At 40.2% G+C, this 60077-nt stretch overlaps 2 protein-coding genes across 2 annotated transcripts; one reads left to right on the top strand and one right to left on the bottom strand.

The window, feature by feature from the left end:
- The first annotated feature begins 14634 nt into the window (after positions 1-14634).
- LOC149088898 (uncharacterized) lies at positions 14635-22042 on the top strand. The gene is made up of 3 exons (XM_089250431.1): positions 14635-14748; positions 16018-16319; positions 20304-22042. The coding sequence occupies exons 2-3, from the start codon at positions 16022-16024 to the stop codon at positions 21038-21040; spliced, it is 1035 nt and encodes a 344-aa protein (XP_089106557.1). The 5' UTR covers positions 14635-14748; positions 16018-16021; the 3' UTR covers positions 21041-22042.
- Positions 22043-24933: 2891 nt separating this feature from the next.
- Positions 24934-59843, bottom strand: LOC149088899 (tubulin alpha-1A chain). Its single transcript, XM_089250443.1, has 6 exons — positions 59695-59843; positions 36159-36381; positions 32127-32428; positions 30369-30631; positions 30013-30277; positions 24934-26511 (listed from the first exon to the last, which is right to left on the bottom strand). The coding sequence occupies exons 1-6, from the start codon at positions 59695-59697 to the stop codon at positions 26212-26214; spliced, it is 1356 nt and encodes a 451-aa protein (XP_089106569.1). The 5' UTR covers positions 59698-59843; the 3' UTR covers positions 24934-26211.
- Between the last annotated feature and the right edge of the window lie 234 nt (positions 59844-60077).

Consider the following 60077-nt stretch of genomic DNA (forward strand, 5'->3'; position numbering starts at 1 on the left):
GTGTCAAAAAGCAAAAAAATTATAAGAATCGTCCCGGTCCCCAGGGCTAGAGCCCTGTTAGCCCTAGCCTTTTGGGGGAGGGGGCATGATACTGGTTTCTCGAATTAAAAAAAAAGGGGAGTGTACCAAAACGATTTGATGTTTTATTTCTCATCTTTTCAGGTCAGTCATCTGTGTTTTTGGGCGTATGTCCATCCGGTCACAGGATCGATGGTGAAAAGTGTGGTAAGTGTCTTTCTTTTTTGTAGATTAACCTGAACCGATTTTTTTAACAGTTCAGTTTGTCAGTATAAGCCCAAAAATTACTTTTCGTTAGAAAGCCAAATTACACAGGGCGTCACAGAACTCTACCATCGAACGAAATCGGAAGAGTGATAAAAAATGTCGAGTAAAAACAATTTTTCCAATAGAACCCAGGGTCGCAACACACTTTATTCGGGAGATACATGCATTACCCGGTTTCAGAAGTTACCGCTTATATCCCTCTTTGGGACAGAGTGGGAGCCATGTTCTAGTTTGGGTGGTTTCAGAAGTTGCCAAAAAATCCGACAATACCCTGCATATGTTAAAAATATTCATTCATTTGGCACGACCGTTATTTTGCGCCAAATACTTTGATAAGACATTAACGATACCCAATCGAAATCTTCCTTCAAGTCCAGTGTCTACCAGGCAGCTATTCGAGTGGCCAAGAGACCAAGTGTTTCCTGTGCCCCAAGAACTTCTTCATGCCGGATAAAGCCGCCGATTCGTGCCTACCTTGTCCGGATGGTCGCCAAACGGTGAATTTCGGATCGGATTCTCAACAATTGTGCGTCGGTGAGAAATTTTATTATTTTGTTGTTCTTATTATCCCCCCCCCCTTCTTCGGCCTGAAATTCATCTCCCTCCCTCTCCCGTGTATCTTTAGCAGGCCTTCCAGGTTAGGACTCTCTACAGCCGTGGTTAACTGGTGCTAACTAACTTAATCCGTGGTGACTGGTGCTCCGTAACTTCAAGTTGTTCCGCGAAGAAAATCGAATTGAAAAATTGTTGCAACGCGTGGAAATTTAAATTTTTAGCCATATATGTGGTATCGTAATTTTAATACACCCTAATTCATACACACTCAACCCGTGACCCGCAGTGACTTCAAGCCTATAATTTTGTTAAAATTAAGTGAGCACATTCCCAAATCTCTAAAGTTACCCACGACGCAGTTCCCGATCGCTTGGGTGGGCCGTGGCACATTTACATATCACTTGAGTGACCAGCGGTACATTTCTAGATCTCTTGAGTGGCCCGCGGGGGCGTTGGGGTGAGTTGTTCATATTGATTTGTATGCCCATTTATGATTTGAAGTGATTCTTTTACACGAGAAAATATTTACCACAAACTATTCTGGGAAGCCGCAGATGAACCATGGCAAGGGACATGCCGGGTGACAAAAGTTTGAGAACCACTGCTCTACGATGCTTTTAAAAATCTACAAAAAACTAGTAAGATTTATCCTGAGCCTACAGGCTGAAAGCTTGTTAACATACCCCCCTCCGTGACGGGTGTGCCTTCTATATAAATCCAGTCTCAAATTCATACTATACCATCAAGGTTATGCTGAAGTTGTTGATACGGAATTCAAGAATATCTGTGAGACATTTTTAAATTATATTATACCCAGGATGACGTATGAAAAATCTTTATATGATTCCGAGATACCAAGGCTTGTTATACCAACGTAGTTCTAGGCAAGACCGTATCAGAACTGATGACACAGTAGAACTGAATGTAGAATACGATTAACATGCAATTAATCGCCTATTATGGTGCCATTGTATTGTGTTTCTCTATTACAATAAAAACACGGTTTTAGTTTATATAGTTATGTACTACATGGAAATTTCGTCTACACGTTCCGACCGAGTATTGATATTTAGAAAGGGGTCCCTTTTGTCCAACTTTGCATGGCCACCATGTCCTGGAGCAGGGCCCTTGGGCTGGGACCTCTGGCGGGCCACCAAGTCAGACTTGTCACGGGCCCTACTACCACAGAGAGCAACAGGCCTGCAACGGTACAAATATTCAATCATTACACTTCACGCATGGTTTGAAAAATATTAGGCAGATGGCAGCACTATAACAAGCATTACACAGGAACAAAACTTCACGTTAGGTTCACAACACGTACGCTCCAACATGTACCAATTCGTTAGATGTTCTGAAGAAGAATATGGACTAGGCATATGTATGATGATGTATAGCACACGTAGATAGGTCTATTTTAAGGAGCATCCTGGGCTCCGAGCAAAGTAATTTTTCTGAAGCCTCCTGCCTGGCGATACATATTTACATTCGGAAATTTTAACCTTATCTCATTTTCACGAGGCCCGCTTTGCATTTTTACCGTCCCCCCCCCCGTACCGGCTCATGCGCTAAGACAGTACTGCACGTAGATTACCCAACGTTATAGCATACTCGGCTTTTGTATAATGTGAGTGAGCATGGCCTCCAGAGGCTGACGAGGCTCCAACATGGTTACCCGGAATGATTCTTGGAATTTTTGTTTTTTTACACTATAAATAAAGGGATCCAATAAAAAACCTGGCCAGGGCCCCTTCCCCCCCCCCCCCGCCAAACATGGTAGCCTAGGTACCATGCTGCAGGATGTAGTGGCCACGTACTTAAATGCATCAGATCAGTCTATTGTATATAAAACTAGAAATTTTCAAATGGAAAGACAAAACTTGAAATGCAAATTGCATTGTAATCATTCTGTAGGCATATATAGGCTTTGTAGGCATGATACGTGACCTGGGGTGTGCTCTGGAGTACCAATTGGTTGCTTGCTCTTAATGTCAACGGTGCTACCTGGGGCGGTTTGTAATGAAATTTACAGAACAATAAATAGGGCGGAACGTTGTGGTTTCGTGGAGGGAGGGGGGCAACTTCGACTGATGGAACCGGATCCAGGCTGGCGTGCTCCTCCCGGGTTGTCAAATTTGCTCCCCGGGTAGATACCCATTTCCCCCCCCCCCCCCGGGCTGGGTTTTTTAGCCTAAAAACCCCGGGTTTTTTTAGGGAATATTATACAGGTTACAAGTTATGTTTGTTTTCGAAGAAAATGTGTTACTTTCAGGTTAAAATTTTAGTTTGAGCTTAGTTTATGTATTCCAAAAATTGCTGCATAGTGCAGTGTTTAGAATATGTATATTTTGAAATATTTTTTAATGATTTTTTAGGAACAAAAATGTGATAATAAATAATTTCTTGGAATCACAGACGCCCTTTTTTATAATTCTTCTACCTTTTTATGTAAGCATTTAGATATGAGATCCACATATTAAAATATTTTACAAGAAATCCCAAACAGAAAATTGTAACCATGGTCCTTAGTTTAAAAAATATACCTGATATATGTGATAAGCATACCTACAGAAATTTATTTATAATACACAATAATTTTTCACACACACACACACACACACACACACAAATTCTTGTATAAATAAATTGAAGCATCTGTGAAGAAGTAAACCAATGCATGTAAACTGAATTTTCATTCAAAAAATATTTACATGTTTCTGCAATACTTTTTTATAAGTTTTATACAGGTACATCAGACTTTCATAACTGAAATATCAAGAGACAAATTATCTCATAATGAAAAGAAAATAACTGTGGGATTCTAGAATTGAACATTGGCAACGAACATCTTCAATTGAAACAGAATAAAAAGTATAGTTTTCCTTATGTGAAAATAACACCTAAGCAGAAAATAAGCCTTAGCTTGATTTTTCAAGATGCTGATAATACAAACCCGACCCAGAAAATTTGCCTGTTAAAATCGTCAGCCAGATGAAGGCATTCTGTAGGTCTGTTGCTATACATGACAGGTTTCTTGTATAAAGTGATATTAATATATAATAATGTTGTTGACATTTATGTTTAATGATAATTCAAGTTATTCTGTAGTTTTAAGTTCCCAAAAATGGTTAATTAGGACAAGTGGAAAACACCTCCAGAGTAATGAATCCTCAGAATGACTTATCTCTTCCTCTTAGCCAGATCATTTTTTAATATTATCACTGCTCCTTTAAAAATATTTCAGAATTTAATTTAATGAAGTAGGGATATTCTTTAACATTGAGGAATTTAAGAAAAAGAGAAGCGTGAGATTTTTTAGCTCCTGAAAGTTTGGGTTCGATTATAAAAAAAAACTGTGGTTCTGGTTACATAGCTGAAAGGTTTTATTTTTGACTTATCAGGACACTTTTGGTTACATTTTCTGCGGGGTCTGAAAAATTTGGAGGAAAAAAAAAATTCAGGCACCATTCTGATTTCTTAGAATTTTCATTATCTCCAAATTCATTTATTTTACCACAAACAATTTTCTTGCTGCAGTTCTGCGTACAACTCAAGGTTCAGATATAATTACACAGAAGCGGGTGTGTTTGTGTGTGAACAATTATTCCCTTACTTATAATCATAGTCAATTTTATTGATCAAATACATAGTTTAACATTCACCAAAAATGTATATTTAGACATAGTATAAGATGTAGGCTTACTTACACATAAGGGATGTGCATTAGGGTGAATCGAAAAAAAATATTTTATTTGCAAATCGCTATAGTGCGGAAAAGTAGCTTCTTTTAATAAAAAGAAAAAGGACATAAAAAAATTTAAAATCGATTGACATTTTCCTGTCATGCATCGTACTTGAAGTTTATGAAAATTGACAAAATTGAACATTTTTCTTAAATTTTTTTAATATTACTTAAAATTTGATGATCGATGTGCAAAAGTTTCTTACGCTTATTTTATGGTTCAATAAAGTAAAATAAATTAAAACATAATTGATGTTTCAATGTTTATCGGTCGCGCAATGTGTTCGAAAAACTGGAATTGACCAAATTTTTGCAAGTTTCATTGTGCAGCTCTACGCATGCTTTGTCAGAGCAAAATGACCCAGAATTTGCCATGAAGAGGTGGCTGCACATCGAGTTCCACCTACACTCTATCCAATCAACCATCCAAAGTAGGAGAGTGTATGTAATTTACATTACAGTTACAAAAATTGTGTGACTAGGATTTACTGGTTTACAGTTTCTTCTATTGTTTCTTTTGCAAGTGTTCACGTTTAAAGTCTAACTTGTGCACAATGAAACTTGCAAAAATTTGGTCAATTCCAGTTTTTGGAACACATTGCGCGACCGATAAACATTGAAATATCAATGATGTTTTAATTTATTTTACTTTATTGAACCATAAAATAAACATAACAAACTTTTGCATGTCGATCGTCAAATTTTAAGTAATATTAAAAAATTAAGAAAAATGTTCAATTTTGTCAATTTTCATAATCTTCAAGTAGTATGCGCGACCGGAAGATATCAACTCATCTTAAAATTTTTTGTTGTTTTTCTTCTTATTAAAAGAGGCAACTTTTCCGCGCTATAGCAATTTGAAAATGAAACTTCATTTTTTTTTCAACCAACCCTGTTGTACATACATGTTTAAGTTACATATTTTGAAGTTGTGGAAAAAGAAAATTAAATTTTCCTCCCATTTTGCCCAAAAATCCCGCCTGGGCTGTAACTGAACAATTATTCTCTTATTTTATTATTCCCAATTTTATTAATCAAATACATAAATTAACATGCACTAAAAATATATATTTAGGCATAATGTAAGATGTACACATGTTTAAATTAGATATTTTGTGGTTGTGGAAAAAGAAAATTCAATTTTCCCCATTTTGCCCAAAAAACCCGGGTTTTTTACAACCCTGGTAGAGGGGCGGATGCTTTGCAACGGCGAACTTCTTCAGGGGAACCCCGTGTGACAAAATTAATGTTTTTTGGGCGCTAATTATAATTATTCTAGCAGCTTATTTTTTCATTTGACGACACCTTATAGTAGTTATGTTTCAGATGTGGATGAAAACGAGGGACAGAAAATAACAATGCCGTCGCCAGCAATCGTCTTCACCGTCATGTGCGTGTTCGTGTTCGTCGTCAGCGCATGGTAAGAAGAGCATTCCACCACCACGGCTGCGGTGTCGCTAAATACTGCTAATCACATGAGACATTCTATCTTAAATGCTTGTAAGGGATTTTGTGTATAATGCTAATCTCTTTCATTTGCCCCAACAGCACCTCGATCGTCATACTGTATATGACCGGTCACGACATCAATTGCTTCCGAAGACTCTGCAAGAGGAGGAAAAAGGTCGATAGGCCGGAGAGAAAAGTATGTAATATATACACCGCGAGTACAAAATTCACGGACATTATGATTTTTGGGTGATTTCAACTTCATTCATGTAACTGCAGGTCATGGCAGGTAATGGACATTTAAGTAGTTGGCATCAGGGTCGGAACTAGGGGGGGGGGGTTACGTGCCCCTGTCAGCCCATTTTATGCCACTCGGACGAGCGGCTTAGGTTTTCTGAACATTGCTCAGCGGTGATTAAAAAAAAAATCGTAAACAGAATGCTCAATTTCCTTCTTAAGAAAGTGTCTTCACATTTTCCTAAAGTGATTCCTCTACTTTTCCGGGGATTAGTTCGTCCTGGACTGGAATATGCTGTAAGGTTTTGGAGACCATACCTACAGAGGGACGCGCACCTGGTCGAGGGGGGAGCAGAAAAGAGCTACGCGTTGGCACACAATGCTTGAGCTATGAAGAGAAACTTTAACAAGGAAGGATTGTTATTATCTTATACTTAAGTTACTCTTATAGGATTGTTAATAAATGGAATAGCTTACTTCCAGGGATCGTGAATTTTAACTCGATTGATACGTTTAAAAAAGTAGTATACGATAAACATAGTAGGATAAATAAAGAAACTACCTATACTTATATTAAGATAACCATAATCTTTTTTTTATGGGAAGCGTATTGTATATTAATAATTATTAGTTTTTTCTTTCGGGATGATTGTTTTTACATTGGGCTGCTGTATTTTGGTTATATTTGACATTCATTTTTTTGGGCATCTTTTTTTGGCCTTGGTGGCTGTTGTGGCCTTTGTATTTGTATAAGAGGCTGATAGGCTGGGAAGGGGGGTGCAGCGCGAATCTCCATTTTTTTAAAATTTAATACTATATAGCAGGGATGCAAAAGCCAGATATGTGATAATTCTGCCATGGTAACCTTACTTGCCTTAGACAATTTTTTGGCTGTAATTGGCAAAGTTACTTGTATTGACTGACGTGCCGAGAAGTAGTCGTGGTCCAGCCCAGACCTTGATAAGCGGGGGGGGGGGGGGGGGAGTGCATTGATTTCTCATGGCTTAATTTCTTTTGTAGCCTCTACTGCCGAAGTTCAAGACGTTCGAAATTCCGAAGCTTGAAGCTCCGAACATCAAGAAGTTCTCCCAGCGCAAGAAGAAATACGGCTTGTGGGGCAAGGCCAGATACGACGACGACGGATTGCCGCCGTCGACGCCGCCGAAGGATTACGACGAGGACCAACAGGACGACGAAGAAAGTTACATGTCTCAATCCACGTTCGATAGCTCCAGGATGGACGAAGATGGCGCTGCAGAGGACGAGGACAACGAATATCCGGTGGCGAGAACCGTTTCGGAGGCGGAACTGCTGAATCAGTCATCTAGGAGAGAGTCGTCGCACGTCAGCGACGAAGTTCCGCCGGAACAAACGCGACGTTTTTTTAAGCGCAAGGCTCCGCCAACGCCAGTCGTACCGCCACCAGCCCAACGTAAACAGCAGCAGCAACCACAGACAGAGGATAGGGCGGCGTTGTCGGTACCTGGGCCGGGAGGCACTGTCGGCGGTGTAGCGCCGGTGAAGAAAGTGTCGTTCGCACCTTTTCCCCCCGACATCATCGACGATGAAGTCCAAGAGCCCCCCCAAGAGGGCAGGGTCAAGAGAGGAGTCAGGGTCCTAGAAAACCTATTTAACAAAAAGAGTGAAATGGTCAAGGAGCCCTCAGTCGACAGCGCCGACAGCTCCGAGTGGCCGGAACCGCCGCCCTCGATGGACGAAGACGTCGAGGGCGACGCCTACTACGTCGAGATAAGTGACCTCGGCGGTGACCCTTGGCGGCAACACCAGATCCAGTTGCTGCAACGTAAGTACGAAAGGACGATGATGAAGAGAATGTACCCTCCACTAACCATTCCTAATGGTGCCGGTGACGGGTCGCAGGGAGGTCTCCTTATCCGGAGGCAGTACCGAACCCTCCCTACAGGTAACCACATCCAAATGTCTCTAAATGTCATAAGGAGTACCTTATCAAGGAGTTACCACAATCTCGATTTTGTCTCACCATTACGGTCTGTGAGCTCGCGTTAGATACAGGGGTTCTTAACCTTTTGCGTTCCACGGACCCTTGTACCAATAAAAAGAAGACTACTGACCACTTTCCAGAAAAAATTCATTATATACTAAAAAAATAATAAATAAATTATTTTTTCATCCAAGTTCCAGACACCCTAGAAGATTTCCCTATGGGGTCAGTGCACCCCTGGTTAAGAACCCCATTCGTTAGGATTGTTCTATCGTAATGTGTGTGTATTTAGATTCCTGATACTGGGTTTCCAAAATTGACTGGGTGCTGATTGATATGAAATCCAAAGGTGCCATTCAACTTTCCGTACATCTTATACACACACACTCAACCTATGACCTCAGCCGGGCCCAATTCGGAGTCATTTGATGTGACCCGCGAGCTCAAAGCTAACTTCGTAAAAATAAGAACTGAGCGACACTTTCCCGAATCATTTGAGTTACCCGAGGCACATTTAGTTTAGTTTTTAGAAGGATTACTTAAGGGAACTGGACACATTCTTGCTTCAATTCAGCGGGCCGCGGCACACATTCTTGCCTCGATTAAGTAAGGAAGGCTTGACTTGGGTTGGAAGTTGGAAGGCACTGGTTATTGGGTTCGACCAGCCTTCCAATACGTTCCAGCCGCCAACATTTGGCGATCATCGCCAATGGTGGAGACCCATACCCATGGAGTGCCCGTGATTAACTTTGGAACATATTAAGCCCGTCTTTCACACGAGTGTGGCCCCGCGGATTGGATTAACTGATGAATTTCCGATTTTTCTGGTCTTCAGGTGGAAAGGAAATGGACAGTGACTACGTCACGAAGCCGTCTCGTACTGACAGAAGACACTTGGGCGATAACAAAGATTCTGGGCAGCCGCTTGACCAAACGGATCGGCAAATCCGGGACACGACATCCGAGTGTTCGAATTCCTTGGGTTCGGACGACGAAGGTTCCAGCTCAATGTCCACGACGGCAGCGGCGGCCGACACGAGCGGTGACGGCGGAAGTAGTAGGAGCCACGGGAAAGGTAACCGTCCTCCGACGCCGCCTCCAATGCCACCAGTGTCACCGTCTTTGAGGAGAGAACGAAAACCGGGGACCTCGAAGAGGATCTTCATATGATGGCCCTACCCAAGAAACGATTACGAACTTGTGTCTTTTAACACCCTAAAAAAAAACACCACATGTACAGCAATAACCCACATGATAATAATCGTCCATCTGGTGGTGGTCAACGTTTCTAGTGCCCACTTCGGTGTGAAATAAAATCCATTCGATAGATGACAATAGTTGTGACAATTCTGGGGGGAAAGAATCGAATCAACATATGCTTACCATACATCTCAATTCATCTAGAAACACTCTGGATGCACGGGAAATTTGCAAATTTATCCCCAGCTGATCCAGGGCGATGTATCGAGAGGAAGCGACTAATTGTCTAGTTCCGTAATATCACCTCGTATTTTACGGCACAACCCAGTTATTTCCATATTGCCCGTCTCTGTTCCTCCTCCCTCTGGATCTGCGTTTGCAGTTGACTCAACAATGTCACAGAATGCCTTGCTTGTGCCAGCCGTAAGGCAAATCGAAAGGGTTACACAAGATGGGTTTCTGTGCAATGCACCAGTGTTCTTCTCGTGTAAAAAAATTATAAGAGGATGAAAACTTGTCATCAAGTAGTCGAGTGGTTGAAGAGCTAGCTTCTGACTTGGCAGGTTTGAGTTCGGGCGTGAAAGTGTGTCTACTAACACTAACAAATTCTCTGGACGGATCATGCTGATCCCTTGGGAATACGTAAGAATCACGTTATAAAAAAAAGTTTCTGACTTCATATTTATATTATTACACATTCGAAAAACAAGAGTTGAGACTGGTACTGCCACCTATCAAATAAAAGCAAACCTATCAAGCAAAATCAATTGTTGGTTTGAAACCAGTATGCAGCATGAAAATTGACAATTCTTTTGGTTTGATATCACCGCCGCTGTGGTGGTCGAGTGATGATGGTGACGGACTCACATCCGGGTTCGAACCCCACCGTCACACAGTGTTGCGCTTTGCGAAAAACGTGAACTCTTTACTCGCCTTGAAATGCGTTACATATTCTTGCGAACTATTTGGGACATATATGAACACCCTTGCTGAACGAGAATTCCACGCTAAACAAGGATTGTTAACGAACATAAACTTACCGATTGAACTACGAAAACGTCTGTTAACGAGCATAAACTTACCGATTGAACTACGAAAACGTCTGTTAACGAGCATAAACTTACCGATTGAACTACGAAAACGTCTGTTAACGAACATGAACTTACCGATTAAACTACGAAAACATCTGTTAACGAACATAAACTTACCGATTGAACTACGAAAATGTCTGTTAACGAACATAAACTTACCGATTGAACTACGAAAACGTCTGACTAAGGTATATGTGTGTGGTCCATCGCATTATACGGATCAGAGACGTGGGCCATAAACGAGAGAGACGCGAAACGATTAGAAGCACTGGAAATGTGGTGCCGGAGGCTCATGGAGCGCATAAGCTGGACATCGAAAAGGTCGAATTCACAAGTACTGACATAGGTTGGAGAGAGTCACCAAATCCTGAAGAAGATTAAATACAGACGCCTACACTGGTTGGGACATGTTCTTCGTCACGACGGATTGCTACGAGATGGGATGGAGGGCAGGATTGGGGGGGAGGGGGAAAGGCTCAGGGGTAAGGCCCTGCATTTCAACGCTACTAAATGACGCATAATGTACCAGCTATAACCGATTAAAGAACAAAGTCCAAGACAGAGATGAGTGGCAGCTGCTCAACAACATAGGGGCGAACCAGTCTTAGGATTGATGTACCATTGATGATGATGATGATATACAGGGTGATTCAGAAAAGATGGGAAAAACTTTAAGAGATGATAGTGCACACCAATACAAACAATTGTCATCAAAGAATGATCGCAACATGAAACACAAATGCGCAAGCGCGTTTCGAAACGGCCGCTCCCCAAACGTTAAAACGGCATTCCTGTTGAAATTTCATCGGGAGAAAAAGAACATCAGCATGCAAGTGTAACTTGAGGAAGAAGAAGAAGAAGAAACCATGTATGCAGAAACCTGTAAGCAAATCTGCGTCACAGTGAATAAAAGGCGTGACTCGGTATTATTAAAGTGCGCCATTATCCCATACGCTACAACTGTTAGAACGGTTGCACGCTGGAATAACTTTACAAGGCTGGCGTCAGTGCCTTTTGTTCACTGTGACGCAGATTTGCATACGGTTTCTTCTTCTTCTTCCCCAGGTTACATTTGCTCCCGATAAATTTCAACAGGAATGCCGTTTTAACGTTTGCGGAGCGGCCGTTTCGAAACACGCGTTTGCGTTTCATGGTGCGACCACGCATTCTTTGATGACAATTGTTTGTATTGGTGTGTGTACCATCACCTCTTTAAGTTTTTCCCATCTTTTCTGAGTCTGGCCCTGTATATGATATTTGAATTGCAGTAACATGTTAGAATACTGCTGAGATACATTAAAAAACCTATAACATAAAAATGCTGCATACGTTAAGGCCAAGCATAACCATAAATAAGGCCAAGTATACACTCAGAACACACATCCCAGTATGTGCCGATTCGTTAGAAATTCCGTACAGGAATGTGTTTGAGGTGCATGTTCAGTAAAGTAGTAGTAGTTTTCGATGTATGTTAAAGCTCAAAAAGCTCGCTGCGGTCAGCGGAATAGCTCATATATTAGTAGCTAATTCCACTTTTTTTCATAAACTAAACACGCTTTAAAAAAAAATGACTTGGTTTAAGCAATATTTTATTTTAGATTGCTAGCACACTAAAAGGAAAAGAAATAATTGCCTAAAAATTCCCTGGAGAGTTTCAATATTTCTGAACGAGAGCGGTTTTGTAAATGGTTTAGATTGATGTGCGGTATACTGCTACTTTAAGCCCCGTTTACATGTGCAATATTGCGGTAGCATTGGGAGTTCTACCACCCCTTTGACGACGTCTTTTCCCTTCGTAAGGGCCGTTCAAGTATTACGTAAGCAAATTTTTAGCCATTTTTGACCCCCCCCCCATTGTCAGCAAAATTTCGTCATCAGCTCTGCCCCTCTGAATCCTAACTCATATATATTTTCATAAAGGGTGGTTGATCACGTAAGCATTATCCAACTCCCCCCCCCCCCCGCCATCAAAAGTCAACAAATCGGAACCCCCCCTCCCCATCGATGATGACGTAATACTTGACGGCCCCTAAGGGAAGAAATGGTGAAGAAAAGGGTGAAAATTCTTGAAGCGGGTTTTAAACCGCTTCAAGAATTTTCACCCTTGGAATTTTTGGCCACAATTTTCGCAAAACGCACCAATGTGCGTCGCCACAGTTGTGATCGGCTGAAAAAGTTGGTTTCCTATGGTTCACTTCTTCGAGGACACATAACAAGCAAATGCGGGCCGATCTCTCCGTTAAAAAGTCTCGCCCACAGAGAGCAACAGGCCTACAACGATGAAATTATTTAATCATTACACTTCACTCATTGATGGCGGCTCTACACATAACAAGCATTACACAGGAACAAATTTCGCGCGTCAGGTCCACTACCACGTACACGCACATTCCAACATGTACCGATTCGTTGGAAGTTCCGCAGAGGAATGTGAATGAGGTGTGCATGTGTGGTTTAATAGGTTTAAAATCATCAATCATACTGGGATCTTGATAAAGTATAAATATGATGAAGTCAGCCCAGAATTAAGGATTTGAATTGAATGAATTTATATTTCGGAGAAAAATATGAGATATCACACCAATAGTCACAAAAAATTGCCAAATTTAGGTTTAATTGGCTAATTGTTACCTAAACTAACTGGATGACACCAATAAAATTATCAATCGGTGACAACATTAAAAGGCAAAAATCAAAATGCTCTATGGAATGATTCATAATTGTATCCATAACCATATTTTTGGCGATCATTGGTGTCATCCCGTATTTTCCTGCATCCACAGTCTGAATTTCTCGGATTTGAACGTAATAAAGACAGGTAGTTTAACGGTGGCCATATTTCTTTGAGAAAAATACTGGGAATCAGAACACAGCGAGAACAGGAAAATATGGGATGTCATCAACTGTCACTAGAGAAGTAGCCAAATATATTTGCGAGATTGCCTATTGCTGCCAAAAATGAATGCCGAAATGTGCAGGAATTAAAAGGCTAAAACTGCAAACTAGTGTGTTAGTAGCAATTATTGTTGCAATTTCAACGCCCATCGATGATTTTTTTTTGGTGGTACTTGGTGTTACGACTTATGGGGAAACCCGCGAACGTATGGCTTGGAGGACATAGAAATCCCAGCATAGGGGCACTGCTCCAGGATTTGGGGACCACTCACATGCTAACACATACTGTATGTCACTCTTTTGGTCCTTCACTGACCTGGTCCCTCGTTCTCCTGGTCATTCACGTGTTCTCACACACTATAGGTCACTCACATACTTCGAAACTCTCTGGGTAACTCACATGCTTCCAAACTCTCCAATTCACCCGTTTTGTCATTCACTGACCTAGTCCTTCGCTCTCTAGGCAGATTGTCATCCTTTTCCCATCCTATCAATTTCTTTTACCCACCCATTCCTCAAATTTGCCGTCCTGGGCTATTTTTTAGCCCGCCATGACCCTCCCCCCTTAATACGCCACTGGCCGTGCCCTCAGTATCAGCTGTGAGTCAATTTTATTAGAGCTTAAGTAGCCAGGGCCGTAACTGAAGAAGGGGGAACGGAAGGGGGTGACTGCTTGGGCGCAGTTTTAGGTCGGAACAAAGAACACCATTACAAAATTATCGAAATTCAGAAAGGATCGAATTTTAAAAGGAAAATCTTGAAGTTGGGGGGGGGGGCGGAAAAATAATGTTTACACCGGGCAGCAAAAATCCTAGTTATGGCCCAGAAGTAGCGATAAAGGTGCCAAACGAGAAATATCTGGTGTGCAATTGCTAAACTGGTTCTGAAGACCGCTAATAAAGAATATAATCGTCCGGTGTCGCGTCACGTGACGTGACGTATGCAAGACCATTCCCGTTCTTGGTTGACTAAATCGCTAGAACAATAACAACTCGCGTATGAAGAGATGTGTCTGAAGAAAAATCTTGAAGACTATTTAGGAGTGAGTCATCATATTGAAGTAGGGAGAAAAGAAGAGAGACACGTCACACAAAGCGTCCCCAGCGTGTCTGTGCCTAAAAATATTGCACTTCATCCTCGGCGAGGACCGTTAAACTTCAATGACGTAACGGTTTGGTGTCGAGCCAACATCTTCTCTTTGGGGGAAAAGAGACTTTACTTTTACATTTGGTGTAACAACTACAACGCGGGCTACATTTGGTACTACTACGGGCCTACGTGTTATAATGCCTTTTCGTACAAAAAAGTGAAATTATTCGTTAAAATACAAGGTGAGTGCTGCATTTTAATGTTGTATGGTACGCCTTTTATCCCCTTCCCTCCATCAGTCTACTTACATTTTTAACGCTCTCTATAAATTTACCAGAAACAAATATTATGAGCTCTCAAGAACTTTTGGTCTAGGACAGCGGTTCTCAACCGGTGCTCCGCGGCAGCTCGAGAAAAACACAAAAAAACAGTAAATTCCGAAAAAGTAATTATAAGTATTTTTGAATAACATTAATAAATCAGTAACTTTGATGAATGAAATGAAAAATATGCCTACGGGGCTCCTCCACAGAAATTATATACCAGAAAGGGCTCCGCAAGTCAAAACAGGTTGAGAACCGCTGCTCTGGGGCATGGGTTTTCAACTGGTGTTCCGCGGAACCCTGGGGTTCCGAAAGATGAAATCAAATGCCACGGAACCCTTAAAAATCCCGAGGGAGCTTTCAAAGAAGAAAACTTTCTTGTTGCTGATATTCGTGTTATTTGTTTTGTATTTTAACTAGAGTGTCTCTCTCTCGCGTTTAAAAAAAAACCCAGTCCACTTGGATGACTGACCTAGAGAATATGCAAGCATGTGAGTGGTCAAAGGAATGACCTGGTGAGCAAGAGACGAACCCAGTGACCTAGAGGGTGTGAATTTTTTTCCGCGCAGGAGAAACTCTATGTGCATTGAAGTACTATAATTCTCAGCCATTCTCATATGCCACTGTGATGGTCGAATGGTCATAGTGACGGACTCGTATCGCGAGGATCCGGGTTCGAACCCCACCGTCACCACAGTGTGGTGGCCGATTGAAATTGGTTTCCCGTGATTCCGAACTTCGAGGCGCAAATGCCGATCTCTCCCCAATAAAAAGTCTCGCCACGGAGAGTAACAGGCCTACAACGATAAATCATTACACTTCACTCATAGTTAGAAAAAACTGATGGCAGATGGCAGCACTGCACATAACAAGCATTTACACAGAAACAAACTTCACTGCACGTACACGCACATTCCAACATGCAATTCGTTAGAGGTTCCGCAGAGGAATATGGACAAGATGCATGTCTGGTTTAGTAGCAGTAGTCATTATGATACTCTAAACGTCCATATTTTGAAAACAACCATGAAAAAATGGTGCCTTTCATAGGTACATGGAAACATCAACTGTTAAAACGTTGAAGGTATCGAATCCTTATCCTTCAGCAATTGACACCTATAATGATTTTCTTTCCCCCCTGTGAATTCTGCATGCAAAAAAAGAGCTCATTACTTTTATTGCATTCAGAGAGATGGGTTCCGCCGACAGCAAGCACAAACAGAAGGACGACCTGAAGCAGCAGGTCCGAAACTACAACGACCAGCTTCAGCGAGCCCTGATCGGATGTAACCAGGCGAGGAAGACGTTCTCCACGCTGTCCGACCTCTGGTGCGAATCCAGGACGGACACCGTCAAGACGATGGCAGAAGTCGCGGATTCCATGGATCGACACCATCGCAACGTCAACATCGCCAACCTGGGTGGCGCGTCGTCCTGCGTCGCCGGTAGCACGGCGGGGATCGCCAGCATCATTCTGGCGCCGGTCAGCGGTATGTACATAGTATGTTACAGTAAATGTGACAAATCCGATTATTATTATACATAATAACCTGTTATTATGCATACTCACCAAGCAATCGTCTTGCTAAGTTTGATAAATACCAAAAAAAAAAAAATTATCACTTTTTTTTACCGGAGATAATGCATTATAACTTATTTCATTGGCAAATTTGATAAATACTTGAAATTTACCACCTTTTATCTGTGATTATGCATAATACCCTAGTGTAATTATTTGATAAATATGAATTCCAAATGAGTCTACTATGTGTGATTAACATAGTCGGACTCCGATGTAATGATACAATACATGTATGTGTAGTATATTGAATGATTTATCTCATGTTTACCATCGACACGACGCTTGGGTATTATGCTTAATCACCGATAAAAATAAGAGTGATAATTTTTTTAGTACTTATTAAATTTGCCAACGACGCTTGGGGTTCGATGCACAATCACCGGTACAAGTGATAAATTTAGGGGAAATTTATCAAACTACAAAAAAAAAAACGATCGGCGATTATGCATAATAACCGAATTTATCACATTCACCGTAACCCATAATATCAATTGGCCAACACGGATCGAAAGAAACCCATTCCATGTGAGTAATGGTACTTTTGGTACTCGTGGTTCCCTTGCTCCAAGTGATCATTCACCTGTGGCCCTATTGCCTTAATAGTCACACACAAACCAGTGAGTTCATTATCTGAGCTCTAATTTATCCACTGCGTTCCTTTGCCCTAATTTTCATATACCTTAAAGTCTTTTGCATCCATAGGCGGAGATAGACTTGGAAGTCTGGGGGGCACGATTATGATGTCAATTCATATATGCATATATACATTAGATCAGCCAACTTCACCTTTGACACTGCACCCCACGCCCCCCCCCCCCGTCGTATCTCCTCCCATGTTTGCATGGTCCCCATATTCTGCTGCAAGGAACCTAGGCTGGGATCTTGTGAAGGCCCCTTTATAGTGAATTTATTGTGTGGAAAAAAAAATTGGTGAGAATCGTTCAGAATTTTCATAAATTCTGGAATTGATTCTGAATTTCCATAAATTCTGGAATTGATTCTGAATTTCCATAAATTCTGGAATTGATTCTGAATTTCCATAAATTCTGGAATTGATTCTGAATTTCCATAAATTCTGGAATTGATTCGGAATCTCCATTAATCACTTTACGATCAAGGACGTAATATTGCGTTCACACGCCAGTGGAATAAATTCAAACTAGTTCACCCTATTTTCTTTCCTCTCTCTCCTCATCCTCGCGAAGAGTTGTTGCAACCCTATGAGTTTTGCTCCTCTCGGTTTTTTGTGTACCCTGCTTAAGCTTCCCAGAAGTAGAGTTTCTGCGCTGTGAGCAACGTGAAAACGCTGATTGGTTAAAAACCTGAAATTCAGGTTTTTTTGACCAATCAACGTTTTTACGCTGCGCTCACCATAGAAAACCTGGATTTTTTTCATACATGTGATGTATCTTTCGTATAAGAATGAAACAGGTTAAGTGAGGGTGATAACTTTGTGTGTGTGTGTGCGTACCTGCCATGCTTATCCATCTTATCTTTTATACTGTTTTACCCTTTCATTCGTTTTTATCCCCTTCCTTTTCTTCTTGTCTTCTACTTTTTTTTACCTTCTCTTTTTTCCTTTCTTCTAACATGCGGATACGTTAAGACAAGGTTACCATTTTTATCGACGATATCAAATAAGGAGCACCCGAATTTCTTGCCAATCGCTTGTAATCGAAGACATTAATTCTGAAATTAATCCTCTCTAATTAATTCTAAATTTTCATTTACCCAAGACTTTGCTCCGTGGTGATGTACCCAGTGGTCCTTTGCCTTATAACGCTCTTTCAATGAATGCCAGTCTACCTTCTGGTCCCCTTTACCACCGATCATTTGCCTGCATTATTTTTAACCTTGATTTATTAGCAGGTTTGTTTCCATAGCCCTCATTTATCCGCGGCCTCTTGCCCTATTGGCCAAATTATCATGACGCTTTCAAAGCGGTAACAGATGTGCGAAATTTTTTTTTTTTTTGTTAGGTTAATTCAAATTTCTACTGATATCACTGAGCGGGTGCACGTCAATATCCCCGGCTTGACGTGACGAGGTTGGGTGACGCACCTGGGATTCACGGTACACACTTTGAGAATCATTGCCTTGAATGATACGACATACTTCGTGTCCGAAAAATTCACCGCCATGAAAATTCACCGACAACAGTTCAACATGAGCGATTGAACGATCCAGTGAGCAAGTGAATGAATGAGAGAGTGAGTGAGTGAATGAGTGAACGAGTAAGTGAATGAATATGAGCGAGTGAGTGAGCAAGTAAGTCACTGAGTAGAAAAATGAGTCAGCAAGTCGCTCATTCTATCATTAACTCACCAGGTCACCCGCCATTCTTTCACCAACTCGCCAGGTCACTTACTCACTAACTAAGTCACTCACTAACTAGGTCGCTCACCCTTTTATTCCCTGACTAAGTCGCTCACTCTGTCACACACACTCAATCACCAGGTGTACTTACTCATTAGGTCACTCATTCTGCCAGTCGCGCACTCAACATCACTCAGTCTACCGCTGGGTCGCTCGCTATGACGCTCACTCATTAGGTCATTTACTGTATCACTAGGTCGCTCAGTCTGTCACTCACTCACTCACCGGTTTGTTTACTCACCAACACTAGCCCCACTCTGTTACTCACTCACTAACTACTGCATCATTTACTGACTCACACACTCTGTCATTCCTCGCTCACTTGGTGGCTCACTGACTCGTGTCGAACTACTGTGGGTGAATTTTCCGTCGATGAATTGTTGGCGATGTACAGAAATTTCGCCTCCAACATTTCACCCCCAACATTTCACCCCCAACATATCGCCTCTCTGTGCGCTTTGTCCTCATTACATTTCTCCCCCGGAAATTTCGACCCTGATATTTCCCTTACCCTGACGGTGTGAGTGACCAAGTAAGTGACTGACTCTGTGAGTGATCAAGTGATTGGATGAGTAACCATATGAGTAGCTACGTGGGTGGATGCATGACCTTTTGATTGAATGACCCTAAGACTGACCAAGTGGGTGGGTGAGTGACCGCATGAGTGAATGACCAAAGGAGTGACCATGTGAGTGGGGAAGTGAATGGCTGAATTAGTGACCAAGTGAGTGGGTGATTAAATGGCCAAACGAGTGACCATATAGGTAACCAAGTAAATGAGTGGGTGACCGTATGAGGGACTAACTGAGTGTGGTCTGTCATATGCTTACAAACTTGATCACTCATACGGTCACTCACTCAGTGACCGTATGAGTGAACAGACCACACTCAGTTAGTCTCTCATACGGTCACCCACTCATTTACTTGGTTACCTATATGGTAAGTATTTGACAGTATTGTGACAGTATTTGACCGTATGAAAGACCAACTGAGTGTGGTCTGTCATATGCATTAAGCATATGATAGACCACACTCAGTTGGTCACTCATACATCACTCATACAGTCATTAACTAGATCACGGAAACGGTCATTCACCCGGTGACGCACTTGGCCACTCATATGGTCACTAACTTGATCACAAATATGGTGTATGATACGGTCATATACTTGGTTACTCATACAGTCACTTATACGGTTGCTCAACTACTCACTTGACCACTCATATGGCCATTTACTCCCCCACAGTCACTCACAGTCACTTATCATACGGTCACTCGCCCAATCACATGGTCACTCACACAATCAGGCACTTACTCATACGATCACCCATACGGTCACTCGTCCAACCACTTGGTCACTTATACAGTCTGGGAAGGCAAAATTTCCAGGGGCGGAATATCCGGATCCCATTGTTGGCGGTGAATTTCCTTTAAACCGACATGCTTCAACACGACATAGGTCTGTGTGGCAATTTTATTATTATTTCGCTTACAGTATTTATTTTCTCACTTGTAGGAGGAATGTCCGTTGCTTTGGCAGCCGGTGGTATATTTGGCACGGTAGCGGGTTCCGCCACGGTCCTCGCAGCTAACATGGCTGAAGTTTGCCTCACGAGGGAACTCATGGAGAAAGTACAAAGAACCCTGAATGCCGACGAGATATACACGAAAGCTCTAAGGGCGGCATTCAAGGAAGTCGTCATCCACGAAAACGAAGTCGCCAAGGTACTCGATTCCCTGACTACCGAATCGAAGCGAATCGATGGACTCTGGGGCGAATCGCATCCGCCGACATCCATGGAAAACCTGCTCGCCGTGATGTCCCGTATTTTCAACGACGACCAAATCTTCCTGCAACAGCTCGAGAAGACCAAGGGCCTACTGGCCAAAGAGACCCCAACGATATCGGAAACGGTTTCGACGTCCTCGGAGTTCTTCCAGGCCCTTAAGGAGTTCTCGACCATCGGACCCGTCGAAGAGACTCTGAAGAGGATCGGAGAAGCTGCCGTGCAGGGGTCTGCCGTCACCGCTGCTAGCGGAGTAGCATCCTCGGTCGGGGCCCAGATAGTTGCCCTGGGCCTCGGGGCCGTGTTCGTGGCTATCGACTTGCACAACCTCGTGAAGACCTCGAGGAATTTCGACGAGGGTTCGAAAACCGAATTGGCGCAGAGAATGAGGAGCGCCGTTGTGGACTTGGGAAGGGAATACGAACAAGTCTCGAACCTGAATTCATTGTTCCGAAAATGGACGTGACGCAGAGATCGACCAATCAGCGATAAATTCACGTCGATGAGTCTTTTTTACCAATGGATGACTGCCAATAAAAATTTTTATTCGCCAAGCATATTCAGTTGAAAAAACATCGAAGTGCTAGTCACGAGCACCATCAGTACTGCTCATGAGGAAAACGGCACATCTACTGGCAACTTTCAACATGAATTCAAATTAGCGTAGTGCTAATTATTGAATGCAACTTGGGCTTTTGAGTTGAGGAATCGATCATTACTTAGAGCACTCCTGTGTGAGTCAGCGAGCACTTTGATGCCCGATGGACACAGATTGAAGATACCTGTGAGGCAGTGGTTCACGAAATTTGTCACCTGTGGTTCCCTCACCCCATTCATCATTCATCTGCAGCTCCCAGAAATTTTTGTAGATATTTTCACTCATAAAAGAACCACTCAAAAGCATAAATATGCTCACAAACTAATATCTCCCGCTCGCCGCGACGCTCCTAGGACCCACGACGCATACTTTGAGAAACACTACTGTGAGGATACGAACATACTGCATGCTCATTTCAGATTCTTCGAATCGGCGCCGTTACGGATTGGTCTAAAAACGTTAAATTCCGGTTTTTTAAACCAATCTGTAACTGCACCGACTTGCAGAATCAGAAACCAGCGTGCACTATGTTTTACCCTTAGGTAGTGAGAGACGATCAAACAAATTATCTGAAAATATGCCTGATTTTATTATGACCAGCTCTCTGTATTCTCCTTGTTCAGCGCAGAATTTAATGGAATGGTGTATTGATATTATGTGCAGCCATATGCCTGGACATGTGATATGATTTATGCATAAGTGAGGAATGCCAAGCCTGGCACCGGAGTTCCTTTCAGGCCCTTAAGGAGTTCTCTGCCATCGAACCCGTCGAAGAGACTGAAGAGGATTGGAGAAACTGCCGTGAAGGGGTTTGCCGTCATTGTACCTTATATTAGAGCCAGAGAAATAAAACTAATTTTTCACTTTTTAGTATCTCGCTATAGAAAGTATTAAACACTAATAATGCATCTGATCCCAATTTACGTCAAATAACTACACTTTTGGTTTCCCCGTGATATCACCATACTGGCAACCCTTGAATGCGACTTGAAAAAGTATTGAGTCGCGGAGTTACTCGTTATATTTGCCAAATACAGATCTCATATTTTCATCAAGACTATAGACCCACCATAGGCGCCGGAACCTAGCGGCTGAGACCTCCCCCACTAATAAATTTTGTAAGGGAGCTGAGCCTCCCCCCCCCCCGCCAATAATTTCTGAAAAAAAAACAATGCAATGCTTTCCTCTCTTGCGTACGTACTTGAGTATGCGTCCCGTATATGCGGGACGACCAGCAACTTTTAGCCACCCCCCCCCCCCCCCCAATGTTTTCTTCATGTCGGCGCCTCTGAGATTCACAGATAATTTTTCTAATTCGGCAATAGAAACCCATGGATTATTCACAAAATTCAGAGAGACTCAAGACCCACAAATCATCTACCGAATTCCGCGAGACTAAGACACAGATTATTCACCTCATCGGTGAGACTCATGATCCGCAAATAATTCAGCAAGACTCGCATCGTTCATAGAATTCGATGAGACTCAAGATCCACAGAACATTCACAAAATACAGTGAAGCTCACAATCATTAACCCAATTCCGTGAAACCAAGATTCACAAATTATTCACTTCATCGGTGAGACTTAAGACTCACAGTTCATTAAAAGTACTGAGCGAGACTCGAGACCGACAGATCATTCTCACAGTTCAACGAGATTCGAGAAGCATAAGTCATCCATTCAAAACAGTGATACCCGAGACCCACAGATCATTAACCTTTTTCGGTCCTATGTCAAGGTGGACTAGACAAACGAACAAATCCGAGAACTCAAAAAACGTTACTTCATTGTTACGAGAATAACAACCTCTTACGATTAAAGGAAGGTCCCTGTGAATTCGGCACGAGTAAAACTTTCAAAAAGCTATTCAAAAAACGCAGGGGGAAAAACATTCAGGGACCTTCTTTATTGCGGGAGGGAGGGGGGGGTACGAATTACGAACTGTGCCAACGAAGCAAAGAAAGAAAAGCTAGGGGTCTGGGCCCTTAAGGATTAACAAAATTCGGAGAGACTCGATACCCACACATCATTCACTTTATTGGGTGAGGTCTAAGACCATTCCCAAAATTCAGCGAAAGTGAAGACCAGGGTCGCAACTGGGGTGGGGGGAGCCAGCGAGTCTGATGCCCTGGACGCCGGACCAGAGGGGGGGGGGCGCAAATTTTACCCTTCAACTTCCAACATTACAAGGGGGGAGGTGCTGAAATGCGTGCTTTCCCGGCTGACCAAGCATTTAGTTGCGGCCAGGTCAAGAACCACAGATCATTCACAAAATTCAGTGGGACCCACAGGTCCTCAATCCAATTCCACGAGACTGAGATTCGAAATACACAAATTATTCATAAAATTCCACGAGACTAGAGACAAGAGATCATTCACCGAACTCAGTGAGACTCTCAAGGCTCGTAGATCGTTCACCAAATTCAGTGGGGGACTCAAGACTCACCGATCATTCACAAAAATCAGCGAGACTCAGGACTCACAGTTCAACCCCCCAGTTCAGCGAGACTCGACGAGATCGATGGATTTATGCAATAAAAAAAAAGTTCAATTTTTGACCACCAGGTCCGAAAAGTAGGCTTTTTTATTGCATTTCCCATGGTCCCATATAGCGTATATACCAGTTTCAATGGAATACGTCCACCAGAACGGGCGTTCCGGGGAAGTAGTTTCAATATTCTAACGTTGCTCAGACCAAGTCTAGTCATATATCGCCATACGGTAATTTCCAACTAGTTAAGTTGAAACTTCACGGAAATGAAGGCGCCATCTACAGGTAGTCGCTCCATGCTCGAAAGGTAAAGAACTTTTTCCGACGTTCCCTTGGCTGGATTCGAACCCATGGACCTTGACAGCAACCTTCATAGTGAACGACGAGCATCTTACCACTGCGTCACTCGGGCTCCCATTAATATACTGACACTAATCAGACCTACATACCACCCGTTCTGGTGTACGTATTCCATTGAAACTTGGTATATACGCTATATGGAACACGTGAAAAAAGGAAATGCAATAAAAAAAAGCTCCCAACTTTTTTTCACCTGGTGGTCAAAAATAGAACGGTTTTTTATTGCATAAATCTCTATCCCATGGTCCCATTAAGATATTCTGAAAATTTGGCTGTATTCGGATAAGCAGTTTTGGAGGAAAAACTACTCAGAGTACGGGAACTTTAATTATAATCACCCTGTATATTCTGAGCATCAAAAATGCCAAAACATCTTGAAAATTCCAAAAAGTGAATGCTCAAGTCTAGAAGGGCTATTAAAACTTAGACTTAGTTCATTCTTTCCATAGTTAAGTACTTCCAGATTGCTAGAATTTCCGGTCTTGAATCAGAACTGTTACAAATTTAACTTGCATCACTTTGACTTCAACCAGCACCTCCTAGAGATAGAAGTCCTCCACACTGTGCTTGTGACGTCAGTAAGTAGTTCATTTCCCCCCAAAATATTCAGGGAAAAAACCCTCCCCAGTGCCAGTATCATCGTTGTGAGAAAAAGAAACGATCGGGCTTAGAATTGGTGATTTCTATGCCCCACATCCTATCACTAAGCGGTATTTGTGAGTCAATCAGGAAGATTCTACGCCAAAATAAGAAGAAACGAAATAGGATTCCGTGTTTCAAAATGTGGTAAACTTTCTAGGTAGTCTGAATGGCGTTTATGCAAACAGTGCAGAGGCCTTCTATCTCTAGGAGATGCTGCTTCAACCCTCCCCCGCCCTCAAATAAAGACGAAAAATAATCACAAAATATAAGAAAAAAAAACTACTTTATTCTTTTTTCTTTGTCTGCTTTCCCCCCGCCTCAGTTCATACATCACAGAGACAAGATTTCTATTATATCACAAATGATTGAGAGTGTTGTGCAAGTGGCAATTACACGACAGTGAATTACACAATCCAAGCCCAAATAGACCATATAAATACATCATTTTATAGAGAGAAGAGAAGTGCATTTGTCAACACGAAAAATTCACAAACTACCGAACCGGGAATGACAAAAGGATGTTGACATTTACGCGGCCGGTGAATCAGACATCGTTAGAATCTTCCGGGCTGTATGGAGCCATTGCCCAGAGGAAATTTTTCCAACCTTTTTCTATGTACTATACTTACGGTTTCAACACCTGTATCTGCAGTTAGACTGCAGCGGTAATCATTTTGTATGCTTTACAACCATAGCTTCAGGTTTCGGATTTTCAGTTGGCACCCCGTTACCACCAATAAAGGTTGGGTTAGGGCTTAGCCGTCTCTGGGTGGGCTTAGTCACCAACACGCCTACCGGTAGTCAGTGTCGTCTTAACGCATGGGCGCACCCGTGCACGGGCCAGGGGGCCTCAAAAGAAGAAGGCCTCACAAAAATGAGATCCGGTTGAAATTTTCTAGGATTTACCAGGTAGGGCCTCCGGAAAACCACTTGGCCCGGGGGCCCATGATACTCTTAAGACGGCCCTGCCGGTAGTTACAGACGAAACTTTTGGAACATTTTCCTCTGGACCACGGGCTATACACAGTCCAGAAGCTTTGCAGAACCTACGCATATGATACTCAAAACAGGTTAGTTATTATCTTACTAGTCGAAGGCACTTTCGGCAATACTAGTTTGATCGATCGATTTTTGATTCGTGTTTCAATCAATGGTATAAGATTATCTTCAAATCGACTTACTAACTCTTGATCAAAGATGGATCAACTTAGTAAGTTGATCAAAGATGGCGTTATTTACTATTCAATTAATATATAAATAAATGTCTTATCATTGCATTTCCGGCAGGACAGGATTCCATTTAATCGTGGAAAGCTTTAATATCGACTCCGTTTTGGTCATAAGTGGTTCTGTGGTACCATACGGGGCTGTTGATCGATAGATGCGTGGTTGTAGAGAAATTAAAGATTCTGAACAATAGGAAAAAGTGCACAGGTTTTGAGAGCGAACCTATATCCTATATAAATATACGAGCGGCATTAACATACACGGATAGTCATTATTTGGAAAAAAAGACACAAAATATTTAAAATTTTCTTGGATTTTCAATATTCTTCGCCAGCCATGTCTTCTTCGCCCTCGAGGGAATCGACGCCGACCTCTTCGTAATCCTTTTCGAGTGCGGCCAGATCCTCGCGGGCCTCTGCGAATTCGCCTTCCTCCATGCCTTCGCCGACGTACCAATGGACGAATGCCCGCTTGGCGTACATCAAATCGAACTTGTGATCCAACCTTGCCCAGGCCTCGGCGATCGCCGTCGTGTTCGAGAGCATGCACACGGCCCTCTGGACTTTAGCGAGGTCACCGCCCGGGACCACGGTCGGCGGCTGGTAATTTATACCGACCTGGAATTTAAAAATATACAGTCAAGTTAGGTTATCACATACCCCTTCGGCAAGGTTGGCAAAGTTTTGGACACAGTGCAGTAAAAACCACGGTGTTTACCGTACTGTCCAAAATTGTGCAAACCTCTGCTTCAAAAGTTATACACGAAAAATGAAAGTCGACGTATACTATATTTCTAAAAGTCTGTGTCTTTTGTAGTTCTTAGACATTTTCTCGAATCGCTAAAAAATTAGTAAGCGAATCATTCTAAAATTTCAGTCGTATATACCTTATACTTGTTATCATTTACAGTGAAAATTTAGTCACGAGTGCATTTAAGGGACCGACGAAAAATTAAATAAGGGGGAAAAAGGGTTTTGCTCAACCCTGTATAAGAAAACGCTGCCAATCGCTTGTAACTTTAAAATAACATTGCACTAACTTTGCGTAATACTTCTATGCATTTTCGTGGGAATAGCACGTATATTCACGAAAACATGTTTTCTGTAAAAATTCCAATTATCATCGCATGATATTTGCTTATAACATGCCGAGATTCACACGAATTTTTACAAAACTCGCATAAAACATGACGCTATACACGAGACATGCTATGTAGAAATTTAGAATGTGACAAATTATTATTCGATGAGGCATGAGTATATTTAGTAAATGATTATTAATTGAGCATGCGCACGAAATATAAATTTTATATTTCGTAATTTGATTTCCCGATATACAGTGCAACTTATATGAAAATTCCAACTGAATGTGTCGTGAAAATTCCAACTGAATGTGTCGTGAAAATTCAGAAAGATATACACGATGTTGTGAGGTGTAATTTGGAAACGCTGAAATTAACTAAATAATGAGCGATTTTCCACAAATTGTTATACGATTATTCGCTGTTACATGATTATTTCGAGAATAAGCTCACAGCATAATGCGAATGAGTGAAGGCGAGTGCCTGATGATATGTATAAGAAGTGTTTTAGCTTAACACACGTGTATGATGTCAAAATAAATAAACTGAAGACAGAAATAACAGAAAATAATCGTACACTAATTTATAGAAAATCCCTTATTATTCAGTTATTTTCGGAAAGTTTCGAAGTTACAGCTCACAATATCGTGACCATCTTTACGAATTTTCATGATACATTCAGCTGGAATTTTCGTATAAGTTGCATTGTATAGGGTGATTCAGAAAAGATGGGAAAAACTTTAAGAGGAGCTTGTACACACCAATACAAACAATTGTCATCAAAGAATGCATCGTCTAACATGAAACGCGAACGCGTTTAGTTAAAACGTTAAAACGGCATTCCTGTTGAAATTTGTTGGGAGAAAAAGAACACCACACATGCATGCAAATGTAACTTGGGGAAGAAGAAGAAATCGTATGCAAATCCACGTCACAGTGAATAAAAGGCGTGGACACCAACCATGTAACGTTATTCCAGCGTGCAACCGTTCTAACAGTTATAATGTACGGGAAAACATCACAGGGCTGGCATCCGTGCCTTTTATTCACTGTGACGCAGATTTTCATACGAAGAATTTCTTTCTTCTTCTTTCCTAGGTTTACCTTTACATGCATGGTGTTTTTTTTCTCCCGATAAATTTCAACAGGAATGCGTTTTAACGTTTGCGGGAGCGGCCGTTTCGAAACGCGTTTGCGTTTCATGTTAGACCATGCATTCTTTGATGAAAATTGTTTGTATTGGTGTGTACAAGCTCCTCTTGAAGTTTTTCGCATGCTTTCTGAATCCCCCTTTATATCTGGCAATCAAGTTCTGAAAATTATGATTTATTTTCTTGCACATGAGCAATTAATAAGCATTTACTGAAAATCCTCATATCTTATTGAAAAATGGTTTATTACGTTTTAAATTTATATATAGCATGCCTCATATATAGCGTCCTGTTTTCTGAGACAAACTCGGCATTTTATAAGCAAAAATCATGTGATGAAAATTGGAATTTTCATAGAAAACATTTATATTTTTCCTGAATATACGTTCCATTCTCACGAACATGCACAAAAGCAATGCGCAAAGTTAATACAATTTTTTTTTCAAAGTTCCAAGTTATTTGCAGCTTTTTCCTGATACAGAGTTGATCCAAAACATTTTTATCCTCATTCAATTTTTTGTCAGTGCCCTAAGTACAATCGTGACTAAATTTCCACTGGAAATGGTGACTACCAATATAGGATATACACGACCGAAATTTTCGAACGATTCGACCAGTAGAAATCCGAGAAAATGTCTTAACTCCAAAAAGGACGCAGATTTTTGGAAACATAGCGTAGATAATAACATCTATAGCCAAATGAAATATTGTGAAAGTGCAAACAGTTAATTTAAACAGTCATTAAGTTATTATATAAACAGATTTTATCAGCTTCACACCACCAACTTCGCAAAAGGGGCTGACTAAACACTAAAGAAAAACACCAAATCACACTGTCATACTGTGAATCTGTATGTGTGTGTTTTGTGTGTGAGGACGCCTATTTCTATCTCTACCATCCCACCTGGGGCCATTTGCTGGAGTTAAGAGAGGCTACTAATGTCTCTACTTCAGTCGTATACGTCACCACACAGAGGCATAAATGGTAGCATGCTTGACGGGTATGTAAGAGGGTCTGGGTTCGAGTTCCGGCTGAGACTAGATGACTTTGACTTTCCTTTCCGAGTTCGACTCGGCATAAAATCAAAAAAATATCTGTTTCCTCTAGGTAGGAAGGTATTTATAACCTCGGTAGGGGCCTTATAAAAATTATTTAGCCCAAGAGTTCACGATGCTCTTAAGACTATGAGACTGTATGAGAGACAAGTGAGTGTAGTCACTCGTTCGGCCACTCATATGCCACGCATTTGCTTACTTATACAGTTACTCACTTATTCATACTGGTCATCCACCCAATCACTTGTTCATTTATGCATTCAGTCACTTGCCACTTGATCACTCACTTCGTCATTCATACATTCAGGGTAGGAGAGAAATGTCCGGGTGCTGGTCAATATTTACACATCAACGTTATATTCATCTGGGCTAGTTGTGACCACCAACCACAGTATGTCTACGAAAAGGCTTTTTAGCGATACTATCAATATCAGACCGTCGTGAGATAGGTTAGTTGTACCCTACTGTTTGGTATTTTGACGTTGAGTGTAGAATAGGGCTTCAGCTTAGCATTGCCGTTGTGCAGTGCTAAGCCCAGATGGTTGAAGGCTATAGATCTGTATCTTTAGCAAAAACCCCACCGACGGACATTAAGAGGGGTGGCAACCCACCTCCCCCCCCCCCCACCCCTAATCAGTTCTCGCTGGCACTGGACTAGGGTATTTATCCCCTTTCACCCTGCCAAGTATCATACTGGGCAGGAATGCTGCGTTTGATTTACGAAAGCTAACCTGTATACCTTTGAGTGGGGGAGGGGTGCATCAATGAGATTACTATCAATTACTATCACCTCAAACCAATTTCTAATGGATGCCATGGTTGTTGCTTACCTTGAAACCTGTCGGGCACCAGTCGACGAACTGTATCGTCCTCTTCGTTTTGATGGTAGCGATCGCGGCGTTGACGTCCTTGGGTACGACGTCACCGCGGTACAGGAGACAAACGGCCATGTACTTTCCGTGCCGAGGATCGCACTTGACCATCTGATTGGCCGGTTCGAAGCAAGCGTTCGTTATCTCGGAGACGGTCAGCTGCTCGTGGTAGGCCTTCTCGGCCGATATCACCGGAGCGTAAGTGGCGAGCGGGAAATGTATCCTGCGGGAGCGGAAAACGGCAGACTAAGCGAGAATCGTAAACATCACAAAATCTGATTCACCTTGGAACGATTGAAAAATCACGTGCATACCTCGGGTAAGGAACGAGATTAGTTTGGAACTCGGTCAAATCGACATTCAGAGCTCCGTCGAACCTCAAGGAAGCTGTGATGGACGATACGATCTGCCCGATCAATCGGTTAAGGTTCGTGTAAGTCGGACGCTCGATGTCCAGGTTCCTGCGGCAGATGTCGTAGATGGCTTCGTTGTCGACCATGAAAGCGCAATCGGAATGCTCCAGAGTAGTGTGTGTCGTCAGCACAGAGTTGTAGGGTTCGACGACGGCTGTCGAGACCTACAAAAGTAATTGAAGTTGATAAGCATACATGTGAGTGGCATAATTCAACTTTCTTACAAGGAAATTGTCCCAAGGTGACATTTTCAAGAAGTTTTGAAAAAATTACCATTGATTCTACTCATTTAAATAAGCACACAAATATGAAAAAATCCAGCGGAATTATTGTGGGTCACTCAAAAAAATTTTAAACATTGATATCTTGAACGCCAATGGAGGCCAAGAATGAGTTTTTTAAAATCTTGCAACCCTAGAGTGACGTCATTCCAACTACACATCATCAAGTACAGTACAGACAAAGAAAGAGGGAAAGAAAAGAAAAATAGCTAGGCTTTTTTTTTACTCTTCTAGAAACAGAGAAACTGAAGGAAAAGAAAGCGAAAAGAAGTTTTTAATAGATAATATCGCCAAGAAGCGCGAGAGGCGATTCGTAGTCGACCCATCATTTTAAATAATTTTTTGCAGCTTTAATAATTGCATTCCGCCGCTATTTTTTTTTTTTTTTTTTGCTTTATTTATTTATTTATTTTTGTTCTGGGGGAGATGAATGCGCTTAAAGTTTCTCATAATTTTTTAAGGACGGCACTTTAGGACCCTTTCCTTGTTAACTGGTTTTCGACTGTCCGGAGGGTAAATTTTATATACATTCATTTTTTCTTTAATAAATGTAACAAGCCTCAGCCAGTCAACCAAAACAACGAGACCGAAACTAATCCTTAGCTAAGGCTCTCTCCAGACAATCCCCCATTTCTCACCAAAATAGGTTTAGAGCGAGACGACTCGGCCTGGCAGTTATATATATGCATATTCCTCTTTCCTCTATTCAAGTTCTTCATGCATTTCATGTCCACAACACACGTGGTTACTCATATCGTCGTATTCATGTTGTTCACTGAATAAGGTGCTAAGCGAGATGGCACGAGTGATCCCCTAATTCCCCCACACAATATTGCTATTTTGTATATTTTCTTCAAATACACCGGAGCGAGTGAACTCAACACACAATAAAGCTGATGCTGGCCTGTAGTCCGCAAGTTATCAAACCCATTCGCTCGCCAATAAGGTGTTAAGCGAGATGACTCACTCCGATGGATATTTTATATTTCACAATAAGATTCTCATTTCGTTTTTTCTTTTGTATCCTGTGTATATAATATGACAAGTATAAAATAGCAAATGAGATGGCAACGGGGCCCTTCCGATTGCTTTTAAAATACACATCCATCATCATAATATGCGTACATTCATCCGTCTAACGAAACCCAGAAACTTCCCCAACCCCATCTCGTCTGTAATCACCACAAAATTTGTTAATCGCGACAGTACCCAATTGTCCGGGGAAAATATGCTGTAAAAAAAATTTTTTTTTACTGCGCAAAATAAAGTGTGACGGACTCTGCTACGAAGCTGGGCTGGAAGAGATCTCGCGCAACGGGATAAGTCCAGTGGCAAAGTTCTGGCGTTCATTCATTCATGTTCCGGATGGGAATCTTACCTGAGGAGCAGGATAGATGGAAAATTCCAGCTTGGACTTCTTCCCGTAATCGACGGAGAGCCTTTCCATCAGCAACGACGTGAACCCGGAACCGGTGCCACCTCCGAAGCTGTGGAAGATGAGGAACCCTTGCAGACCGGTGCATTGGTCGGCCAATTTGCGGATCCTGTCCAGAACTAGATCCACGATCTCTTTGCCGATGGTGTAGTGTCCCCTCGCGTAATTGTTTGCCGCGTCTTCTTTGCCCGTTATCAGCTGCTCGGGGTGGAAAAGTTGGCGGTAGGTCCCGGTGCGGACTTCATCTGTGGATAAAAATAGAAGATTGCCTGAATAATAACGAATACTTAAGGGAAACTGGTTCACGGAATGTGATTGGGAACTCGGACGACCCATTCGAATGACCACAAAATTGGATTACCGGGTTAATTATTTTTTAAATAGTTTTTTAAAAGTGGGTGTCCTTCAGACCCGATAACTCTGTTTAATCCTTTAAAGCGGGTTTCTAAAAGTTTCCTGATCCTCATTAAAACTGCCACAGTGGAAATCACTAAACCTTCTAGAAATTTCCACCTTTTTCAAGAATATTTTTAAGCTGATAAATGCTTCTTCCCCCCCCCCCTCCAACACTGAAAATAATAATAATAACAAAAACAAGGAAGAGAAAAAACTCAATCGTTTCTCTGTTATTTATGCTGTACGCAAAATGATCCTATACTACCTCGAAGGGAAAGAGGGGATCGTCTCTTCCCTTCTGTTATCAGACTTTGAACAAGAGCCGACTGCACCCGCTGGAAGCTGATCGACAGGTTGAAGGGGGGATGGAAACGTGACCGTGTGAAAGCAACTTCAACGCAGTGGCTGGGCTCGTCATTGGTGAAACGAGAGGGTTTTAAGAGGGCGGGATATTTCGGGATTGCCGAAATGAAAGGCATCAAGTTTAGCGAGATATCTCGTCATTGCCACTGCTTAAGAGCTAATTAAAAACCCACCGAGTGCTGATGGAGCCGAATCGAGCAGAGGCCCAGGATTACAGAAAGTTTTAATTAAATTCGAAAATCTCTTTCGTCAATTCCGAATTTTAATACATTCTGGAAATAATTTCTATCATCACAAATGTGAATTTTCATTCATTCTGAAATCAATTGTGAATTTTCATTCATTCTGAAATCAATTGTGAATTTTCATTCATTCTGAAATCAATTGTGAATTTGTATTCATTTTGAAATCATTTCTCTCATCGATTCTGAAATTAATTCTAAATTTTTATCGATTCTGAAATTAATTCTAAATTTTTATCGATTCTGAAATTAATTCTAAATTTTTATCGATTCTGAAATTAATTCTAAATTTTTATCGATTTTGAAATTAATTCTAAATTTTCACCAATTTCAAAATGATTCCTTTCATTAATTCTGGACTTTCATTCACTCTGAATTGATTCTGAATTCTCATCCATTCCGATGTTCAATAGTCTTAATGCGTTATTTCTTTAGGGGCCTAAGACGTCATTAAAGTAGTCCCGCACGTAAGGAAACTTTTTTTTTTCAATCTTTCGTTTTTTTCAACTGTTCAGATTAACGGGGGGAGGGGGGTGGGTTCTAGTATGTACTAATAAAATAATATATAAATAATGCCCCCTTATTAAATCATCTTAACAAAAAAAAACTATCAACATTCTTGCAGCGACTTGATAGCCACTGGTCACGAAAACAGAGGGAATTCGGGCAAGACCTGAGTGGCAGTTCCCCTGTAACGAGACTTCTAGACTCCGAGTCAAAAGTCCGTATATAATTTCCTAGCATTAAATTGAGATAAGGACTAAATTAAGGTCCGAACATCATGCCATTCGATGGGAGGTCAAAGACCCTCTGCTAGACAAATTTTCGTAGTTGGTTAAAATTCCACAAATTATCTGTAACCGAAAAGTCCTCAATTACAGTGGAACATCGTTTATATACTCAGTTATACTACTTCCACGTTTATACGACGCCGACGTTTGGCTTCGATCGCAATTGGTTCCTGTACATTTTAATGTTAAAATAATTGATTTGTACGACGCGAAACCTCAATTATTGGACGTTTTCACATCGACACGAACTTCGAGTCTTCGAAAAAAGTCATTTATATCCATCGAATGCGTACAATTTTTGTATGAGGTGAAAAAACATGTTGAGGGAATAGTTCTTGCATATCGTCACCGCAAGAGCCATAAATTTTAGTGTGATTACTGACATCACGAAAACAGCCAGTGAGCTGGCTGATGACTATTTAGAGCGAACACTTAGAGATTTATGTACTACGTGTTTCCGAGAATATGCTGAGGTGGCGAGTCCCAAAGAAGCTGATTTCAATTGTTTTGACGACCACATATGACCTTTCAGAATTTTTTCCGCCAATGTTTTCGTCTAGTCTCAGAGTCCATTACAAGAATTTGGGTTGTACAGACTTGTCGATAAGAGACACATATACACACACACATAGGCGGAGATAGGTTTGGAAGTCTAGGGGGTGGTGGTGGCAGTCATTATTGCTGAAGGGCACGATGATGATAATGTCAATTCATATACCGCTAAAGTGCAGAAATCAGTTATTCTACAGATTATCTAGTATCAAATTTGTTAATCTGCAGATTGGCTAGGTAATGTGCACGTAATCTCCGCACATGGAGGCCGAGTCCAATACGAAGCGTCGTATAAACGAAGTTCCACTGTAACTACCATAAATTCAAGCACAGTAATTCGATTCACGATGAAAAAGGTTGATGCTTGTTACCACAATTTTTGGTTGATTCCCGTTTCTCGAGTGAGAGTACCCGGTACAGTGGAACCTCCCTTAACGGACACTTTTCTGATCCACGGTCCCGTGGAATAGGGCTTTAATGTATTTCACTCCCCGTTAGCGGACAGTAAAATCAGAGGCAAACTCTTATTGCAAGATTCATTGAAAGACTGGTTATTTGTGGAGATGAAGATTACAAGGAAGAAAATTCATCTCCACAAATAACCAGTCTTTCAATGAATCTTGTATTAACAAGTGTGAAGAGGCCATTTCTACAAATTCTTATTGTTCTTAAATCGAGAATTTATTATATTCAACGGTGATTATATGCATAATCCCAAGCTCATATAGGTAAATATGATAACCCATCAATTAATTAATTGATTAACTGAACATAACGATGGTCCAGGATGTTGATTCCGAATGTTAATATTTTGTTTGCACATGTGTGCGAAGAATGCCAACATAACTGATAATGTTGCTAATGAACGTTTTTTTCTTCTTCACACTTATTTTAATTTAATTTTTGTTGCAAAATATGTGAAGTGCACGTATCATGTACGGGTAAAAATAATTAATTGGTTTGATGAAGAGAAGAAAGTTATAAATTTTTCTATATTTTTATTAGACTTTCCAGCTTTATTTGGGAATTATGCATAATCACCGGTAAAAGTGATTAATATATTGACATTTAATCAAACTTTCTTTATCGAGACCATTGAAGATTATGCACAGCCATCGATGTATCACTTTTAGGCCAGAATTACACTATGAAAGTTTGATAAAAGTTCTCTTATAAAACATGAAAAATGCAACCAATAAGCGTATATGGTTACATTCGAGCGAATGTATCTAATAGACTTATTGGTTGCACGTTTGAAGTTTCGTAAAAGCTGTTTTATAAAACATTTGTAGTGCAATCCCGGCCGTACACACAGTAACATAACCAATTGCGATCGAAGACTAACGTCGTAGAAATGTGAAAGTCGTATAAACGAGGTTCTGTGATACATCGTACTTCCCCAATAGCAGACACTCCCCGTTAGCGGACAAAAGTTTTGGTCCTATGGATGTCCGTTATCGAGAGGTTCTACTGTATTTTGAAAAAAGTACTCACTAATCGGTGAAGAGCACTAACCCTTTCAACGCGCCACACCCTTAGTTCCGAAGTAACATATTTTCTTAGGCGTGCACTTCAATAGAAGTGTTCATAAGCTATAATTTTTTATATTTATTATAATCAAAAAGACTGACCTACGACAGTGGGCTCAAGATCCACGAACACCGCCCTCGGTACGTGTTTACCAGCGCCGGTCTCACTGAAGAAAGTGTTGAAGGAGTCGTCTCCTCCTCCGATAGTCTTGTCGCTGGGCATTTGGCCGTCGGGTTGGATCCCGTGCTCCAGGCAGTACAGTTCCCAACAGGCATTGCCTATCTGGACGCCGGCTTGTCCTACGTGCACGCTTATGCATTCCCTCTGTGCAATTGGAAAAAATAAAGTGAGGAGAAAAAACAACGTTAATTTTTCGAATACATAGCGAACAATCCATTCATGAACTTATTCACCCGTGCTCACTGTGGTACCGTGAACTGGGCGTGACTTGAGTACAGATTTTGGACATCTTTTACTAAAAGTTGCACCACTAGAAAGAAGAAATTTTTGTTAATAATGCTTTTCAACTTAATATAATGGAGAAAAGGAATTCAAAGTCGTACCCAAGTCAATGCTGTCTTAATGCATGGGCCCACTCGGGCACAGCCCTTGGCGTCTCAAGAGAAGAGAGACCTCACAAAAATGAGAAACAACTGAAATTTTCCAGAATTTTCCAGGCAGGGCCTCAGAAAAACCAATTGGCCGGGAGGAGGGCCATGATGCTCTTAAGACCTGAATCAAGTCACCTCTTCATGTAGGGTGACTATTCTATTGCTTTGATGCAGTCCACACCGCTTAGTGCGATCACATCGGGAATAGGGTTTCCTCATCATAGTAACCAAATGATAACTATATCGTAAAAAAAGAGTCTCGTTTGCGAATACGGTGATCATACATCCCATTCAATCGAACGTGGTACATGGGTATTGGTAAAACAGGACACAACTGTTTTTATTTCCACATTTCCATCCATTCATTGGTTTCATCGTTACATGCTGCAGCTAAAATGCTGCATTGTTTTCATTTAGTCATTGTGAGGCGTTAGAATAAAACGGTCTATGCGTATTACGAATCACTACACTTTTTATAAATGGTACATTTCCAACATTCACTTGATGGAGTCCTTCGCAAAAAGAAATTTGAATCTGGTCAACCGAAAGAAAGTGATCAAGAACTGGAGGGAAAGCGCCTTTTTCTTCCGTCATACGTTTGCTTTCACTATGGGCAGGCCATTACAAAAGCAGCTACATATGTACATGAATCACAGAGAAGACTATGGGCTGATTACGACATTAAGTACGGAAATAATTGTCAACAAGGGGGTGAAGGAGGAAACCTTCTAGCGTCCTACATAGTTTTGCGGCGTGATAACGATAACTTACTGGTAAAAAAAATAAGCTTGCTTCAACCCTAGCTTCAGAATCCGCAAAAAAAAAAAAAAGATAACATTATCCGAAGCCCTGATAACTACAAACGATTCCCCCCCCCCCCCATGAAACCTTTGAAACACAGGTTATGATGAAAGCAGTCGAGAAAAAAAGGACGAGAGATGATTTTTTAAGAGAGATTTGGCCACAATCATGGAGGGTCATTATTTCGGATGGACCTGGAATCGCTCTAGTTCTTCGCTCGCGTGGATACCCGATGCAGCGTTTAAGAACGTGAGACCTCACAACACTATAGAATTGCCCCCTTGGGGAATGTGCGGCAAGCGCGGTCGCCCCGCACTCACGGAATCACTGAATTTTCATTAATTCTAGAATAATTTCTTTCATTAATTCTGGATTTTCGTCAAATCTGGAATTATCTCTTACAATAAATCTGGAATTATTTCTTTCTCTAATTCTGAAATTATTTTTTTCATTAATTTTGAATTTTAATTAATTCTGAAATTATTTCTTTCATTAATTCTGAATTTTCATTAATTGTGGAATAATTTTTTTCATTAATTGTGGAATAATTTTTTTCATTAATTGTGGAATAATTTCTTTAAATATTTCTGGAATAACTTCTTTAAATATTTCTGGAATAATTTCTTTAAATATTTCTGGAATCATTTCTTTCATTAATTCTGAATTTTCATAAGTGCTGATAATATACTCGTACGTTTTTTCCAATTATGTTCCTTATTTTTGATTCACCAATCCTAAATTTGCATTGGTTTCCAGATTCTCTTTTTGTTAGTTCTCCGATGTGTTCATTTCATTTGGTCCTAATTTTTATTAGAGAGAGAGAGAGAGTGTGTGTGTGTTTTGGAATTATTTATCAAAATTTGCTTCTGTTTCGAATTTTCATCCGTTTTTGTGTAAATTCATATTTTATGTTTTTTTGCATCGGTATTTTCTGGCATTCCTAATAATTTCTTAATACTAATTTCCTTCCCCGAAACTTTTAAGGTTTTGGCCCTGATTCCTCAATTATTCTCGCACCGGGCCCGGCGACTGGCAAAGACGGCTTTGCAACAGCACTGAAGTGCTCTTCGAAATGTTTTGTACTTCCCACCAACTCCGGTCATATCACTATACTGCAATTTACTGTCATTAACAAGATGAGTTGGGAATAAAGGCGCCCTCTGTCGGTGATTGCCTCAAGCCCATTAGGGGAAATTTCTTGTTAACTATATTCTTCCCCAGTTTGAACCTGGGACCCGATGGCAACCTTCACAGTGGTGGACGAACATCTTACCAACACGCCACTCGGGCACCTAACGTAAAACCATATACAACCATGTACAACCCATGACCAGCAGGCCAAATGTACCCTGTAAGTCGCCTTATATGCAGTAAATGAACATAATTTTTTATAAATATTCTAAGTGGCCCATTCCCAGATCAATGAAATGGTCAGCAGTGCAGTTCCAGATTAAGATAGTTGGTCTGCAGATTTCCAGAGGTTACTTAAAGAACCCGCGCCATATTTTCAGATTACTTGAGTGAATCGCGGCACATTTCCAGACACTTGGCATATTTACAGATCACCTAAGTGGCCCACGGTATATTTGCAGATAATTTAAGCGACTCGCGGTACAGTCCCAGATCACTTAAGCAGTCCGCAAAGCGTTTATGGATCATTTAAGTGACCCGCGGTATATTTACAGAGTTCTTAAGTGACCTGCAGCACTTTTTTCAGATCAGATCAAATGGCCCGCGACAAGTTTTCAAACCAAAGAAAAAAGTGGCCCACCACTCTCTTAAAGGTTGGGCACCTTTGGTTTAAATGATTTCGTGAGACTTCACAATACTGTAACAGCACTGAAGTGTTCTCCGAAATGTTTTGTACTAGTGTTATTGTGTTAACTCGCAGAGACCATCATACAATTAGCAGACCCATTAATCACTTATCTTCCGTTTTACGCGGAGGAAGTGTTAATGGGTAAAAAAGGTATAGAATTTTGTTTGTTTTTTCCCCGTTCCTTGTTGCATTCCATGCTTTATTCTCGCATGATTACCGAGACAACAGACAATTTATGGCAAAAACACAGACAACAAAAAGAAAACGCGATTTCAGCGGTCAAGAGCTTTTTTGAACTCGACGTTCGTGAGTCGCATGAGCTATAAATTTCGAGCCGCTTTTAGCTACACGCGTTATCAAAAACACACGTTATATAAAGACTAAAAACAAGCTGATAACACAAAGAGAACAACAGAAGCTTGAATTCCTTTTATTGTTATGAAGCCGCGGCTTCAACGTCTTATAGTGGTTGGACGGATGGATGGAATATTGCAATGGTGATACGCTTCAGTTGCGACGCATTTCTAGATGATATCACCGACTTGTTTGCGGCTGTAAGATATGCAATGTCTTCTCGTCTTCTAGGAAAAAATCCTTTGAGAATCGATTTTTCCTCAAACATTCCTTCGATATGTGTATGATTATGAGAGAAAGAAGAAAAATGACAACCTCGAGCTTTTTTTCTATTTTCCGAAACGATTCACACGAACGACACGAGAGTCGGCAACGAATAACCTCGCACGAGACGAATCCGGTAAACGAATAATGACAAGGTGGAACGACACTTTCAAATATCAGGGACTAAAGAATTGAAGATCGTATAAATTTCTCTTTCACTTTCAATTTGTTAATTAAATTTCATACAAAAATTCAAAATTTAAAAAAAAAAATCAGCCAAGGGATCAAGAGACTCATACTGGTTCACACATTGGCAATGAAAAAAGGATATATTGCAAATTTCCAACGGGTGTTCCAGTATAATTCATAGCATTTGAAAAATCATTGCATATTACGATAACATCACTAGTGATTGGGGCTGTGAGGCATCGACATCACATTAATTTTCATCCAATCTGAAATTAATTTTTAACTTTCATCTTTTTTTATATTAATTTTGAATTTTTATCTATTCTGAAATTACTTCTCTCCCTTTAATCTTGAATTTTCATCCATTCTGGAATTAATTCTAAATATTCATTCATTAAATCTCATTAATTCCGAAATTTTATTCATTCATTAAATCACATTAATTCCGAAATTTTATTCATTCATTAAATCTCATTAATTCCGAAATTTTATTCATTCATTAAATCTCATTAATTCCGAAATTTTATTCATTCATTAAATCTCATTAATTCCGAAATTTTATTCATTCATTAAATCTCATTAATTCCGAAATTTTATTCATTCATTAAATCTCATTAATTCCGAAATTTTATTCATTCTGGAAATAATTCCTTAAGTAACCTATACATCTGTTGTCTTTATTTTATTTTGTATATTTGTGTCCATGTATTTATGTGTGCTGTTTTGAATTATTAAAAACAAAAATATATATATATATAAAATAACACGTCCCAACTGATGATTCATCATCGCCGAGCCGATACCGCTGAAGCTATAAATATGAAATTCGGTCAGCAGTTTTATTTCATGACGTTAAGGCTATAGAAAGGTTTTTATTGTATTTTTTTAATTCAACCCCAAAGGAGGGTCATAAGGGAGGTTCAAGATTCCATGGAGCAATCAACGCTGCGCTGAAATCACTGCTGATCATCTGAATGATCTAAACCATTCAGATGACCAGCGACATCGACAAGAAATGTGAAATCTCCCACCCACTTTTTATCTTGAAACTCTCCAGTAAGTTTTCCTTTGGATTTCATGAATTCATCACCTTCCTCCTTCAAGGAAAACAGGCGCTGAAGCATCTAGGGATGACCACTTTTCTTGAAAAAAATCTCAACTTTCCTTTTTTTTTGTTATCACGGTTTGCCATCGTGCACTCATTAAAAGGCCTCTGATGAAAGGCTTCAAAGACCTAAAACACAACTAAACGAACTGTACCAATATTGTACAAATCCTTTTTCCAACCAATCAAGATGCATATGCATACATCCACCTGCTCCTTACCCGGCCATGCACCCGAGAAGTACGATATCATGGAAATGCCGTTCATTTCTGCTTTCTCCCACTCAAGTAGAGTGGGATGTACTCGAATTTATAGTGAAGAAGTGTATGGTGTGGTTTCTTTTACGTTAAAAGCTTTATTCAGAAGCTAAATACTGTACACTGATCAGCCTGTCCTTGTTATAAGTCTATATGAAGCTGGATGACTCTTTTTTTGTTGAAATCTTCGTTTTACCCTATTTTTGAATGATATTGTGTCAATCGATCGAAATGTTTTGGCGGACCACGGGTTGAAGACCCCTAATCCAAAGACTCGCTAAGGAGGGACTTTTCAAATTTCTAACCTCTCGGGGGGGGGGGGGGTTCAAAGATTATATGGGGCAATCATGGCCTAGCTGAAACCACTGAAGATATTAATATGAAATTTGGTATATTTTACAATGCAGGTACCCACTAAGATGGGATTTCTGAAAATTCAACCCCCAAGCGGGTCATTAGGCGTTCAAGTGCTATATGGGGGAGTTATCGCGAAGTAATTTTCAGATTATCAAACCCACGCGAGCAAAGCCGCGGGTAACAGATACTTATAAATATTTATCCATTCTGGAATTAGTTCCTTTACATGCGAGTATACTAATTGCGGTACGAGACCACTTAAAAAATGTAGTATATTTGCTTGACTTCACACCAGCTTAGAGGAATCGGAAATCACGTTGATTAGGAAAAGGGGTGCGGTGGGTACAAAAGGTGTGAAAACCCCACGCATATCCAGTTTGAAAGACACAATGCAAGTCAAAAATACAGTGTAACTTCGGTTAACGAGCAATTCGCATAACGAACAAAAATTTTGAACAAATTTTGACTCGATTAATGCGCTTTTTTTATTTATTTTCACGTTATCACAACGGAGCTGATGGTTTTTTGCTTTCAACGTGTTATGGAATTTAGGATAATATTCTCCTGTACGGTCTCCGGTAAGCGTGCCTCACTCGGAAAATAAACACACGTGCGAGTGTAAATATTTACGACACGAAACTAGATGTAACATAACAGAGATGCGTATGAGCACCTGAAGTTTTTTTTTTTAATTCTGCTTGGAAAAAAAATGTGGGTTGATTGTATTATTGAACGTGATTTTAAGAAGGGGGGGGGGTAGCTCATGAACATGAGCCACTACTTGTGGAAGAGATTTTGTGCTTTGGGAAGGCCATGGACTGGAGGTGCATGAGGATGGCATTCAGTAACTATTGGTGAAAAGTTCACGGTAGATGAAGCTATGGATCTCCTTTGCACGCGCCAGCAAGAGTTCATGGACGGTATCTCGTCTGAGGAAGAGAAAAGTAAGGAGTCTCTCACATAAAATGAGATTAGAGAGATGCGTAGAATGTGTGTGTGGGAATATGTTCAAAACTCTTTAGAGAAGAACCACCCAAATAAAGCTGTGTAGCAATGAGAAATCTCTCCAACGAACAGCGCAACTTACCATTTACCAGAAATCCTAAAAAAGAGGCAAAAACAAGTGTCATTGAATAAGGTTCTTTTTGAAAGTCACGCAAAAAGAATACGTTTGAAAACAACAGTGAGTCCTTAAATCGTCGTCCTCCTCCCTCTCGTCGTTTAGAGTAAGTTAATTTGTAAACATTATCCTATTGTACGTTTATTTATAGTGTTGTCTGTATTACGTATATTTTATTGCATTATGTGTAATTATTAATGTGTTTAATTATTGATTGAATGTCATTTTCATGTGAATAACTAATTGTGGAACGAATTATTCGAGTTTCCATCATTTTCTAAGGGGATGTTTGATTCGCATAACGAGCACGTTGGAGGAACGAATTAAGCTCGTTAACCGAAGTTCCACTGTGACAGTTCAATTTACTGAGAAAGCGACTTTAGCATTTACTTATGTTTTCCTGTTCAATGTCATAATATGGGGGGAAAAAAGCAAGAAACTTCAACCACAGGCCTTTCCTTATACGGAAGAGTAAACTTTGACCCCTTCCCTTGAACTTCTTTTTTTGGTTCATCTGCCAAGTGGATCGAACTCTGTTTATGCTCAACCACAAAATGCATCCTGTACAAACTCTATCCTTAGAGAGAGAGGGGGAAAATAAGAAGAGACGCGCAAAAATGGAGGAAGCCGCAGCAGTGCGATGAAGCAGTACCAATGCATCTGAAATTAGAGAAGCAGCAGCGGCAGCTTATTAAAAGACTCAGAGCCTGAGGTTAATGACTAGGTTCGCTCAACCTTTAGGAGAGTGCGGGCCACTTCATTGGCTCGAAAACGTGTCGTGTGTGAACTGTGCACTTAATCCATGAATGTGCCGCGGATCACTCCAATGATCTGAAGCTGAGCAGTGAGACACTTCAGTGATCTGGGATTATCACTTTATCGCGGGCGGTTTTGGCTATCTGCAACTGCGTTGCGGCTAACTTGAGTGATGTGAAACGGCACCGTGGGTCACTTAAGTGCTCTGGAACTGTGCCGTGGGTCACTTTATATAGTAAACTGTAAATGTACTGCGGATAACTTAAGAATTGGGGTTTGGAATTAAGATTTGGGAATGTTTTGCGGCCCACTCACGTCACGTGTGAATGTGCTGTGCGCCGCATGAGTGAATCGCAACTGCGCCGCGGGTAACTTGAGTGATGTGGAACCACATCCCGGGCCGCTGAAGTGCTCTGGAACTGTGCTACGCGTCACTTAAGTGATCAATAAATGCAACGAGGGTAACTTGAGTGATGTGGAACTGTACCACGGGCCGATTGAGTGCTCTGGAACTGTGACACAGGTCATCCAAGTGATTTGAAAAAATGTGCCGCTTAGTTCATTTTTACAAAATCAGGCATGAGGTCACGAGCCACATCAGATGACTCCGAGGGCCACATTTTGTCCGCGGGTCATTGGTTGAGCATAAATATGTGTTCTAACAGATACCAAGTACCTATACAAGGAAATCAGTGTGGTCACTGTATATAGGTTCCCTTCTCCCCACCCCCCTCCATTCTTTGCAGTGTACGATGCATTTTTTGCCTTTGGATTACTTTTACAGGCATAATATGTATCTTTCGTGAAACATTCATTAAAATTAGGGGGTCTTTAACTCGTGGCCCGTGGGCCACATGTGGATATAGAAGCTTTTTTCACTGGCCCACCGACGAAAACGCTTATATAAAAACAGAATTCATATAACTGCTGAAAGGAGAAAAAACCTCAATGGAGAAACTCATTACACAGAATTGGTGAACGAAGTAATTTCAAATATACAAAATTTCAGAACTAATGAGAGAAATAATTTCATAATCTTCAGAATACTTAAAGAATTATTGTAACAAGTAAATTATTTTTAAGAATTAACGAAGATCTCAATATTTCATGAAGAAAATAATTTCAGAATTATGTGTATATTCTTATTCAATGGAAAAAATAACTCCGCAGAATTAATTAATGGTTCAAATTTGATGAAAAAATAATCGCCGAATTAATAAATTGAAAAATAAATTATACAATAATTTTCGGTCACAAAAACGGCAATGGGCTCACCCGTTCAAAGACGCCACTGAGCGAATTTAGATACTACAGCAGGCATTTTCAACCCGTTGCTGGCGAGCACCATGGTGTTCCCTGAAGCACCTAGAGTGCTCGCGAGCACTTGATCAACGTTCCAATTAAACCACCTTGTACAAATTGCATTCACAAGATTGAAATCATCCTGATTTCATGCATTTGTGTGTCAAGCATGCCGTAAGGGTGCTCTTTTTTTGATGATGGGTGCAGGCAGTGCTCGCGGTTAGGAAAAAAGGTTAAAAACCTTTGTACTGCAGTATAGCTTGTTGATCCTCGGGATCCGGGGACATTTTCTTTTTTGACCACGACGTCTAAAAGGTTGGCCGTGATGTCTAACCTGACATGCACCTCGTATACATTCCTCTACGAAATTTCTAGCGAATTTGGTACATGCGTGAATGTGTGTTCTGAGTTTATGGGGGGGGGGGGCATTCAAGTATTACGTCAGCAGAGTTTTAACCATTTTCTACCGCCCCCCCCCCCCCTCCACTGTCAGCAAAAGCTACCAAAACTCTGACACCCCCGTCAGCAAAATTTAGTCAGCTCTGCCCACTACCTCCAAACGCACATTGGGATCAGAGACATACGCAATGGGGCCCCCGTCCCCCAGACGTGGCACAATTCCAGACCATTTAAGCGGCACGTGGCACAAATCATTTAACTGACTCACGGCTTAACAGTTTCAGAATACTTAAGTGGTTGTTGGCACATTCAGAGATCATGTCAGGTGACATGCGGCACAGTTTTAGAGAACTTAAACGGCCCCCCAGTGAGGCTCTACATCACTCAAGTTACCCGTGGCACATTCCCAGATTACTTAAATGATCAGCGGCATATTTAAGAACTATTTGAGTGACGCGTGGCACAATCCCAGATCACTTACAGGATCCGCAGAACATTTAGAGACCACTAAAGCGGCTCTATAGAGGACTTATCAATAGGGGGAATAGGTTCAGGTGCCCACAAACTAGGGGAAGGTTCTTGGCACACTCAGTAAAGATGCCGTTAAGAATGTTTAATATTTCACAAAGGGTGGTCGATGTGCCCCCCCCCTTCGCCGTTATCAAAAGTGAGGAAAACTGAAAAACTTTCCTATCGATGCTGATGTAATACTTGAATGACCCCTATGTGTGGCCCTAATGTCAGAATTGTGCTCGTTTCGCGTTCTTGCTGGTGCTACCATCTGTGTTCCGTATTTTGAAGTTAAAGATGGTAAATGCTTGAATTTTCATATTATGTCAGTATATAAGCCCGCCTGCTCTCTGCAGAGAGACTATTTTGTCTGACTCTTGCATTACACTATGAAAGTTTCAAAAAAGTTCTTTTATAAAACTAAAGATTCAACCAATAAGCGTATCGGTTACGTTCGAGGGAATATAACCAATAGGCCTATAGGTTTTTTTTTCAAGTTTTGTAAAAGATGTTTTATAAAATTTTTGTAGTGGAATTCTGGCCTAAAAGGTGTACCCTGTATTGAAAAATAAATACCTTGCAGTGAATAGGAATCAAGTAGAAACATGTTAAAGTGTCACATTATGTTCACATCATTGAATCCCAATGATATGAACATAATGTGGCACTTTAACATGTTACCACTAGGCTCCTATACACTGCAAGGTGTGTGTATGTGTGTGTGTGTGTGTGTGTGTGATTATAAAAAAACTATCCCGACATATGGACCCCTAACTATCATACCATTCACAGAAACTGAATGAAATTTTGGCATAAGGTATTTTGAGGGATGCGCTCAAGAATGATATGGAAAACAACAGTGTCACTCTAACAGTTACGGTTACAGTGAGAAAATTTCGAAAATATCAAATGGCAACACCAAGTTTTTTGTATTGGAATGTGATCTCCATACTGAAAAACACTAAATAGCGTTGGAATGACACCTGTAGCACGAAAATCCCTCTAGCTAGGCAAGGAAAAAGTAAAAATGACTTTGCCGTGCACCAGAGCATTAATGTTCGTTTCATTCGTCACACCGTTTCTTCGGCTGAGATCCCAGCCTGATTAGTCCTCCACAAGGTCATGTGGAAAACACAATAAAATGCTTTATTTTATGCTGCTTCTATCTCTGTCCTTATTGGTTGTCCTCACTTTTAGCCTATCTACCGCCGGTGATTTTCATGCTACAGTTGCCATTCGAAAGCTATTTAGGGTTTTTCACAATGCAGATCACATTCCAACACAAAAAACTTGGTGTTGCCATTTGATATTTTCGAAATTTTCTCACTGTAACCGTAACTGTTAGAGTGACACTGTTGTTTTCCATATCATTCTTGAGCGCATACGTCAAAATACCTTATGCCAAAATTTCATTCAGTTTCTGTGAATGGTATGATAGTTAGGGGCCCATATGTCGGGATAGTTTTTTTATAATCACCCTGTATATATATATATATATATTCCCAATCAGGACCGTCCCAATGAGTTCGAGGACTCAATACCTGAGCATTTTTCAGAGCCCTATTCAGCTCATTTTAAATGTCAAAAATGTTATTAATGAAAAATTTCCTATAATTCAGGGCTCCCTTATTTCATTCGAGGACTTTTCGGCCCTTCTGTAAAGATGTCACGGATTCATGTTAACATGATGTACGGACACAATCTCTCATTGTTCGAATGAAATTTCCTAGGAGATAAAAAAACAAAATCCATATGCCGGCTGTAAATCTTTTTCAACGTGGATTTACGACATATTTACGTGACATGCGCACTTCACATGCAATTTTTGTTCCAACTATATTCTGTGTATAAGTGAGGTGAAAAGCCTGATATGACATGACGTACAAATAGTATATTGACTATATTCATCGTAAATCAGTGGAGTACTTTGACTTTAGAACGTCAAGTGAAAGAAACCGAAGGTTCTTGGACTGGTACGAAAGAATGTACATATATTTTGAGAACGGTTTAAAATAGAAAGATAACTCTCGGAAATATTCATCCATTGCTTAACAATTACATGAGTTTTTATTTATTTATTTATTTACAATAACCCCAGAAGGCATGAAATGCACTAATACTGGAAGAAAAAAAACAATAATAATAGTCAGAACTGGAAGCACTTCGCATACGGAGTCAGGTCGAAATCCCCAATAGCAGAAGCAAATCTTGCGTAGGAGGCACATACAAGTTCTGATGGAAGACTGTTCCATATTCTCGCCACACGGCATCTATATCCGTGGGAAAAGCAATCCCTTCTAGTCGTTGGTAGTCTTATTTGGAAGCGATGCCTACGTAGGTTAACTCGCCTGTCTATGATCTCAAAGAAAGGCTCTCTCGATGGTAGATAAACAATTTGGTGGACTAGTTTGTAGCCCATCTTCAGATCTGCAGCGATTCTACGCCATTCCAGCGAGTGTAAACCCAGAAATTGAAGTCTCTGGCAATAAGATAGACCGCTCATGCCAGGTATTCGTTTAGTAAACGACCTCTGTGGCTTTTCGAGGAGCTGCATGTCCTTGATTTTGTAAGGGCTCCATACTTGCGAACAGAACTCCAGAGTCGGGCGAACGTACACACAGAAAGCATATGACAACGTATGCGCATCACACTTACGGTATGCCGTACGTAACATATATGAAATTCTATTAGCTTTGCAGACTATGCCATGATAATGGTCAGTGAAATCCAGAATGCGGCTCATTGCAATACCTAAATCACACGCATGTATCCAATTGCTGTAACGTTTCATTACCTAGTTGGTAATATTCAGGATCGGTGCGTCTACCTAAATGCATTGATCCACTTTTTGATGATGAAACAGGTAGCTTCATCACTTCATCGGTTTGGAAACGAGTCGTGGGCAACATAATTAAGAGGTCTATCACAGGTATATTGATAGATCAGTAAATGTGCCACGGACCGCTTGAGTGATCTGAAACTGCCGGGTCATTAGTGTAATCTGGGATTGTGGGGTGGACACTCAAGTGCTCTGGGACTGTCCCGCGAGTCACTAAAGTGATCTGTAAATACGTCGTGGGTCACGTAAGTGATCTGGAACATCACCGAGGGTCATTTAAGTGACCAGGAAATGTGTCGCGGGTCACTTGAGTGAACTGAAAATGCACCGATGACTTCTTAATTGCTTCGCAACTGTGTCGCACGTTACTCCAGTGAAATGTGTATGTGTCATGGGTCATTTCAAAGGTCTGCGTAGACTCAAGTGAATGGAATTGCATATCGGGTCACTTTTGTGATCCGTTTATGCGCGACTTGATCAATTTTTACAAAATGAAGTTTGAGGTCGCGGGCCACATCATATGACTCCGAGGGCCACATTTGTCCCATAGGTCACTCTACATCATGGTCGGTTGAAAACTAGGCTCACGAAGTAAATAAATAAACGAGCGAGCTCAATGTAAATCTCGTCGATAAAAATGGCAGTAGCCATTCAGGTGTGTCCACACTGCTCGTGAGTATCAAATACACCGACAATGCACTAGTCAGTAGGCCGCTGCTACACACCACTTTGTGTTCATGTGGGGCCACATCACGTAAGAAGTGTGTGTGTAGCAGCAGCCTTAAAGCATGGAAAACCTGAATTATTGTAGTACGCCTGCCTCATATACTAAACCAGGTGATTTTCAGCAAACAAGCCTAAAGTTGGTGGGCTATGGGAAAATTGCAAAAAAGTGCTAAAAAAATCCGCTGATTAGAAAGTGCTATATATTTTCCACATCAGTCTGGTACATCGCGAAATGACTAGCAGCCGGACTTTTCAATTACCCTTAGGGTTGCTAGAGAGAAGTGTTAAAAAAGCAAATATTCCCGGGCACACCCACTATTCAAAAATCCACGAGAATTTTAAATTAAACTTCACGTGTGGACCAATAAAATGATCAACGGTTTGATTTGTTTATAATTCTTCCAGAGTCATTGATTTAAAATAGTGGGGCCCCAACCTGTGTACCGGGGATGCGCGAAAAATAATCATCAATGGCGTAAAAAAACGAGTGAAAAAATTCAGAATAATGATTATAGTGTAATATATACGACGGGGTACACGTCTCCTGAGCATTTCTAGGAGGGATGGGCAAACTTTCAACGCATTTGTAGGCGTACGCCAATCTCCTATGAATTAAAAAGTGCGCAGATATTCTAGGTATCCCTAAGTGAGTAAGTAAGAGAAGCTTCCAATATGTTTCTAGGGATGTAGACGCCTTCTAAGAATTTCGAAAAATACGCACGTACCTTGCACGTTTGTAAAAAGTTTTAGGGGGATACGCAAATCCTCCTACTCATTTTCTATAGATACGCCAGCATACCTTTACATCCATAGAGCAACTACGCAGCTCTATGGATACGCGAGCCTCTCTTACATTTCAAGGAACACACCCGCCTAAGCATTTCTATAGATACGAGTCTCCCTTAAATTTCAAGGAGTGCACATCACGACGCATTTCTATGAATACGATAGCCTTCCTCACATTTCACAGAGTAAACGCATTTACGCATTTCTATGAAAATACGCAAGCCTTCCTCACATTTCACAGAGCAAGCGCATCTACGCATTTCTATGATACGTAAGCCTCATATTTCACAGAGTAAACGCATCTACGCATTTCTATGAATACGCAAGCCTCATATTTCACAGAGTAAACGAATCTACGCATTTCTATGAATACGCAAGCCTTCCTCACATTTCACAGAGCAAGCGCATCTACGCATTTCTATGATACGTAAGCTTCATATTTCACAGAGTAAACGCATCTACGCATTTCTATGAATACGCAAGCCTCATATTTCACAGAGTAAACGAATCTACGCATTTCTATGAATACGCAAGCCTTCCTTACATTTCACAGAGCAAGCGCATCTACGCATTTCTATGAATACGCAAGCCTTCCTCACATTTCACAGAGCAAGCGCATCTACGCATTTCTATGATACGTAAGCCTCATATTTCACAGAGTAAACGCATCTACGCATTTCTATGAATACGCAAGCCTCATATTTCACAGAGTAAACGAATCTACGCATTTCTATGAATACGCAAGCCTTCCTCACATTTCACAGAGTAAACGCATTTACGCATTTCTATGAATACACAAGCCCTCACATTTCACAGAGTATTCGCACTTTTATGAATACACAAGCCTTCCTCACATTTCACAGAGTAAACGCATCTACGCATTTCTATGGATACGCGAGATTCCTTTAAAGGTTGGGAACCACTGAGCTAAAGCTTCACAACCATAGGAATAGAATTACGTCACTGTAAAAGAAATAGGTAAAAAAATACATTGTGTGTGTGTGTGTGTGTGTGTGTGTGTGTGTGTGTGTGTGTGTGTGTGTGTGTGTGTGTGTGTGTGTGTGTATACACGTATAATGTAATATTGAAGATATCATTAGCTAACGTGTGAGGAGTGTCTATAAGGTTAAACATCTCGAAGACAAAACAAACAAAAAAAGATATGAAGAGCAGAAAGAGCGATAAGAAAAGAAAGAGAGTAATATGAAAGGAACTGTCTGGAGATTCTTGTGGTAATAACTGAACAGGGTGAAACTGAAAAGACTGGCTTTTTGTTTACTGGTCCGTGTCCAGACAGTGGAAAATGAAGGTTACGGACCGGCCGGAATGGCATAGGAATGAAAAACAAGAATCAAGAAACCAGTCGTATAATATATAAAAGAAAATAAGTTTCAGGACCATGACGTGTTCAAAGACCAGAGGAAGAAGGACGCACGCCTGACTTACCTTCCCTTTTTCTTTTTTTTCTCCTTCTGGACCATGGCTAAGTACGTACATCATCCAGAAGCTCGAATTTGTTCGTCTGAGACTAAATTGTGTTCGAATCCAGTTGCGTTGTGGAGTTTTTACAAGCCGGGACGGGGTTGAGTATTTTTGCGGATCGGTACAAAATCGGCTTTGCGGCCCCAAAACAAGGGCGCTTGCTCAACCTTTTTGGGAATTTTGGGGTACTTCATTGGTATGAAAAGGTGTCGCGGGCCAATTAATCGATCTGGAAATGTGCCGCGGGTCGGTTAATTGATCTGGAGCTGTGCGGTTGGCAGCTCATACGCTCGAACCGCGCCGCAGATCACGGGTTAAGCTATCTGGGAAAGTGCGCTGGTCGCTTAAGTTATCTGGGAATTTGCCATTGGTCACTCAAGTTATATGGGAATGTTTCCTTGTGAATGAACTTTGTGATCTGGAACTGCACCGTAAGCCACTTAAGTTATCTGCCGCTGGTCCCTTTAGTGATCTAGAAATGTGTCGCGGGTCACTTAAGTGATCTGGTAATGTGCCGCAGGCCACTTACGTGTGACCGCGGGTTGAAAGCAATCTTGTAATGTGCCGCTTAGTTTATTTTTCATAAGTAAGTTTGGGGTCATAGGCCACATCAGATGATTCCGAAAGTCACATTTGGCCCACGGGCCATGGGTTGAGCATGTATGCTCTAAAGCGAAGTTCTGCAATCCCTCAGGAACCACGAACATCCTGGTGCACACCAGGTTTACATTGGAACCCACAATGAATATCAAACTACTATTTCATGGTCATAAAAATAACCATTCGTCAATAAATTTGGATGATGGTGGCCAACGCAGTCAAAAATTCGTCAATTACAGTCAAAGAAATTGTCAAAGGCAAGTGAAATTGCAAATTACAGCCAAAAAAATTGTCGGTCAAAAAAAAAATCCAGACAAAAAAGATAGCCAAAAGCAAGTAAATTTGCCAATTCCAGCTAAAAAAAAAATTGTCAAAGGCGTCACTTAATGTCGTAAAAGTGATCTCCATTCTTGATTTTAAAAATTCAAGTGAGCCTCGTTGAAAATAAGGGAAAAATGGGCATTTTATGAAACGGTTTGAAGACCAAAATTATGTGAAAGTCCGGTAAAATACGAGTTATATGGTCACCAATACAAACAAGTTTTCGGCCAGCGAGCGGCAGAATTACGGCATATCTGGCCCTACTGCAATCAATATTATTACTAAACCACAACCGACCAACTATCGTGAGTGAAACTTCTTTCATTGCGCAAATATTATTTGCAAGTCTATCAAAGAATTGATATCAGATAGCTTGTATTTTGGCACGATATTCATGTGCAAGAAAAGGAGCCAATTGAATTCAACTAGGACACAAATAAAAACGTCCTACATTCCACAATAATCTGTAGCAAACTTTGGTACAAAAGTGTTTTCTGGGCGCATCGATACATTGTCAAAACTTGCCTGTCAAAAGTATCGACACATCGACACTACTGAAGTAAGTTACTACAATAACAAAACATGCCAAAAAAAAAAAAATGTTTTTGGCCTATATTTTTCTCTAACATTCCTTAAAGCATTGAATACATTTGATGATTAGATGTCACGAAATATACGGTTTTTTTTTACCCAGTACATTCCTTCCGGTACACGAACAAATCTGATTGGTTGGAGGCAGACGTCACGCAACTTGCCGAAAGAGTTTTTTAATCTAAAATATGTGTATCATGGAGTAAAATATATCTGAGTAGACAAATGCATAGAAAGAAAAAGAAAGGGTCTCAAAAAATCACCATAGAGACTTTTTATTGCAAAAATATGCTCAGGGTATAACAACAAAAACTGACGTTTTTTCCCCTTTTTGAATGAGCAGTATAAAAATAATGCATATATAAGGATCACAATTCCCTATTCGTTAAAGTTCAGCAAGAGAGTAAAATCTTCATAAATTGTTTGATTTCAGAATCAAATTCAATCATTACGAATTTGAAAGATAGACGACAACACTAACGCATAATAATCTCTAGTGTCTTCCTTTTCCCCTAGGTTACTAACTTCAATCTTCCGTTTGAAAAATCTCGCTACGGCAAGTGATTTTTGACACATTTCTTTTATCAATCACGAGATTTCGATGACGATAAACTAATATCATTTAGAAGCCTGCGGCGTATTTAAGTTCGAAATTGAAGCATTTATAAGATTCGTGTCCCCCCGTGTTAACCAATACAATAGAAAAAGTATAGAACAGTATTCACCATTTTTTAGCATTTACAGCATTCGTGATCCGCATTTTAGGATTTGTAATACTTTTTTCTGCATTTTTTTTTATCATTTAAAGCATTTACAACATTTCTATTCAAATACGCAACAGGCGAAATGCCCAACGAGGTGGCTGAGATGCCCGTAACAAATATGAATGACATATATTTCTAAAATACAGCAACCCCCCCCCCAACTAAAAATGCAATTATAACTAAATGAAATAAAACTAAAGACTATCCAATGTTATACATGATAAAATATAATACAATGCCCATAAAAAAATATTTATGGTTGTCTTATTCTAAGTACGGATAGCTTCTAGATCCACCCCAACCTTATCGTATCTCTTTTTAAACGTGCCAATTGTTAAAATTGTCTTACTAAACGATACTACTATTACTACTGAACCAGACACACACACATACATACATGCACCACTCGTCCATATTCATCTGCGGAACTTCTAATGAATTGGTACATGTTGGAATGTGCGTGTATGCAGTGTCGTAACTAGACATTCCTATGCCCTGTGCAAGAATTTGCATTTAGGCCTCTTCTAGCCCATTCTGGGCTACCCCCCCCCCTTCCAAGTGGGCCCTGTGCTGCACCTGCCTAGTTACAACGCTACGTGTATGTATTGTGAGAAAAAAGCGAAGTTTGTTATATGTGCAATGCTACTTCACCAACTCTGGTCATATCGCTATATTGCAATTTACTGCCATTAGTGAGATGTGTTGGAAGTGAAGGCGCTGTCTATCGGTGGTCGCCTCGAGTTCGTTAGGGAAAATATCTTATCTATATCCTCCCTTTGGGTTCGAACCCGTGACCCAGACAACAACCTTCACGATGGTAGACGAGTATCTTACCACCATGCCACTCGGGCACAATATATGTGCAATGCTGTCGTCTGCCATCAATTTTTCTAATTATGAGTGAAGTGTAATGATTGAAGAACCGTATCGTTGTGTAGAGGCCAGTTGATCTTTGTGGCGAGACTTTTTAAAGGAGGAGATCGGCTCGCATTCGCCCCTCGAAGTTGTAAACCACAGAAAACCAACTTCAACCGACCACCACTGTGCCGACGGTGGATTTGGACCCTACTAAACGATACTGGTGTCCCCCTCAGCGAAGCAGTTGACTGACGGTGTATTAAAAACTCGTGGTTCATCCTATACATCCCGTCGAAAATTTTAAAACACTTCGATCATATGCCTCCGACAACGACACCCGCGTTCCTCCGATGTAAACAAATTCAAGAAATCAAGTCTTTCTTCATAGCTCAAGCATTGTGTGCCAACGCGCGTAGTTCCTCTCTGCATTCCCTCAACCAAGTCCATGTTCCTATGTTTTTCTTTTCCTTCCGTACATATCTTTTAAGTTCCTAGATATGGTAAGACTAGAATCTAGAGAGATTGACCTCGAACATTACACGTTTCTTGGTGACTGACCATCGCGAATCGTGGAGACAACTCCCTACATCCTCTTATTTGGGAATCACGATTTCGTGAATGTTTAAAATCATCGAAGGGCGAAAGAAAAAAGAAAATAAGACATCTAATTACGCTTCGGGAAAATTGAGAGAGGAAAATGATTTTCTTCTGTTTTTACACACAGAAGTAGTAGAAGTAATTTTTCTTATATATTGTAGTTCTTTAAATTTTTACACAATTTTCCTTCTATTTTGATACATTGTAAAGCTTTTCATATGAAACGAGAGAAAAACCTGTTTGTCCTCCTCTAGTTTCAGATTTTTTTTCTTTACGCACAGTGGCGGCGTCGGAGCCGGGAGGTGCTCGAGCACCCTTAGAATTGATTCATAATTCAAAATTTCCTAAAGACAAGCACCCACAGGTTCAAAACACTTCCGTCGACTCTGTTTATGCATGTGCATATTTGTCTGTGAGTGAATGTTCGAAAAAATGATATTCTATTGCAGAGGCTTTTAAAAAATGGTCTGTTGACCTCCAGGGGTTCTTAAGAAGTTTCTTTTAGATAATGAAAATGCAGAGACTTGCCAACCTCCAGTAAGTAAAAACCAGTAGGTAAAAAAGTGATTTTATAGTTATTATGATTGTAATGTATATTTTGTAATGTATGCTTTTTTATGAATAAATTGCCAGAGGTATCCAGTCCGTGAGGACAATGAGCCGATATTGCCATACGGCGATATGGCCTGGGTATCTTTCGGTTTGACGGTATAAAGGTCCCGATTTTTTGCAATTTTCGCTATGAAATATTGTCAGCGATACATAGAGAAAATATGGTTATTGAATCATCTACCAGTCAATTTACGACAAAACACTTGTATAAGATAATGTTTTTAACGTGCACGGGCAGCCATGTTCGTTACACCCCCTTCACACAGGCTACTGTACTAATCTAGGTGCTGTGATGTCGCAAGAGCTTTTCATGCAATAGGGAAAGAAATCGCTTTCTAAAAGTAAAAACTGTAGAAGCCAAAAACAGCAACTCTTCTTCTTCCTTTTCTTACATTTTTATTATTTTTAAGTAGATGGCAATAATATTGAAAAAACGGGCAATTTCAATTCATAATACGAAAGCCCCGAGAATGTCGTGGAAATCCGGCAACGGAAAGTTGGCAACTCTGAAAATATATAGAGAGAATAGAATTTTTTCAAGAAAGTTAGGTTTTCGTACTACCTAACACTTGAAAAGAAAAACCGCAACTGACGAAGATATTTAGTTCCAAGAAATTGAATCATCGTAAAAAAATGTCATGTATGAAAAAGGAATGAAGCAAAAACCACAGATTATATGATTCACAATAGGCCATAAAAGATTGACAAAGACACACACATACACGTGTATACACACAACTGAGGTGCCAAGCGATTTAGCACAGCGTATCACTATTTCGACATCGTGGTTGAAGTGAGAACCCCCTAATAAAAGCTTCTGATAATAACTCTTTGAAAGTAAAAAATGCAAATAATAATAACTCTTACTCAGACTTTTCGTTGTCAGTGTCCAATTACCATTTTTCCCTTTGAAAAACATCATTAAAAAAGACACAAGGTGTTTCGATTTTTTTCCCCTAATACAGTCGACGTTAGTTATAGCCAGAGCCCGGATTATGTGCACTAAAAAGTGGCGAAATATGGTCTAAAAATATGCAAATATGCATTTACAAATAGCAAAATATGTACTTAAAAATGCCAAAATATGCACAAAATCCCAACATATGCACTAAAAAAATTCTGGAAAAGTTAAAAATTCTGAAATATGTACCCAAAATGAGAAGATATGCATTAAAAAAATCGTCATGCAAAATATAAGTTACGTTTTTAAAATGCATATTTTCTATTTTTTTGTATGCATATGTACATTATTGCATATTCATTTACAAAAAAAAAAAATCCTCACATACATATGCAAATAACTCGTACTTAGGTATTTTTAATTTCTAGTGTGTTGTAGCTTTCTTTCAAGCCGAGCACAACTTCGGTCTATCGCCATAGGCTACCGAGTGAGTTGTGTCGGAAGTTCGACTGTGTGTACCTAATAGTCTAGTGGGTATCTAGTTGTGTTGCGCCTGATTTTTCAGTACTGCAATCTATATTTTCAGAAGCGAAGTGAGTAAAATGTAATGATTGTATATTTGTACCATTGAAGGCCTGTTACTATTTCTGGGTAGACTTTATATCGGGAAGATCGGCTCGCAATCGCGCCTTGAAGTTGAGAACCACAGTCTGTTGTAGCCAGAACCAGAACCAATTGATGGCCCGAAATAGGGCCAGGCATCACACTTACTCCGAAAATTCTTTGATTTTATGCATTTATATGATTTAATGTTAGAAAAGCCAAAATATGCAAATGTATGTAATCCGGGCCTCAGTCATAACGATCTCCTTCGTTCTATTCGTTTCACAGAAAAGCACGTTATATCGGATGTCATTATATCGAACTTTTGAAGGAAAAAAAATAGCTTTTTAAAATAATTTTTTTTCTCCGACAGAATAGAAAATTATACAGGGTGTCCTAATTCTGTCTTTATCTCGTCAACCGTTCGCCATGGTTCCAATTTAAAAAAATGCTCAAAATATTTTAAGAAATAAATCTGTACCAGGTTTTGACAGTGAAAATACACTATCACAAAATAAATTTTAAAAAATCTAAATTTTTATACAATCCCCATGTCCTCTAACTTCCAATTAGAATTTTGTTGCCCTGTCTCTTCTGAGGCAAAAAGAAAAAAGCCCACGTTCGATATTCGCTGAGATATTTGAATTCAAAAATTTATAGAAAAAAGGAGGAAGAACAAGACAATGAGCTTGTCCGTCAGTTTATGCTGTTCTTTCAGTATATGGATTCAGATTTAAAAAAAACTTGCTATTTAAATGTTAAAGAATTTTGTAACGAATGAAAAAATGTTTTTCAATTTGATAATTATTTGTACAGATGCAAAAATATTCCATAATTTCCACGAAACATTATCACATATGAAGAAATTTTTTCTCGTTCAATAACATTTCAAAAGATATGAAAATTTTTGAAAATTTAAATTTCTTTGTCAGGTGTGAAAAATTATTCGATTACATACGTAAATATCTTTTTTTTTTTACTCAAGTCAAGTTTTTCGATTTTTAGCAGGCGCAAACTAAGGCGCTTTAAGGAAAATTGTTCCATTGAAAAATCAACTTTAAAAATATCTGGGTTTGTCAATGCTAAAATAAGAGGATTTTAAGGTAACTGACTACGTGCGGGGGCACTTTTTTTTTAAAACACTATTTTCACAAAACAACAAGGGGGTTGGAATAATAATACTGCGTGAAATAAGGAAATCCAGTGAAATTTCTGAAATATCTTTAAAACTTTTTGAGATATTTTAAATTGTGTCAAAATTGGCTCATTTTCATTACTTACGCCAGACATTGTACACTGAAAATTAAACCATTTATTTCAATAGTTTTGATACTGCATGTTGCTACGATTATTATCTGTGCGATGAACTAAAAGTTTTAAGATGCACAAAATATTCTCTTAGATATGGCAGTTTTTGTGAAACAATACGTGAATTTTCACAATTTTTTTTTTCTAAATTCAAACAGCTGTAAAATATTGAATTCTAAAGATATGGCCAAGATCCTAGTTCATTGCACAGCTAAAACATTATCTGAAATACTGTTGAAAAATTTCATGAAAATATCTAGCATATTTTTTGAGAAATTATTGTTCGCGTGGAATAAAGTGAAAACGATGACATGGCTCTTCAAAAAAAAAACGAGTTTAAAAATTGTTTGTTGCCTTTTGAAACCATTGCTGCAGGTGATTTAAATCAGCCATAACTTTGTTTTTACTCATTGCATGCATAAAACAGTTCTCGATTCTGTGTAAAACATTCTTCCAAATAAATATATAAAATCATTTTCGACAATATTCGAAAAAATCGTCGTTTTATCAAAAAAACTTTAAAAAAAAAGAGCATTTTAGTGGGAAAACATTAGCACATGTATAATGCCTGCAGCAGTCAGTATACGTTAAAATATTTTAAAAATATTTCTAGTACAGGGTAGAACAAAGACAGTTTTAGACGCAAATAATTCCAGTGTTTGAAAATTGAAAAATTCGAAAATGTGTTTTTTTGGAAAATTTGCGGGCACTAACCCCTATTACACATCGATTCATAATTTCAATAATTTTATAATCAATTCCCCCCCCCCTCAAATATCAAAATGATAAGTAAATATCTACTTGCCATTATGAATGTTATGTCTTGAATATATGACGAGGTGTATGGAGAAAAATTGGTCAAAGATGTCCGAAGAAGATAATGAATGGGATGGACAAGACAGAGACAAAAAACCTCACCGTCCGAACTTCAATGGGTCTGCAGTGAGAAATGATCTGATTCACAAGAGAAAACAACTTTTCCGTCTCGCGTTCCGCTTCTGATTTCAGACACGCCCCATCCCTTCTTCTGATTGGCTGTTCCCTCGATTACGTCACTCCATAACAAATTATTGAAAATAATCTCGACAAGTTTTCAATAAAAAAACTCACTTCAATCATCCTTAAACCAGGACCATCTTAAAGGGGTCTCATATTTTTTTAACATGGTGAAAAATTGGAACTGCTCTA

The sequence above is a fragment of the Pholcus phalangioides genome, unplaced genomic scaffold, assembly GCF_987345545.1.
Source record: "Pholcus phalangioides strain wild (caught in Gottingen) unplaced genomic scaffold, Ppha-v1.0 ptg000003l_1, whole genome shotgun sequence".
Taxonomy (NCBI): Eukaryota; Metazoa; Arthropoda; class Arachnida; order Araneae; family Pholcidae; genus Pholcus; species Pholcus phalangioides.

What these genes read in the sequence shown, in the direction of transcription:
- LOC149088898 (XM_089250431.1), top strand. Translation starts at nt 16,022, where the DNA reads ATGGGTTCCGCCGACAGCAAGCACAAACAGAAGGACGACCTGAAGCAG. An exon ending in CATTCTGGCGCCGGTCAGCG is followed by an intron (nt 16,320 to 20,303) that starts GTATGTACATAG and finishes TCTCACTTGTAG; the next exon opens with GAGGAATGTCCGTTGCTTTG.
- LOC149088899 (XM_089250443.1), bottom strand. An exon ending in CCATCTATCCTGCTCCTCAG is followed by an intron (nt 30,632 to 32,126) that starts GTAAGATTCCCA and finishes TTACTTTTGTAG; the next exon opens with GTCTCGACAGCCGTCGTCGA. An exon ending in AATCTCGTTCCTTACCCGAG is followed by an intron (nt 30,278 to 30,368) that starts GTATGCACGTGA and finishes CCGCTCCCGCAG; the next exon opens with GATACATTTCCCGCTCGCCA.